Source organism: Bos taurus, chromosome X (genome assembly GCF_002263795.3).
Source record: "Bos taurus isolate L1 Dominette 01449 registration number 42190680 breed Hereford chromosome X, ARS-UCD2.0, whole genome shotgun sequence".
Lineage (NCBI taxonomy): Eukaryota > Metazoa > Chordata > Mammalia > Artiodactyla > Bovidae > Bos > Bos taurus.
The window spans coordinates 50,412,382-50,484,470 of NC_037357.1; the positions used below are offsets into that span (position 1 = coordinate 50,412,382).

General features: G+C 43.0%; 1 protein-coding gene across 1 annotated transcript; it reads left to right on the forward strand.

Annotated features, from left to right (window-relative positions):
- Window positions 1–17,759: 17,759 nt before the first annotated feature.
- On the forward strand, window positions 17,760–38,800 carry NXF2 (nuclear RNA export factor 2). Its single transcript, XM_015461560.3, has 22 exons — window positions 17,760–17,899; window positions 19,307–19,404; window positions 26,507–26,690; window positions 27,127–27,280; window positions 27,887–27,970; window positions 28,082–28,186; window positions 28,298–28,378; window positions 28,519–28,588; window positions 28,736–28,824; window positions 28,944–29,051; window positions 29,237–29,346; window positions 31,970–32,006; window positions 32,384–32,452; window positions 32,538–32,593; window positions 32,718–32,825; window positions 32,944–33,002; window positions 33,108–33,223; window positions 33,356–33,398; window positions 34,032–34,104; window positions 34,646–34,828; window positions 38,351–38,411; window positions 38,545–38,800. Exons 2-22 carry the CDS (start codon window positions 19,335–19,337, stop codon window positions 38,587–38,589), a joined length of 1,905 nt encoding a protein of 634 aa, XP_015317046.2. The 5' UTR covers window positions 17,760–17,899; window positions 19,307–19,334; the 3' UTR covers window positions 38,590–38,800.
- The last annotated feature ends 33,289 nt before the right edge of the window (window positions 38,801–72,089 follow it).

The window sequence follows — 72,089 nt, forward strand, 5'->3', positions numbered from 1 at the left end:
TACATAAGATGCTCAAGGAGTGTGTATAGAAGTTATCTGAAGATACAAATGCCAAGATTTCCAGAATGTCCCTGCAAAGGCTCATCAAGTTAGAGGTAAGTCTAGGCTTCCCTTTTCCAAATTTCTGATGAATCACTTAAAAGCACTGGCTGCGAGGCTAAGGTTCTGGTCTGCCAGGGGCTATTAACTGTTAGAGAAGAAAGATATATGTCTAGAATATAACTTTCATTCATTCATTTACTTATTCATTCATTCACGCACCTCTACATGTCAAGCTTAGTGCCAAAAAGGGAAGATAGGACAATGAAAAAATTCAGACAATGTTCCTTTCTCCCTGAAGGTTAGGAATCTATATAGAGAACTGCAAGGAGCTCTGGTTGCTAAATAGTAATGGAGGTATTTGGTGAGATACTTGGGCCCACAAAAGGTCTAACCCCAGTTCAAAGATTCTACTCTTCCCCTCCTGTATGTTTCATAGGCATGCAGAATGGCATGACCATTCTGTAAATACTAGCTGAGTAACCAACCTTCTAAACCTTGCAAACAGCCCTTATTATATACAAAAATATATGTAAATTTCATTTAATTCTTACAATTGGAGTTATATGACTAATGATCTTGTCTCTGTATCTAATTCAAGAAGCTGAGGTTAAGAAAGGTCAAGTATCTTGGAAAAAAATAGCAGACCTATTAATAATAGGAAAGTGTTAGATTCTATGTGGTGTACTAGTAACCAGTATGGAATACTAGTTCCCATCCTTTAGGTACAGGCTAAGGTAGTAGCAATGCAAATTTCTCAGTCAGTCATCTGGGATTCATTGGAAAATAGAGAATTTTATGAACTGAAGAAGCCATAGAATAATGAAAGCCTAACATACCATCTTCCTGCCTGCTCTGCATCATTGTTCCTGCCTCTGCTCTCTTGTCTTCTATGATAATGTCATCTTAACATTAGGTTTTGTTATTGACTGAACTGTGTTCTCCCAAAATTCATATACTGAAGCCTTGATTACATGGGCTTCCCTGATGGCTCACTGGTAAAGAATCTGTTTGCAATGCAGGAGAAGTGGGTTCGATCCCTGGATTGGGAAGATTTCCCTGGAGAAGGGAATGGCAACTGATTCCAGTATTCTTGCCTGGGAAATCCCTTGGACAGAGGAGCCTGGTGGGCTACTGTCCATAGGGTCTCGAAGAGTCAGACACAACTGAAGCAACTTAACACTACCACTCCATGGAAAAATTGAACAACAACAACAGAATGTGACTGGATTTGGAGACAGGGCCTTTAAAGGGTGATTAAGTTAAATTAAGGCTGTGAAGGTATACGTTAATCCAATCTGACCAGTGTCTTTATAAGAAGAGTTTAGAACACACAGAGAGACGGCAGAAGTGTATACACACAGAGAGACAACCATAGGAAAAGCAGCAAGGAGATGGTCATCTTCAAGCCAAGGAGAGAAGCCTTAGGCAAAAACAAACCTATTCATACCTTGATCTTCTACTTCAAGCCTCCAGAACCGTGAGAAACAAATTTCTGTTGTTAAGCTACTTTGTCTGTGGCATTTTTGTTGTGGCAGTCTGAACAATCTAATACAGGCATTATGAACGTGTTTTAGCAGGCCATGAAACAGGTACAATCGACTGTCAGAAAGGATGAAAATAAAATGATGATTAAAAAAAAATGACCAGTAAACTGACCAATTAAACCTAAAGGTGGTTAATTTGTATTAATATTAGGCAAAATAGACATCAAGCAATTGCAATAAAGAAAGCTATTATCTAATCATAAAATGTATTAAAAAGATAAAAATCCTGAACTTATATTCACCTGATAACATATCTTCAAAAACATATATAGCAGTAATTAATGAAGTTATAAGTTGTTGTTATTATTCAGTCACTAAGTTGTGTCTAACTCTTCGTGACCTCCTGGACTGCAGCACATCAGGCTTCCCTGTCCTTCACTATCTTCCTGAGTTTGCTCAGATTCAAATTCATTAAGTTGGTGATGCTATCTAACCATCTCATCCTCTGCTGCCCTCTTCTTTTGCTTTCAATCTTTCCCAGCATCAGGGTCTTTTCCAATTAGTCCACTCTGCATCAGGTGGCCAAAGTATTGGAGTTTCAGCTTTAGCATCAGTCCTTCCAATGAATATTCAGGGTTGATTTCCTTTAGAATTGACTGGTTTGATCTCCTTGCAGTCCAAGGGACTCTAAAGAATTTTCTCCAAGACCACAGTTCGAAGGCATCAATTCTTTGATGCCCAGCCTTTATGTTCCAACTTTCATATCTGTACATGATTATTGGAAAAACCATAGCTTTGACTAGATGGACCTTTGTTGGCAAAGTGATGTCTTTGCTTTCTAATATGCTGTCTAGGTTTGTCATTGATAGGGCCCACATGGGGTCTCATTGATAAGATGGCTTGTTATGTCGTCGACTATCCTTTCAGAGAATTTTTCATTGGTGAGGTATAAGAAGGACTCCATTAGAAAGAGAGGACGCTAGTTCTCCTTAAGAGCCAGTCACCCTCTCTTTTCCCTCTAATAAATTTCCCTTTTCTTGCCTGACTGCCTGGCTTGATCTCTTTTTCTCTACACTCACCTTACATTCTGGTGCTGAAACCTGGGAGGGAAGATCCACCGCAAGTGGTGGGCTCCTCTCACAGGCCCACCTCTGGTGGTCCCCTCCCTTGGATCTTGCTGAGAAACTGACATGAGATCCAGGACGGGACTCTCCACTTGCCTTGCCGGACTGACATCTACACACCGGCCCACATTTCATTGGTCAGTTACAACGGTGAGTGAAATCCCATTCTCTTGGATCCCCTCTCTCTTGCCTCATTTCCAAGTCCTAGGCTCAAGGATCCCCACACTCCTCGGCCCCAGCCTTGTGCCCCATCTGACTTTGAAATAGGGGACGCCCATTTCAAAGCAGACTATTATTACTCTCTGAGAAAGACCTGAGAATGGGGAGGCCTTTTCTCTTGGACCTTTCTCCTCGCTTTCTCTCGCCCTTGTCTAACCTCCCTATTCAGCCACAATGGGAAATTCTCAATCCCCGCCCTCAAAATCTATCTCTCTAGGATGCCTTCTCCAAAACCTAAACGCTTTGGGCTTCCAAGGGGATATAAGACCAAAAAGACTTATTTACTCTTCTAACACTGTCTGGCCGCAATACAGACTTGATAACAGCTCCTGATGGCCTAAAACGGAACTCTTCTGTTTTTTTTGGAACTCTTGATTATAATACTCTACTGGACCTCGATAACTTCTGCCGCCAAATGGTAAGTGGTTAGAAATCCCTTAAGTTCAGGTTTTCTTCACTCTCTGCTCTTGACCCTCTCTCTGTGAATCCTGTTCTACTTCTCAAATACTCTTAGCCCACTCTGGGCCACAACCTCCTAATACAATGTCTCCTGATCCCTGTTCAGACTTTTCTTCTTCCTTCAACCCTTTCTACCGCAGCCCACCCCCTATCGCTTCCAATCCATTTGCAGCCACCCCAGATACAGTTCCAAAACTTCCACCTTATGTCCCCTCCTCTCTCCCTCCTTCTCAAGCACAGGATGACTCTGAAGCTCCCACCCGCCCCTCCCCAGCCAGTGTCTGAGAGAAGCTCTGAGACCTCAGCCCCACCCTATACCCTGAGGGTCCCAAGGCTTTATCCTGACCTCCCTAGATCCTCACCCCAAACCTGGTCCCAAACAAATTTAAAACAGGAAACTTCACCGCAGACCCCACTCCTTCCCCTGCTCCACTCCTCCCTTTAAGGGAAGTAGATGGAGCAGAAGACATTGTTTGGGTTCCTGTCCCATCCTCCTTCCCTCACCAATCTATCTCAGATTAAAAAGCATCTTGGCTCCTTCTCCTCAGACCTTGATAATTATCTAAAAGAATTCAAGTATATCACCCAGTCTTAGGACTTAACCTGGCATGATATTTACATCATCCTTTCCTCCACTCTTCTCCCAGAAGAGAAGGAACAAGTATGACAAGACTCTCAGGCGCATGCTGATGAGATACACAGGACAGACGAGACTAAGCCTGTAGGGGCTGTCCCCCGAGATGATCCCAACTGGGATTATCAGTCAGGGAGACCTGGATGAGCAGCCCGTAATCATACTATTGCTTGCCTCATTCTGGGCCTTCAAAAGGCAGGGCATAAAGCCATCACCTTTGATAAGCTCCAGGAAATAACTCAAAGACTAGATGAAAACCCCAGCACAATTTCTAGCCCTACAAAACAAAAGCCCTACAAAAATATACAAAAGGCCTAACAGAAGCCCTACAAAAATATATAAAATTAGACCCCACTTCAGCAGAGGGTACTCTTGTCCTTAAAATGCATTTTATCTCCCAGTCATTCCCAGATAGCCGAAAGAAACTAAAAAAGGCAGAAGAAGGCCCTCAAACCCCTCAATGAGACCTTTTAAATTTAACTTTTAAGATTTAAAAAAACCAGGAAGAACAGTCAAAACTAGAGAAGGCCCAATGAGATTAGGCCAAATACCAGCTTTTAGCCACTGACCTACATGGCTCCAAGCCTCTATCAACCAACAAAGAAAGGAAGCTACCTGGGCCCTGCTTCAAACACAGCAAAGAAGGCCACTGGGCCCACTCATGCCTAAAGCGAAGGCCCCCTCGAGGTCCATGTCCCAGCTGTGTTATAAAAGGGACATTGAAAGGTCAACTGACCAAATCCTGCTCTAGGGATCCGGACATCTCCTTCTGGTGTCAAGCAGGAGTCTGCCAACCCAGCTCTGCCCAGCCTTCTGGGACTCGCCACTGAAGACTGAAGGTGCCCAGGGCCCCAGGCCCCAACTCTCATCACCTGTACGGAGCCCAGGATAACTCTTACAGTGGCAGGTAAGCTGATCTCCTTTCTCATTGACACAGGGGCCGTTTACTCTGCTATGTCTGCCTACTCCAAAAAAACCAAGGTCTCTCAGAGAGAGGGTTGACGGTTTTATATCTACATCACGAATAACTGAGCCTCTACCTTGCACATTTCAAGATACCCCATTTTCCTATTCTTTTCTCATACAATTTCTCCCAAAATGCCCCACTCCTATTCTTGGGAGAGACCTTCTCTCAAAATTCAAAGCCTCTGTTACTATCCCAAGCCCAGCCTCTGATCTAGCCTGGCTACTGCTCCTCAACCCCACCTCCTCTTCCCCCACCGCATTGCCCTCCTTGTCCATAAACCCCATAGTTTGGGATACAGATAACCCATCTGTTGCCTCTTACCATGCTCCAATTCGTATCTGTCTCAAAGACCCCTCTAAATCCCCCAATCAACCACAATACCCCATCTCCCAAAAACATTAACAAGGGTTAAAGCCTATCGTCACTAAACTCCTACATCAGGGCCTCTTGTGCCCAACTCTGTCTCCCTATAACACCCCTATCCTACCTGTCAAAAAGCCAATGGTTCCTATCGCCTGGTCCAGGACCTGAGACTTATCATTGCAGCTGTTATCCTCATATACCCAGTAGTTCCAAATCCCTATACTTCTCTCTCTCATTCCCTCTTCCACTATGCACTTCACTGTTCTAGACCTCAGAAATGCCTTCTTTACTATTCCTTTACACCCAGACTCTCAAGACGTCTTTGCCTTTACCTGTACTGATCCAGACAATCATCACTCCCAATAGCTGACATGGACAGTCCTTCCACAAGGCTTTCATGATAGCCCTCATTTATTTGGCCCAGCTCTAGCATCAGACCTAACCTCTCTTGACCTTACTCCAAGTAGTGTCCTCCAATATGTGGATGATCTCCTCCTTTGTAGTCCTTCACTTACACATTCTTAACAACATACTTAGCTTCAGTCGTGTCCGACTCTGTGTGACCCCATAGACGGCAGCCCGCCAGGCTCCCCGTCCCTGGGATTCTCCAGCAAGAACACTGGCGTGGGTTGCCATTTCCTTCTCCAATGCATGGAAGTGAAAAGTGAAAGTGAAATCGCTCAGTCATGTCCGACTCTTAGTGACCCCATGGACTGCAGCCCACCAGGCTCCTCCATCCATGGGATTTTCCAGGCAAGAGTACTGGAGTGGGGTGCCATTGCCTTCTCCAAACAACACACTATACAACTTCTCAATTTTCTACCTGATCGAGGCTATCAAGTATCTCCTACCAAGGTTCAGCTCTCTCTTCCTAGAGTGACCTATCTTGGAGTCCTTTTAACATCAACAAAGAGATATATTACTACCAATAGAAAGTTCCTTATATCCACCGTACCACTCCCTACATCAAAAACAGAGATCCAGTCCTTTTTGGGGTCAGCTGAATATCTACACCTCTGGATTCCTAATTTCATCCTCTTGGCACAACCCCTATATCAAGCTACCCAAGGAGATCTTTCAGAACCCCTAGAGCTAAAATCAAATTCCCTTTCAGCCTTTAACACCCTTAAGCCATTCTTAGCCCCATTCTCTCAGCCCCAGCTTTAACACTTCATGACCTTTCTCGCCCCTTTATACTCTACACTACTGAGAGACACAAAATTGCCCTAGGAGTTTTGAGACAAAATCAGGACCCCTCCTTCACCCTTGTCGTTTATCTATCAAAGCAATTAGATACCACAATTCAAGGATGGCCAGCCTGCCTACTTGCTCTGGCAGAAGTTGCCCTCCTCACTCAGAAAAGTAAAAAACTTACTTTTGGAGCACCCACTGTCATTCGTTCACCACATGACTTTATGGACTTTCTCACAGATCCATGGCCCTCTATCTCCTTCACGCATCCAACTAATTCATGTCACCCTTCTTGAATCTCCCAAGTTCTTTTGAACGCTGTCCTACTCTCAACCCTGCCACCCTTATCCCTAATTCTTCTGAGCCCCCCATCCATACTTGCAAAGAGGCTTTAGAAGACCTGATTCCCCATTTATCCCACATTTCCTCAACCCCTTTAAATAATCCTGACTTTACTTGGTATATTGATGGCAGCTCCTCTATAACATCAGAAGGAAAAAAAGTAGCTGGATGTGCAATTGTCTCTGACACCGAAATTATTGAATCCCAGCCTCTCCCCTCAGGAACCTCTTCCCAAAAGGCAGAATTTGTTGCACTAACTACAGCCCTTACCCTCACAGCTAACAAGAGAGCAAATATATACACTGATTCTAAACATACTTTCCACATCATACACTCACATGCTGCCATCTGGAAGGAACAAGGGCTCCTATCTACTAAAGGCTCTCCCATAACTAACGCCCTGCTTATACTCCACCTTTTAAAAGCAGCTAACATGCAAACTGAAGTAGGCATCATACATTGCCGAGGTCACCAGGTGGCCCTCAGACCCCATTTCATGGAGCAATGATGCCACAGACAGAGAAGCAAAACAAGCCTCACTCCAATCACCAGCTCAACAATTTATAGTAATCCCCAACATAAAGCCCCTTTACCTCCCTGAAGAAAAAACACGATTATTACAAGAGGAAGCACAACCACAAAGAAACTGGTTACAAAAACAGGGCCGCTATGTCCTTCACAAATCTCAGGCCACACAGATTCTTACAGGCATTCATCAGGTCCTACACTTAAGTACTAAACCTCTTTATCATCTCTTGGTGGTGGGTTTAGTTGCTAAGTCATGTCCGATTCTTGCGACCCCATGAACTGTAGCCTGCCGGCTCCTCTGTCCTTGGGATTTTCCAGGCAAGAATGCTGGAGTGGATTGTCATTTCCTTTGCCAGGGGATCTTCCTGACCCAGGAACTGAACCCGGGTCTCCTGCATTGCAGGCAGATGACTGAGCTATGAGGGAAGCTCAATCATCTCTTAAGACCTCTTATCACCTATCCTAACCTTCTTTCACTCCTACAACAAATCACTCACTCTTGCATTATCTGTTCCTCAGTCTCAACACAGGGATCCTTAAAGCCTATTCCCTCATTCCCAACACATCAGGCTTGAGGACATATCCCAGAAGAGGACTGGCAAATTGACTTCACTCACATGCTTCCAACACAAAAAATAAAACTCATGTTCACTCTAGTAGACACTTTTGCAGGGTGGATTGAGGCTCTTCCTATGAGATCAGAAACTGCCTCAGAGGTAACACAGTTTCTCATATGAGAAATCATCCCTCACTTTGGCCTCCCACTCTCTCTCCAATCCAATAATGGGCCAGCTTTGATCTCCCAAATCACTCAACAAGTAGCCCAATCCTGTTACAGAAACCAGTACTGGAGAAACCAAGCACCACACTTGGAGAGTAGGAGAACTCAGGTTTATATGTCAGTGGGCCCAGAGGCGTTAACACTCAAAGCTCTGAGCCCTGAACAAAGGGAATATAGAGTTTTTATAAACAGACTATAGTAGGCAGCACTAGCTGTTAATAAGCTGGTTTAAACTAAGCGGCTTCATGAGCATGGGAACAGCAGTCCAAGATGGGGAGGGGGATGCCTGGCCTGGACAGGCATGATTAAGCAGGTTTGCAGGGGCTGGACAATTGCAAAGAGCAGGACAAGGGTGAGTGAGATAAACTCCAGTTCCTAGTATTGCAAGTCCCCACGTTCTGCGAATACGTGACCTACATGATCTATACTTTGCAAGGGGCAAGCTGAGTTACAGAGGCAGAAGGAGAAGGAGATTATGTAAAATTTTAACTTTTCCTCTTCAATCCCTTGGCATAACCTGGAAACTACCCTTATTTCTAACCTTCTACTTACCCTTATTCTAACTTTTGGTCCATGTTTAATGCGTCTTTTTTCAAATTTCTTCAGGATGGTTTACAAGCCTTCACCAACCGAACTATCCAGGAACTACTTCTAACTCACTCAGATTATCAAAAACTTCGACTCCACACAAATCCCCTTGACCCACATTCCAGCCTTCTCTTATCTCACCCCCACAACACCCTTGTCCTTCAGGAAGAAGTTACAGAAGATTGACCTTCGACCGTTATCCTAAATCAAAAAAGGCTGGAATGATAGGGCCTACATGGAGTCTCATTGATAAGATGGCTCATTATGTCAACCTCACAAACAAAGAATAAAATCACAGAGATCCTTGAGACTGACCAAATTGCCCAAATTGTATCCTGTTTTCTCACTGGTGCCTATCTTCTCAAAGCTGCGAGACCACCAGATTCAAGACCTCTGGCTACATGACCATCCCTTCAGAGAATTTTTCATTGGTGGGGTATAAGAAGGACTCCGTCAGAAAGAGAGGACGCTGGTTCTCCTTAAGAGCCAGTCACCCTCTCTTTTCCCTCTAATAAATTTCCCTTTTCTCGCCTGACTGCCTGGCTTGATCTCTTTTTCTCTGCACTCGCCTTGCAAGGTTCCTTTAAGGTTCCTCTCTGTTATGTATCTCTCCCAGGGTGTTCGGCCTGTCCTGATGCCTTTAAAATATTTTTCTGTCCTTCCTGGTTATATAGAGATATTTCTTGCAGCTTTGGTTGTGTAGATCTTCCACGAGTTTCCAATTTGTTTTCTGTGAGAACTGTCTCACTTGTAGGGGTATTTTTAATGTGTTTGTAGGGGAAATGAGTCCCATGTACTCCTACTCCACCATCTTGATTCTCCCTCTATTAAAGAGATTTTTAATTGTATAAAATTATCACATATAAAAACAGATACTCTAGACTAAATTAAAATTTCAGACTCCAGTTATAGTCAACTATTGCAAGTACCTGTTAGATTTTAGAAAGCACAGGATATGCCACATTTTTTTTTAGATTTTGTAGGGAAAAAAGGTAGAGCATCTTGCACATTTTCAATTATAATTGGACCAAAACAGGCTACATGAAGTAGATAATTAACAAATCATCTGGTGATGTTATGGAAATACAAAGTTCATTGACATAATTTAGTTTTCAATCCTAACTTCATTCTAAAGAAAGCTGGCAAAGGTCACTCTTTTACATCATATGTGAACATATCCACTACAGTAAATGAAAGTGTGACATTATAACAAGAAAACAATGTGGCTGTTTATGTAAAAACTTGTCTCATACTATTTCCAAAGACAATAGTTAGAATTATTTTGGGGGTGGGAAAAATAGTTACAATGAGTAGATAACAAGAGTCAAGCAAAGGCCACTTAAATCCTTAATTTCTAATAATTTTTAAAGTCTTGAACCACACATTTATTTTTTAATGGGCTTCATGGGGATGGGATTTTCAAACTGTGAATCATACCATCACAAATGGCATAGTTTATGAACAAAAACCCTGTAAGGAATCCCAGCCTTCTCACTTTTTCCTATCCACTGATCTCAAAAGACATTTTCACTGTGGATGTGATTTCCTATTTCCATAATGGGGAAGTCCCCAAGAATGAGATCATCACCTAGAGCTGTTAAACTTTACTTTGTGTAGGGAGAAGGGAGCATACGGAGTACTTTGACAGGGAGCACTATCTACAATTGATTCTCTTCTTTCCCATTGTTTGACAGTAAAGTCACTTCTAGTTAATTAATAAATTTCTTAAAGGAACAAAGAAAAACATGTTTTGATTACAAATCCTATAAAGGTAGAGCCATATCTGATCAATTCTTTTGAATATTATTACCAGATTGTCAATTTTACTTTCTTAAAGTAAATTCACACAGGATTTCTTCTTTAGTTGTACATATTTGTGTTTGAACCAAAAGCATTTGAGTATTTGTGTGTAGTTTGGCAGTATCACAACTGTCTGTTATTCCCCTTTCCCATTTATCTGTGTTAAATAAAGCCACTAGTGTTAAGGAGTCCAAGCTTGCTCTGCTCGCTGCACGACTGGAGGTGTTGAGGCAAGGAAAATGACTTTATTCGAAAGCAGCTGATCAAGAAGATGGCAGGCTAGCACCTCAAAATAACCATCTTATCGGGGTCTGGATGCCAGATTCTTTTTTAGATCAGAGATGGGGGAGGTGAGGAAGCAAAGTAAAAAGGTCATTAATCTTGCAAACATTTCTAGAATGGCAAGCCTCAGGGAGGGGATGTGTTAATTTCTTCCTTCCTGCCATCTATAGGTGGACAAGGTTCTGAACAAAAGCACTTTAGTTTAACAGTCTGGCAGAGGGGCGGGGTCCTTCTAAGCAAGCCATTATGTATGATTATAATAACAAAAACAATGAAAAGCTTGTCAAAGAAATAGTTCCAACATGGAGTCAGAATTAATTTGCTGCTTCTTTGCAACACTAGCACTGACCTCCAAAATATCCACCACAAAACAGAAATATAAAAGAAGTAAATATTTCCAGTAAATCTTGCCAAATAATATTTAAGAAGAATGGCTTACCAACCTGCCTCATCTAAATAGACACAACATCTGATAAATGCAATGTCTAAACAGCGTAACTCATATAAGCTGTGTTCATGTAGGTGTTTATCCATAGGCTTAGCCTCCCTTCCACAATGTATATTAGAAAGAGCTGATAGGCACCCATCAGTGTAACTAAATATATTTTCTAATCTAAAAAAAAAAAAAAAAAAAACCCACCTGGTAATCATCTCAGAGAAAAAATAAATGGAATGACCATTAGTTTTGACAGGAGAATATCTGACCCTTCCCAAGAAAAGTTATAATTAGAACTCCAGGGTTTGTGTTTTTTTTTTTTTTTTAATTTAAATTTTATTTTATTTTTAAACTTTACAATATTGTATTAGTTTTGCCAAATATCAAAATGAATCCGCCACAGGTATACCTGTGTTCCCCATCCTGAACCCTCCTCCCTCCTCCCTCCCCATACCCTCCCTCTGGGTCGTCCCAGTGCACCAGCCCCAAGCATCCAGTATCGTGCATCGAACCTGGACTGGCAACTCGTCTCATACATGATATTATACATGTTTCAATGCTATTCTCCCAAATCTCCCCACCCTCTCCCTCTCCCACAGAGTCCATAAGACTGATCTATACATCAGTGTCTCTTTTGCTGACTCGTACACAGGGTTATTGTTACCATCTTTCTAAATTCCATATATATGCATTAGTATACTGTATTGGTGTTTTTCTTTCTGGCTTAGGTTTGTTTTTTGGTAAGAGAAGTTTACCTCAATAGCCATTAGTGGACTTGTCCATCCGTAGGTAATTACAGAAGGGGCTTCCCTGGTAGCTCAGTCAGTAAAGAATCCACTTGCAATGCAGGAGACCCGGATTTGATCCCTGGGTCGGGAAGATCCCCTGGAGAAGGAAATGGCAACCTCCTCCAGTATTCTTGCCTGGAAAATCCCATGGACAGAGGAACCTGACAGGCTACAGTCCATGTGGTCACAAGAGTTGGACATGACTTGGCAACTAAACCACCACACCACCAGTTAATTACAGAAACTAGAGTTGGGACCAACGTCAGGTTGTGATGTCAGATTCCATCCTGTGATTGTATACGGATGCTTCCTACATCCATCTCAAAGTTTCATAATAGGTTCTACTCTTAATATGTGGCTTCATTTTCATACTCTGCATTTACACATGTTCCATAAATAATCCAAAATTATCTAAGAAACACCAAGTTGCCCATACATAGTCACTCCAAGAAATCATGACTTCCTTCAAAAAGCTTAGAACTACAAACACACAGTCTGCTGTCTTTACTAGTATATTCAGATTTAACCATGGTGCAAACTTTGGTCTGTAGTATTTTCTTCAGATTATTTATATAGCCATGCCACATTGCAGAGTGCTAGCAAAATAATCCCATTGCTTGTACAGCATTAAGTTTGCCTAAGCCAGCAAGCCAGAAAGACGACATCAAATTTATTTGGGATATACGGACAAAGCTTCAGTTTTCCACACAAATCAGCAAAAACAGTGTTTGTAAAACAGCAACTAAAAAAGAAATAAATATATATGGACCTTCTCCTTTCTCTGTTCTTTCTAGGAAGGTGCAAACTAAATGTAAATTCAGATTCCACTCATTTTTAATTTTTGGAATTCCATCAAGAGCTATAAAGACTGTCATATTTCTCTTTATAGTCTTTAAAAATAAAAGAAGGGGGCCTCCCTGGTGGCTCAGTGGCCAATGCAGGAAACACAGGTTCGATTCCTGATCTGGGAAGATTCCACATGCCAAAGAGCAACTAAGCCAGGAAACCACAACTACTGAGACCATGGGCCACAGCTATTAAAGTCTGAGCACTCTAGAGCCCGTGCTTCACAACAAGAGAAGGCAACACAAAGAAAGGCCTGTGCACCACAACCAGAATAGCCCCCACTCACCACAACTAGAGAAAAGCCCATGCAGCAATAAAGATCCAGTACAGCCAAAAATAAATAAAATTATTTTTAAAAATAAAAGAAGGAAATGTTTTAACCTATCATCTAGCATTTTATACCACCTTTTATATACACAAATACTTCATGTATTAAGGATGTTTATATTAAAATGAATTAAATGAATATACATTAAAATGAATCTGAAGGACTTCATTGGTTTCAACTTTGATTAGCTCTAATAGTTTTTCCTGTGGTCATGTATGGATGTGAGAGTTGGACTGTGAAGAAGGCTGAGCACCGAAGAATTGATGCTTTTAAACTGTGGTGTTGAAGACTCTTGAGAGTCCCTTGGACTGCAAGGAGATCCAACCAGTCCATTCTGAAGGAGATCAGCCCTGGGATTTCTTTGGAAGGAATGATGCTAAAGCTGAAACTCCAATACTTTGGCCACCTCATGTGAAGAGTTGACTCGTTGGAAAAGACTCTGATGCTGGGAAGGACTGGGGGCAAGAGGAGAAGGGGACGACAGAGGATGAGATGGCTGGATGGCATCACTGACTCAGTGGACATGTCTGAGTGAACTCCGGGGGTTGGTGATGGACAGGGAGGCCTGGCATGCTGTGATTCATGGGGTTGCAAAGAGTTGGACACGACTGAGCAACTGATCTGATCTGATCTGATCTGAATAATAATAATGGTAGTACTTGAAATTATTTAAATGGTATTTTAAAGAGGTCCTCTATGATCTCAACTTTTCGGTAACTGAGGATGGTTTTCCAGTTAGTCGAATAAAGAAGACTGAGTCATTCTTAATTTTCTTTGGAAAATCTTGTGGGTGTTCAAAATACAATGTCTGGAGTCAGAGTGTCTAGGAGTAACCCCCAACTTGGCACCTATAAATTCAGTTACTTTTTAGGCAAATGACTTCACACATCTGGCTTCACCTTTCTCATCTGTGAAAACTGGAATAATAATAGTTCCAGGGGACCTTCCTAATCCAGGGATTGAACCCACATCTCCCACAATGTACGCAGATTCTTTACCAGCTGAACCACCAGGGAAGCCCAAGAATACTGGAGTGGGTGAAAAGAAAGTGAAAGTGAAGTAACTCAGTTGTGTCCCACTCTTTGCGACCCCATGGACTGTAGCCTACCAGGCTCCTCAGTCCATGGAATTTTCCAGGCAAGAGTACTGGAGTGGGTAACCTATCCTTTCTCCAGGGGATCTTGCAGACCCAGGAACTGAACCCTGGTCTCCTGCATTGCAGGCGAATTCTTTACTAACTGAGCTGTCTGGGAAGCTGTTTATAGAATTACCACTATTAAATGAGTTAACATAATGTTTTAAAGTGCTTGATACACACATACACAAATAAAATGCTTGACACATTATAATCATTTACACACTTTTTTTTTTCAAATTAACAACTGAAATTCACTTACTGGGTTTGCTTTAATTTTTCTTAGACTTGCATGAAATTAAGTCAACAGAACTTACCTATATCCACCACTTAGGTTTTTTAAGAAGTCCTTACAATATGGCAACAGTTTTGGTTTTAGGGAAGACCATGTAAAGAGTAGGACGTGGCTCAGTAACTGAGCATGCAGCATGCACAGTTCATTGTTATGCGTTAATTTATGTATTAAATTTCATGTGTTATTAGGAAAAACAAAATTAGCACATTAAAGAAATTTACTAGCACATTAAAGGGGTTGGATTAACCAAGGCTTGTGTGCTCAAGAAGATCACCCACAGACACCACCGTCAATGAGAAAACCAGGAATGTGAGCAATCTCAGATCTCCATGTCTCAAGAAGAGAACGGTTTCCTGAAACACGCAGCCACGAGAACCCTACTGTCACCATCACTCAGGAAGCTGATCCAGTTTGTGAGCATCCTGGGTACCTAAGGCTGTGGTTACTTGGATGCTGCCATCTTGTGGGCACTATAGATGCATGGCAGGCCCAGACCTGCAGATCATGTTAGCTGCTACTGCTGCTGCTGCGTCACATCAGTCGTGTCCGACCCTGTGCGACCCCATAGATGGCAGCCCACCAGGCTCCTCTGTCCCTGGGATCCTCCAGGCAAGAACACTGGAGTGGGTTGCCATTTCCTTCTCCAATGCATGAAAGTGAAAAGTGAAAGTGAAGTCGCTCAGTCGTGTCTGACTCGTAGCCACCCCATGGACTGTAGCCTATCAGGCTCCTCCATCCATGGGGTTCTCCAGGCAAGAGTACTGGAGTATGTTGCCATTAGCATGAGATCTTAAATCCTGAGCTCACGTAGTCTCTCTGGACCGATTGCCATTATGATCATGTCAGAGGTCCAGCTTTTCAAATCACTAAAGTACAGCGGACTCGTAAACCTTGCACATCATGTGGATTCATCCTGTCACGCGGCCCATACTAGCTAGTAACATGTGGAAACCTCAGCCCTCCAAGTCACAAAGATGACCTGCTTCTTAGAATCATATGGATGCTATGGCCCCCCTTGGTCACATAAAAGGCTCAGCCATCTCTATCTTGTAAAGATTGTTGGCTACCCAATCAAGATCCCTGCATCAACAGTGACATGGCTCCTACCATCACATGGCAAGCAAACTGCTTGCAGTCATATGAACAACTGCACCTATCCAGTGGCTCTTGGTCATGTATATTCATTCTATGGTCCATGTGACATGCTGTGGTCACTTGATGGTTAATTTTCAGTTACATGAGGATTGAACGCTCCTGAACCCTGAGGTGACTTGGATCTTTTTATTACGTGGTCCACGTGCGTCAAACCCCGGAAGTTCTGGGTAGGGGGGGCGTGGCGCGCCCCACGGTGGGGCGCCCCACGGGAGACGGTGGCGCGCCCCACGGTGGCACGCCCCATGGTGGATGGTGGCGCGCGCCCCACGGTGGCGCGCCCCATGGTGGACGGTGGCGCGCCCCACGGTGGACGGTAGCACGCCCCATGGTGGCACGCCCCATGGTGGATAGTGGCGCACGCCCCATGGTGGCGCGCCCCATGGTGGACGGTGGCGCGCCCCACGGTGGATGGTGGCGCACGCCCCACGGTGGCGCGCCCCATGGTGGACGGTGGCGCACCCCACGGTGGACGGTGGCACACCCCACAGTGGCACGCCCCACGGTGGATGGTGGCGCACGCCCCACGGTGGCGCGCCCCACGGTGGACGGTAGCACGCCCCATGGTGGCACGCCCCACGGTGGATGGTGGCGCGCGCCCCACGGTGGCGCGCCCCACGGTGGACGGTGGCACGCCCCACGGTGGCACGCCCCACAGTGGATGGTGGCGCACGCCCCACGGTGGCGCGTCCCACAGTGGACGGTAGCACGCCCCACGGTGGCACGCCCCACGGTGGATGGTGGCGCACGCCCCACGGTGGCGCGCCCCACTGTGGACGGTAGCACGCCCCACGGTGGCACGCCCCACGGTGGATGGTGGCGCACGCCCCACGGTGGCGCGCCCCACTGTGGACGGTAGCACGCCCCATGGTGGCACGCCCCACGGTGGATGGTGGCGCACGCCCCACGGTGGCGCGCCCCACGGTGGACGGTGGCACGCCCCACGGTGGCACGCCCCACAGTGGATGGTGGCGCACGCCCCACGGTGGCGCGTCCCACGGTGGACGGTAGCACGCCCCACGGTGGCACGCCCCACGGTGGATGGTGGCGCACGCCCCACGGTGGCGCGCCCCACTGTGGACGGTAGCACGCCCCACGGTGGCACGCCCCACGGTGGATGGTGGCGCACGCCCCACGGTGGCGCGCCCCACCGTGGACGGTAGCACGCCCCACGGTGGCACGCCCCACGGTGGATGGTGGCGCACGCCCCACGGTGGCGCGCCCCACCGTGGACGGTAGCACGCCCCACGGTGGCACGCCCCACGGTGGATGGTGGCGCACGCCCCACGGTGGCGCGCCCCACGGTGGACGGTAGCACGCCCCATGGTGGCACGCCCCACGGTGGATGGTGGCACGCGCCCCACGGTGGCGCGCCCCACGGTGGACGGTGGCACGCCCCACAGTGGCACGCCCCACAGTGGCACGCCCCACGGTGGATGGTGGCGCGCGCCCCATGGTGGCGCGCCCCATGGTGGACGGTGGCGCGCCCCACGGTGGACGGTAGCACGCCCCACAGTGGCACGCCCCACGGTGGATGGTGGCACGCGCCCCACGGTGGCGCGCCCCATGGTGGACGGTGGCGCGCCCCACGGTGGACGGTGGCACGCCCCACAGTGGCACGCCCCACGGTGGATGGTGGCGCGCGCCCTACGGTGGCGCGCCCCATGGTGGACGGTGGCGCGCCCCACGGTGGACGGTAGCACGCCCCACAGTGGCACACCCCACGGTGGATGGTGGCGCGCGCCCCACGGTGGCGCGCCCCATGGTGGACGGTGGCGCGCCCCACGGTGGACGGTTGCACGCCCCACAGTGGCACGCCCCACAGTCGATGGTGGCGCGCGCCCCACGGTGGCGCGCCCCACGGTGGCACGCCCCACGGTGGATGGTGGCGCGCGCCCCACGGTGGCGCGCCCCATGGTGGACGGTGGCGCGCCCCATGGTGGCACGCCCCATGGTGGCGCCACTATGCGAATCTCGCAGTCACGTGACGCTCCATGTTCGCGCGATAAGGGGGCACCGTTTAAACGGTCGGAGAGCCTTCTGAATGGCTCTCGGTAGGTCGGCTTAGTTTTCTGGGGAGTCGGACGACTCCGTGAGGAAAGCCTTAGAATTAAGGTATGTGTCCTGACTCGGGAAACTTTGAGGAGACTCTGGCTCGGATTCCAACTTTTCCACTAACTTTTATATCCAGCTGCGGGAGGTTTTAGTTGGGTAGGATGGACGCCCACCGGTACCAGGTTTACTCAGAACTGGTGGAGCAGCAGGTGGCGCAGAGACAGGGATTGAGGGACTTCTTTCAGCGTCCCTTGGGAAAAGACAGGGACTTTTCTCAAATCTGAGGGACTTCTCAGGCTTGGGAAACTGGGTTGACTTCCCCTGCTTCTCTTTCTTCTTGCCTACTGCTACTGCTAAGTCACTTCAGTCGTGTCCGACTCTGTGCGACCCCATAGACGGCAGCCCACCAGGCTCCCCCGTCCCTGGGATTCTCCAGGCAAGAACACTGGAGTAGGTTGCCTTTTCCTTCTCCAGTGCATGAAAGTGAAAAGTGAAAGTGCCCCCATATTAAAGCCGTACTTTTTGCTTATCTCCACTCGGTATTCACTTTCTGCCACGTGGTGGTGTCCGTTGCACTCCTCTGACCACGTTTTTATCAATACCCGAGAACTAGATGCCAATTTATATAGATAATTTTAGATCTGATCTTAATTTCTGTCTCTTAATTGGTTCCATATATCGATAGGGGACTATTTTTTAAGAATTTGATATTTTTTCAATAAAAGTGTGAAACTAGCCATTACATGAAGATTCAGAATTTGTTTTTTGTATTTGCTTTGCCGATCAGTAGTTTTTCAAAGTGTGTGGGGGATGGAGGAGCCTGGCAGGCTTCCTTCAATCTGTAGGGTCTTGAAGAGTTGGACACAACTGAAGCAACTTAGCATGTACTCATGGGGGATGGGATGCCATAGTCTTTTTCTGCTTGGAACCTCTAAATGGCTTAGGGAAAATCCCATGGATGGAGGAGCCTGGTAGGCTGCAGTCCATGGAGTCACTAAGAGTGGGACACAACTGAGCGACTTCACTTTCACTTTTCACTTTCTTGCATTGGAGAAGGAAATTGGAAACCCACTCCAGCGTTCTTGCCTGGAGAATCCCAGGGACGGGGGAGCCTGGTGGGCTGCCGTCTATGGGGTCACAGAGTCGGACACGACTGAAGCGACTTAGCAGCATTAGCAGCAACCAGACACTGCTAGCTTCTGATTCTCCTCACCATTGCTTATTCCACTTCTTGAAAACTACCCCATTCCGTCATGTGGAAAAAATAGTGAATTTATTTAAGGAAAACATATTAAGTAAAATTATAGGTGATGCATTTCATAAGAATCACATAGATGGTACTTAAGGAGTAAAATTCAGCAAATAAGAGATTGTGTTTACCTTTGTGAGGGATTTAAATATTGTTTGAGAGATGTTTATAGGGGTGGTATTTTTATTATATAATAGCTGTTTTTTCTCTCGTTTCAGCACTTTAAGATTTGTTCTACAGAACACTATGTCTGAGAGAAAGCACCAACGAAAAAATACTCATCCAACAAAGAACAATGGGACATACAAAAATGAAGGTAAAAGGATTCTTATAATGTCTTACTTTAAAGATAAAGTATGCTAGTATGCAACTTGACTATCAGAGAAAGGGGTAGTGACTTAATTTGTTCAGGCTGCTATGTAGAACACTGTGGACTGGGTGGCTTATAAACAACAGAAATTTATTTTTCACAGTTCTGGAAGTTGTGAAGTCCAAAATCAAGACACCAGCAGGTTCAGTGTCTGGTGAGATCTGCTACCTGCTTCATAAAGGGCTGTCTTCATGTTGTATTTTCACAGGGCAGGAAGGGCAAGGGAGCTCTCTGGGTTCTTTATAAGGGCACAAATCCCATTCATGAGGGAACCTCTTTCATGACCTAATCACCTTTCAAAGACTCTACCTCCAAGTACCCTCACCTTGGAGATTAGGTTGGAACATAAACATTCAGTCTGTAGCAGTTAATTTCCTCAATTGCTATGGGAATGGAACATTTTCCCACAGACCATTTGAAGTACCAGTGTTCTTCAGAAAACATTTTGGGAGAACCTGTTCAAACTAAATCTCTTCTAACATGTTAATACCTTGTACCTTTGTTTACTACGAACAATGTATGTTTACTGATAATTATAATCTATTCTCATTAAGAAACTACTTATTGCTTATTCATTTTATCTTATTTCATTAGTGATTCTTTTACTTAGCCTTTCCATTTTTTCATTTTTTATATATAACCTCAATTTATGTTTCTGATATCATGATGGCAAGAAATAAGTGCATAAGTGCTAGTCATTAGGAAATCTTATAAGCAAAATAAAATGCCCCACTCTGGAGAAGATGATGCAACTTAATTGTAAGGATGAGCAGATGAACTGTCTCACATTTTATATCAATTTCCACACTTTCTCAAAACTAATTAGTTATTATTTAATAATTAGAGCTGCCATTTTTTGGGGGGTCATCCCAGTGCACCAACTCAGAGCACCCTGTATCATGCATCAAACCTAGACTGGCGATTCATTTCACATATGATAATTTACACGTTTCAATGCCATTCTCCCATATCATTCCGCCCTTGCCCTCTCCCACAGAGTCCAAGAGACTGTTCTATACATCTGTGTCTCTTTTGCTGTCTCGCATACAGGGTTATTGTTACCATCTTTCTAAATTCCATATATATGTGTTAGTATACTGTACTGGTGTTTTTCTTTCTGGCTTACTTCACTTTGTATAATAGGCTCCAGTTTCATCCACCTTATTAGACTGATTCAAATGTATTCCTTTTAATGCTGAGTAGTATTCCATTGTGTATATGTATCACAGCTTTCTTATCCATTCTTCTGCTCGTGGACATTTAGGTTGCTTCCATGTCCTGGCTATTATAAACAGTGCTGTGATGAACATTGGGGTACATGTGTCTCTTTCAATTCTGGTTTCCTCAGTGTGTATGCCCAGCAGTGGAATTGCTGGGTCATATGGTAGTTCTATTTCCAGTTTTTTAAGGAATCTCCACACTGTTCTCCATAGTGGCTGTACTAGTTTGCATTCCCACCAACAGTGTAAGAGGGTTCCCCTTTCTCCACACTCTCTCTAGCATTTATTGTTTGTGGACTTTTGGATAGCAGCCATTCTGACTGGCGTGAAATGGTACCGCATTGTGGTTTTGATTTGCATTTCTCTGTTAGTGAATGATGCTGAGCATCTTTTCATGTGTTTGTTAGCCATCTATATGTCTTCTTTGCAGAAATGTCTGTTTAGTTCTTTGGCCCACTTTTTGAATGGGTCGTTTATTTTCCTGGAATTGAGCTGCAGGAGTTGCTTGTATATTTTTGAGATTAATTCTTTGTCAGTTGTTTTGTTTGCTATTATTTTCTCCCATTCTGAAGGCTGTCTTTTCACCTTGCTTATAGTTTCCTTTGTTGTGCAGAAGCTTTTAATTTTAATTAGGTACCATTTGTTTATTTTTGCTTTTATTTCCAATATATTCCAATATCAACTGGTTTGATCTCTTTGCAGTCCAAGGGACTCTCAAGAGCCTTCTCCAACACCACAGTTCGAAAGCATCAATTCTTAGGCACTCAGCCTTCTTTATGGTCCAGCTCTCACATCTGTACATGACTACTGGAAAAACCATAGCTTTGACTATACGAACCCTTGTTGGCAAAGTAATGTCTCTGCTTTTTAATACACTGTCTAGGTTTGTCAGAGCTTTTCTTCCAAGGAGAAGAGCTGGCTTGGTGGTGGTGAATTCTCTCAGCTTTTGCTTGTCTGTAAAGCTTTGCTTTCTCCTTCAAATCTTAATGAGATCCTTATTGGGTAGAGTAATCTTGGTTGTAGGTTTTTCCCTTTCATCACTTTAAGTATATCCTGCCATTCCCTTCTGGCCTGAAGAGTTACTTTTGAAAAATCAGCTGTTATCCTTATAGCGATCCTCTTGTAAGTTATTTGTTTCTTTTCCCTTGCTGCTTTTGATATTTGTTCTTTGTGTTTAGTTTTTGTTAGTTTGATTAATATGTGTCTTGGTGTGTTTCACCTTGAGTTTATCCTATATAGGACTCTCTGGGCTTCTTGGACTTGGGTGGATATTTCCTTCCCCATTTTAGGAAAGTTTTCAACTTTTATCTCCTCAAATATTTTCTCATGCCCTTTCCTTCTGTTTCCTTCTTCTGGAACACCTATGTTCAAATGTTGGAGCGTTTAACATTGTCCCAGAAATCTCTGAGGCTGTCCTCCTTTATTTTTATTCTTTTTTCCACTCTGCTTCATTTATTTCCACTATTCTATCTTCTAGCTCACTTGTCTTCTCTTCTGTCTCAGTTCCTCTACTGTTGGTTCACTGCAGAGTGTTTTAAATCTCACATATTGCATTGTTCATTACTAATTGACTATTTATTTCTTCTAGTTCCTTCTTAAACATTTCTTGCATTTTCTCAACCCGTGTCTCTAATCTATATATCCATAACTCTATTTTGTTTTCAAGATTTTGCATTATCTTTACTATCATTATTCTGAATTCTTTTTCAGGTAGACTCCCTATCTCCTCCTCTTTGGTTTGGTTTGGTAGGTTCTTATCATATTCCTTCACCTGCTGGATATTTCTTTGCCTTTTCATTTTGTTTAGTTTGCTGTGTTTGGTGTCTCCCTTCTGCAGGCTGGAAGGTCATAGTCCCTCTTAACTGTGAAGTCTGTTCCCTGTGGGTGGGGTTGAATCACTGCCTTGTGAGGGTTTCTTGATTGGGGGGATTTGTGTCTGTGTTCTGGTGGATGGAGCTGGCTCTCATCTCTCTGGAGGGTAATGCAGTGTCTAGTAATGAGTTTGGGGGTGTCTCTGGATTTGGTATGACTTCAGGAAGCCTGTTTTTAATGTTCAAGATTGTGTTCCTATTTTGCTGGAGGATTAGCATGGGGTGTCTTGCACTGGAACTTGCTGGCTCTTGGGTGGAGTTTGATTTCAGTGTAGATATGAAGGCTTTTGGGTGGGCTTTTATCTATTAATGTTCCCTGGGGTTAGGAGTTCTATGATTGTCCAAAGTTCTGAAGGTGAGCCTTCTGCCTTAGGGTTTTTGTCCCCCTTTTAGACTAACATCAAGACTCATTTCGAAGAGATTGGTTTGCCTTTCTGGATATCTGGGGTCCTCCACCAGCATTTAGAAGTTGTTGTGTGGAAGTTGCTCCACATGCAGGTTATCTTTTGATGTATTTGTAGGGGAGAAAGTGGTCTCCCCATCCTATTCCTCTGCCATCTTGGGACTGACCTGCACTATTGTTTCTTGACTGCTTTCCCTTTGTTTCTGCATTCCCTCACCTCCCTAATTAGTAACTGCTTGAGTCTGTTCTTTGGAACTCAGGGAAGACTGAGGGGCCCAAAGCCTTTTTCTACAAACAAGAAACAGGGAAGACAGAGGGGCTTTTGTCCTCAGGAGGGCCCTGCATGTTTCTATTCAGTTTCAAACCCCCCTTTTCTGGTATACTTCTCAGTCCTGAGGAGATCATGAGTGGGACAAGAGAGGGAATGAAGTTTTGGATAGAGAAGTTAGTCATAAACTTGACAAATGAATTTTGATTTTAGAGGGACTCAGGTTCAAGAGTTTTGGAGAAGGCAATGGCACCCCACTCCAGTACTCTTGCCTCGAAAATCCCATGGGTGGAGGAGCCTGGTGGGCTGCAGTCCATGGGGTCGCTAAGAGTCAGACATGACTGAGCGACTTCACTTTCACTTTTTCACTTTCATGCATTGGAGAATGAAATGGCAACCCACTCCAGTGTTCTTGCCTGTAGAATCCCAGGAACGGGGGAGCCTGGTGGGCTGATGTCTATGGGGTCACACAGAGTCGGACACGACTGAAGTGACTTAGCAGCAGCAGCAGCAGCAGGCTCAAGAGTTATCACCTGAAATCACTTGAATTGAAATACCTTTGAAATCAATGTGTCAGTGGACCAAGCACCTGCTATTTGGAACTCAGAGGTCAATCCTTTCCCCATAGCATTGAGAAACATATTAGTGAGGGGGGCATCTTCATCTTTGAAGTGTTCTGAAGTAGCTGACTTGTGTAATACACAGATGAGATGGTAGACCCTGCCATTGACATGGTCACCCTCATTTCAGTGGGTATGATGGGGTCCTGGAATTGTAGGCCCAGGAGGAGCACTTAACTGCCTGCCTCAAGGTGAGTGCAGTTCATCTGATAAACAGCAAGACTGGAAGGGGAGTCACATTGGTTTGACCACCAGATAGTTCAGTTGGTAAAGAATCCGCCTACAATGCAGGAGACCCCAGTTCAATTCTTGGTTTGGGAAGATCTGCTGGAGAAGGGATAGGCTACTCACTCTAGTATTCTTGGGCTTCCCTTGTGGCTCAGGTGGTAAAGAATCCGCCCACAATGCAGGAGACCTGGGTTTGATCCCTGGGTTAGGAAGATCCCCTAGAGAAGGGAAAGGCTACCAACTCCAGTATTCTGGCCTAGAGAATTCCATGGACTATACCCATGGGGTCACATAGAGTCAGACATGACTGAGCGACTTTCACTTTCATTCTCTAAATGTAGCTAAGTGATCAATAGATCCCTTGGATCTTGAAATATCTCAACATACCCTTAAGTTGCATTTGATCCATGTATAAATAAATAAAATTTGAATAAATATTTATTTATAATAAGATATAGAATAACATAAAAATAAGTAAATCAAGCTCTAGATCTGGTGATTTGAGCTGTCTTGTTGGTGAATGGTAATCCCTTACTCAGTTCTCACATTTACCCAGAATACCATGAATGAGTGAACTACTGAGGAAGGGACCCTACAGTGAAGTCACAAGGAACCATAGTAAATCTTTTTCCCAGGCTTAGCCAAAGGGATCATCAGCCATTTACCACAGTTATTGTGCATTTGCTTTAAAGACACTCGCTCTGAGCCAGAGCTCAGCAAACTTTTCCTGGAAAGGGCCAGATCACAAATATTTGAGGCCTTGAGGACCATTTTATCTGTTTTGTAACTATTTAACTCTGCTGTTGTAGGGTGGAAGCCTCCAGAGACAAGTATGGCTATGTTCCAATAAAACCTTGTATATGGACATTGATGTGTGGATTTCAAATAATTTTTGCATGTCAAGAATTATTACTTTTTTAACCATTCAAATATGTAAAAACAATTCTTAACTTGCAGGCCCTAGAAGAACAGGCCAAAGATCAGGTTTGGCCTATGGGTTATAGTTTCTCAATCTCTTATTTAAGCTAATGGAATCACCAGGTCCCTAAAACAACAGAGTGGAAAGCTAGCAAAATGAGGTGGCATCCATTTCTAGGATCTCTGGCAAATATGTTGTGTCCAACTCTTTGTGACCTCATGGACTGTAGCCCACCAGACTCCTCTGTCCATGGAATTTTCCAGGCAAACATACTGGAATGGGTTGCCAGTGCCTTCTCCAGGGGATCTTCTTGACCCAAGGATTGAACCTGTGTCTCTGCATTGCATGCAGATTCTTTATAGTCTGAGCCACTAGGAAAGACCATAAGCCCAAAGCTGATACTTTTAACACAGTGACTTTTAACTGTGGTTGTACACTGCAGTCACATGGAGAATTTAGAAAATGTGGGTGCCTTTAATTATTTTGAGTATAGCTTGGTGCTGGTGATATTCTCAATCTCCCCAAGTACCTCTACTGTGTAAACAAGGTTGAGAGCTACAACCCATACAGTGGGGTATTACACAGCAATGAAAAAGGAAAGACCATAACTGGATTTCAGAAACATTATGCTGAATTTAAAAAGCCAGATGGAAAGGTATACAGTATGTATGATTCCATTTACAAGAAATTCTACTTCTAGGATTTTTGGCAAGCAAAACTACTATATAGAAACTGTGAGCAGATAAAGGTTTATATGGAGCTGGGAGATGAAAAGATTAACTGGGAACAATTTGGAGTGTAGTATATGCTTTATATCTTGATTGTGGTGGTATTTAGCTTTAATCCTTGACTTTTACATATTATAAGTAATTTGAGATCAGGAGAAGTTTCGTGAATTGTCCAAAGTGATGTAGTTTAAGAATCAGAGAGAAGACAGGTGGATCTAATTATCAATAATTGTTTCTATTATGTTAGGTAACGAGTCAATAGTAATAGTGCTTCCCCTCAAGAACCTAGTAAAACTCTGACCTAACTTTTTTATACAAGTAAAGCATGGACATGAAAGTATAACTATTGTGTATTCCAAACACCTGCATTCCAAACCTCTCCTCTTCCTCATCCTGCTTCTCCTCGATTTCTCCCATGATAGTGCCATCTCTCAGATAATGCTTCCCTGAGGGCTCAGCAGATAAAGAAACTGCCTGCAATGCAGGAGACACAGGTTTGATCTCTGGGTCAGGAAGATCCACTGGAGGAGGAAGTGGCATCCGTTTCAGTATTCTTACCTGAGAAATCCCATGGACAGAGGAGCCTGGTGGGCTGCTAGGTCATAAAGAGTCAGACAGGACTGAGGGACTGAGTATGCGTCTGAACTGACAGAAGAGTTTCCTTTTGGGGTGTGTGGGATTGAACCCTTAGGCCAGGTTGGCATTTTGCTTGCCTGTTAGCCTAAGACATTGTACATGGTGAGTAGGCCACTGATGTGTGTTCAAACTTGTATTTTTGTTCCACTTTTCAGAATACAGAGGTGGTGATAGTTCACCTGAAGGAAGAAATGAAGGTTGGAGTTCTTTCCAAGATGATTTTGACAAGAGGAGCCCTCGTTATGAAGATAATGAATATGAGACTCAGCCTTCACACCACTCTGATGATGATGGAAGTATGGTGATGAGGAATGTCCATGAGGGCCCCAAAGAAAGACAGTAAGTGACCAGGCAGCAGGGTTTGCACACAGCAGCCCCTGGGACAGTCCAGCTCTCCCTGTGGACTTCTTTTCCTTCTCTCACTGTAAAACTGAAGTATGCTAGAAGTGGAATAATGGTTGTGCAACCCTAATTGAGTTTTCCCTGGTGATCAGTGGTAAAGAATCCACCTGCCAATGCAGGAGATGAGGGTAAAATCACTGGGTCAGGAAGATCCCCTGGAGAAGGAAATGACAACCCACTCCGTTATTCTTCCCTGGGAAATCCCATGAACAGAGGAGCCTGGTGGGCTACAGTCCATGGGGTTGCAAAGAGTGAGACACAACTTAGTGACTAAACAATGATCCAAACTGTAGTGCTGGTGTCAAAGAGACGAGTGTGTACAGAAGACTCTCTTAGCACTTATGGCCACTCACTCTTCTTCTCTCCATGTCAGCTTTCCCTATTCCTTCCGAGGCAACGGGAGGAGAGTGAGATGGCGCAGAGAAGGCAATATCTGTGTTACTGTGTGGGGAAATGGAAAACCTGTGATGAGAAAAATGAGGGAGAACACACAAGATGGTGCCCAAGGGAGCTGGTTTAAGGTCACAGTGAGTATCCTGAAAAAAGTATGGAATGCGAAGGAGAGAAAAATCAGGAGGAGTTATGTTGTTCTCATGTTGAGATGCTAGTTTATTCTGCTGGGGACAGTTTGTAATCTGACCATTTTATTGCTTAGTTAACAGTCTTGTTCATCTAAGGAAAAATTCAGAGAAGCAATATAAAGGGAACAGACCGACTGTAAGGAGAACATTGGAGACTATCTCAAGGCAAAGACATAAACTACTGATTAGGATATGGAGCAGCTCTGCACTAGAGGTCTCAGTTTGGCTAGCTGAGTGTGGGACATGGGGGGCCGAGTCTCTGGAGACCTTGTCTGAGGGGCAAGCAGTATCTGCACTAGGTAGGATCTCCTGGAACTTTATTAAAGAAAGATCATCTCTAACACCTTGATTAATTGGCAGAGAGCTTTGACTGGAGAGGAGTATTTTGGAAATCCATATTATGCACAAACATAAAAAATCATACCAGTGGTCCCTTCTTTAGATGCCCTTTCAAGCTCAGTAGAAGACTGGAAAAGAATAGGAAAAGGTTTGTTCTCCAGGCTAAATTCCCTGTCATCTGTCCTCTGTCCTAACCCCTCTTTTCATCCTTAGATTCCTCATGGGAAAAAGTATGACAAGATGTGGCTAATGAACTCAATCCAGAGCCTTTGCAGTGTCTGCTTTACTCCAGTGGATGTAAGAGAGGATGCTGAAGCCAGATGAGTGGGCACAGGGAAGGGGGAGAGATCTGGTATAGCAGGGTCTGTTGGCCTCTGATACTATTGCTGTTGCATTTAATCCCTATAGTTCCACTATGTGAAAAATGGGGCTCGATTCTTCGTGCAGAAAGCTAGCACTGCCTCCGCCTTGATGGATGTAAGCTACAAGATCTATGATGAAGAGAACCAAAAGGTGTGTGTCCAGATCATTGCCTATAATGCATCCTGGGACAGGAGGACAGGCCTGGGGCTAGTCGTCTTCTTGAACTAGAGTTGCTGCTTACCCCACCTCTTCTTCCTGCAGATACCTATCTTTGTCAACCCCTCTGCTGTTCCCTACTCTGTGCGTAATAAGTTGAGACCAGAAAAAATGGAGAAGTTAAAGGTAATGCCAACTCAAGGCATCCTGTATGCCAACACTCACCTCTGTCTCTTCTTCCCCCAGCCCCCCATCCCTCTCACCCCCGATTTCCCTGCCACCACCACAGTCTCAGAGTGGCTCTCTCCCTCTCTCTGTCTCTGCAGCTGGCCTTTAACAAACGATTTGATGTCTCCCAGCAATCTCTTGACCTCCAGAAGCTCCGCTTTGACCCAAGTATGGCTGACAGTAGTAATTTGAGGGTGGGTGTGGGCAGAGGGGGTCTTCCTAGAGGGAGTCTTGGGGATGGTAATGTGGTGAGGGGCTGATTATGGGCCTGGACCCCACTTGGTGTTCTGATTCCCTCCCCTCTCCTTCCTGAAGACTTGATGGGCCATGATATTGAGATAATTCTGAATCAAAGAAACTGTATGGCTGCTGCCCTGCAGATCATCAAGAAGAACTTCCCTGAGGTGAGGCTGAAGGCCCAGCTCTGATATTATGGTAGGGGGTGGAAGAGATGGGGTGGAGGACAGATTTGTCTCCAAGATCCAGAATAGTAACCTTCACTCTAACTCTTCTTCACCCAAAGCTATTGTCCTTGAACCTGAGCTGCAACAAACTGTACCACCTGGACGGCCTGTCTGACATTGTGCACATGGTCCCCACAATCAAGATACTGAACCTCTCCAACAATGAGGTAAGAAGAGGGAGTCAGATCAAAGTTGGGATGAGAGTAGGGGGGTTGGTTGTGGTCATCAGAGTGATGACAGGAGGCAGATGAGGGCACCTGAGGGGTGAGTGGGGTGGAGGCTGGGCTGCAGGGGCCTGGTTGTTTCTCTTGCCCTGGGATTCCTTTTCCAATTTCTTCTCCATATTTCTCAGCTGAACTCTATGTGGGAGTTGAACAAGATGAAGGGGCTGAAGCTTGAAGAGCTGTGGCTGCGAGGGAACCCACTGTGTAACAGATTTCCAGACCAGTCCACCTACTTAAGGTTTGTGTGAGACCATCCTGTCAACCCTTCTTGGTGACCTTTACCCATGGGGGCCTAAACTATTACTGACAGTACCTCTTTGCCAAAGGTGGCAGCCATGATCTTCTGGGAGGATCATAGGCTCTGCCTTCTCTTTTCTGTGTTCCTTCAGTTCAGTTCAGTTCAGTTCAGTTCAGTCACTCAGTTATGTCCGACTCTTTGCAACCCCATGGACTGCAGCACGCCAGGCCTCCCTGTCCATCACCAACTCCCAGAGTTTACTCAAACTCATGTCCATTGAGTCGCTGATGCCATCCAACCTCTGTCATCCCCTTCTGATGCCTCATCCTCTGTCATCCCCTTCTCCTCTCGCCTTCACTCTTTCCCAGCATCAGGGTCTTTTCAAATGAGTCAGCTCTTCGCATCAGGTGATCAAAGTATTGGAGTTTCAGTTTCAGCATCAGTCCTTCCAGTGAATATTCAGGACTCATCTCCTTTAGGATGGACTGGTTGGATCTCCTTGCAGTCCAAGAGACTCTCAAGAGTCTTCTCCAACATCACAGTTCAAAAGCATCAATTCTTCGGTGCTCAGCTTTCTTTATAGTCCAACTCTCACATCCACACATGACTATTGGAAAAACCATAGCCTTGACTAGATGGACCTTTGTTAGCAAAGTAATGTCTCTGCTTTTTAATATGCTGTCAAGGTTGGTCATAACTTTTCTTTCAAGGAGTAAGCATCTTTTTATTTCATGGCTGCAGTCACCATCTGCAGTGATTTTGGAGCCCCCCCCAAATAAAGTCTGCCCCTGTTTCCACTGTTTCCCCATCTATTTGCCATGAAGTGATGGGACCAGATGCCATGATCTTAGTTTTCTGAATGTTGAGCTTTAAGCCAATTTTTTCACTCTACTCTTTCACTTCCATCAAGAGGCTCTTTAGTTCTCCTTCACTTTCTGCCATAAGGGTGGTGTCATCTGCATATCTGAGGTTATTGTGTCCCTTACCCGTGAGGAATTTCCTTCCTCTGACCTGCTTACCTCTTCAGGTCTCAGAAATCTGCTTCTGGTTCTCTGCCCCTAGCATTCTCCACCAGGGCCTCCCAAGAGCATGGTTCAGGAATCAGGGCTCCTCTCCCTCACCGAGACCAGGAGTGACCAGACTTGACCCTACTGCTGGGCCTTGGACTGAGAAGGGTCCTCCAAGTCCGGGCCTCATGCTGAGATGGGCCTTCCTTCTCCATGCTGAGATGGGGCTTCCTTCCTCCATTCAGAGAGGGTCCTTCTCCCTCTACCTCCAAAAGTGTTCCCCTCCTCTTCCATGTTTACACAGGGGCTTTCCTGCCCAGTGCTGGGGGCTGAGGTCCTGGGTGGCTGCTGTCATGACATCCATTCCCTTGGCCCAAAGCCAGGGGCTGGATCCTTCTTAGGAAAAAGCAGGGTTCCTTGAGTCAAGGGGCCAGAAGTTGGCCACTGCCAGTGTGCAGAGAGCTTCCTGCGGCAGGACAGGAAGGCAGGGGGCAGAGGAGTTAGAGGAGACTGCAGGACAGGCCTCTCGGGGGACACCGCCTCTCCCTCCCTGCACACGTCACATCATCCTGCCTGTCCTCCAGAGGAACCCCCGGTAGCCTGAGACACGTGTGATTCCTCCGAGAAAGATCCAACTCAGACAGGTGCAGAGGCCATCAGGACAGAAAGTGGTGATCATGAGGGCGGGCCAAAGACCCTCAGCTCCACACTGAACCGGGACCTGGCCCTTTAAGATCTACCCCCATGGCTACTCTGTTTCCCATGCCCAGGTCTGACCGAGCTCACACAGGTGTCAAAGCTTCAAGAAGCATCTAGTGGCTGGCCCCCAGCCCAACATGTGCATAGTTTCCATTACTACCTGGGGTGCCTGGGGTGTTCCAGGGCAGGGGAAGGAGAGGGCTGCAGCAGGGGCACTACTTCCTCTTCCTTCTGTCTTCTCCCCTGAGCCCCACCATGGTAGAGTTTCCTTCCCTTCCCTTCCCTTTGCTTTCTCTCTCTCCCTTGTCTCTGAGCCCCTATGTCTCCCTTGTTTCTCCCCTCCTCCCTCCACTCTCCTTCTGTCTTCATCCTTCCTGAGCCCCACCTCACTCACCTCCCTGCCACAGCCTCCTGGGCCATCCCTAAGGTGTGACCTGACTTGGCAGAGTGCTGGATGCCCAGTGAGGTAGCAAAGCCCCAGGCTCCCATCCTCCCATTCCCTCTTCTCTCCACAGCCTTCACTGGGCCCTAGAGGAAGGAAGGCAGGGAGGAGAGGAAGGCCTGCAGACTGGATTTGAAGTGCTCGTCCTTGAGGCACAGGAGAAGGGAGTCAGGACAGTCTAGGTGGGAGCTACCCAGGGGAAAGGAGCGGGAGAATGAGAGGAGGAAGGAATATTAAACTTAAGGTACTCAGAGAGATGAGGAGATGGTGCCTTTCAGTCAGATGAGAGATACTCAGTGTTCAACAGGGAAGTCAACCCAAAACCCTCAAAATCAGAAGTTGAGGTGGGTACAAGGGGCTGCTGAATGGGCAAGAACACCCCAATCTGTGTTTATCATGTTAATGTTTTAATTCAAATTAGGCATTACAGCCTTGAACTATCAATCATCTCTTCTCTATTTTTGGTTTTGGACAGTGCCGTCATAGAATGTTTCCCAAAGTTACTGCGCCTGGTAAGTTCTTATGTAAATCATTGTATCTTACTAACATTTCAGACCTCCTACACTCAAGCCCTTTGGGTCTTGCCTAGATTATGTGTTGGCATCAGACCCTTGACCACTTTAGGGGATATGGAGTCTTGAAAATGACATGGATATGCTCACTGGAAAAATATCCATAAACACATACACAGACACATAAAAGTTGCATATAATACTAGAGACCTCTAAGACATCATGATGAAGACACCCACTGTAAGCTTGCCTATGGACTTTCTAGGACCCTTTTACAACTTACCTCCTATCCTCTGTGTCCTGGGATCATCCTTTTCCCTGATCATCCGGGGTCACCCCTCTGGTCTCCACTCCTGACTTCCTCTTCCATTCTACAGGATGGCCAGGAGTTACCCTCAACAGTTGTCACTGACAGTCACCCTCCCTGTGCAACAAAGCCCAGCAAGGTGAGGAAGAGGATCAGAGAATATTTGGGGCTATTGCAGGTATGGGTTTATCCACTACATAGTCTCAAATGCCTTTTGATTCCAGGAAAACAATAAAGAACCTGACACACTGAAGAATATGATCCTTCAATTCCTGAAGCAGTAAGTTCACTTAGACTTGGCACCATGAGGAATAGAAAGGGCTGAGTCTGGGTCAGGCCACCAAACCGCAGGTCTCCTTTGGGGTTTGGATCACTGACAGCCTGTCCTCGTTGCTGTTCCACAGATATTACTTGATCTATGACTCTGGAAACCGATATGGCCTTCTCAGTGCTTACCACCACAAGGCCTGCTTCTCCTTGACCATTCCATTCCACTCTGAGGATCCAGGCCTGTGAGTATCACTGCCCAGACTCCTCCCTCAGGCTGTGTGGTTCCCCATCAGACACAGGCCAGCTCTTGCTAACATCCCTGCTGGCTGGACCACCACCCATTGTTCCTCTGTCTCCTAGAAGCAGCTTATGTGCGTACTTCAAGGACAGCAGGAATATGAAGAAGGTCAAGGACCCCAGTGAGTGTGTGGTGGGAAGGCTGGGCAGGAAGAGTGGTGAGGGAGCCAATCATAGGGTCCAGGGCGTGGCAGCCCTGACTTTTGCTTTCTTCCCCTCCCATACAGACCTGCGTGTCCAGCAGTTGAAGCACACAAATAGTGACATTGTGCGTGCCCTCTGTATGTTGCCCAAAACTCAGCATGACCTCAGCTCCTTCCTGGTGGACATGTGGTTCCAGACAGTGAGCGTTTGTTTCTTCCCTTGGTGGGGCGGCAGTGACGGGGTGGGGAGCCTGTAGGGGGATGGTCAGGCAGGAAGCCACAGGTGGGGAAGAGGTTGAAGGGGTGACATTACCTGGGCTCTTCCTTTTCAGGGTACGATGCTCTGTTTCTCTGTCAACGGGATGTTCAAGGAAGGTAAGTGTGTGTAGCCCTCTTTGCCCAGATGCCCCACTGTTTCCTCCTCTGGCTAGGCTCCCAGCTCAAGAGCCCTTCCAGCTTCTCTCCCCTCCCCTCGACTCCCCTCCCCTCCCCTTTCATTATGTCCCCTCCCCTGGACTCCCCTCCCCTTCACTGCCCTTCCCTTCCCCTCCCTTCCTTCCCCTTCTTTCCTTCCCTTCCCCTCCCTTCCCCTCTGTGTCTTCCAGCCCTCAGTCTTCCCATAGACAACCCAGATCTGAACTGCGTCCATGTCTGCCTTCCTGCCCTGGGCATTATGGACATAGGCTGTGGAGTTTGGTGGTTCCCATCTCAGATCTTTACACTGAGAACTTGGGCCATTACTTAACCCCACAGTTTCCTCATTTGCAAAATGGGGTCATAATGTCCACCTCTTGGGCAGCTATGAAAAATGCATCCCATGAACTTGTGAAGTGGTTGTCATGGGGACACGTACACCAGGAGCAGACAGCTCCTACAGTTGCCCTCCCCATTCCTGACACCGTGGCTCCCCAAATGAATAGCTGTCCCCTCAGCATGACTGGGGTCCACCATGGGAGCCTGTAAACATGTAGGGCTCTAAGAGGTATTGTTTGTTGTTTGTTGTTGAAGTGGAAGGAGGGTCTCAGGAGTGTGTGCGTGCCTTCACCCGGACCTTCATCATTACCCCTACCAGCTCTTCAAGGTGAGAGCCGTGTTGTGGGCAGAATGACCCATCCAGCATGGTTTCAGGGTCCTGGACATGTGGTGGGGCAGACCTTACGTTTACTCAGTATTGTGGAAAGCCAGCAGGGAGCTCCAAGGAACAATCTAGCCTAGTGGTTAGGAAGAGCATGGACTCTGGAATTGGCACATGGGTTCTCTCCCTGACCCAACACTCTCTGTGTGACCTTGGTCAAGTCACATGACCTCTCCATGACTCAGTGTCTTCTGAAAATGGGGATCAGACTGTACACTCCTGTACTGTAGTGTACTGGGCTGCTGTTCAGGGTAAACGTGAAGTTGTCTGTGGGTTGGGGATCAACCTATCCATTGAGTGAAGCTGGTAGACAATCTCTCTGAAGGTGGGCTCTGTGTGAGGGGCAGAAGAACCAGTCAGGGAGCCTGGGGACAGACACAGGAGGGGGATGGAAGGAATCTGGTTGCTGAATGGCAGTGGCAGCAGTCAGGATTGGGGGTGCTGGTTGTCCATCCATCACTTGTCTAAATGTGTATTTTTCCTCCAGTCTTTGTATAGTGAATGATGAGCTATTTGTGATGGAAGCCAGGCCTAAAAACACCCAGAGTGCAGTCTCCATCCCAGTGCCCACACCGTCCACCAGCTCCGTGGCCACTTTGTCCGAGGAACAGCAGCAAATGGTACAAGCCTTCTCCACTCAGTCTGGGATGAACTGTCAGTGGTCTCAGAAGTGAGTATTATGTGTGCATGAAGATAAGGGGGAGCTGGGAGAATGATGGAATTAATAATGGCAACACACAGGAAATTTGGAAAAATAAGTATTTGGATATTTTGCTTGCAAAAAAGTAAGCTCGTGAAAAAGATAAACAAATTTTATGATTATATATGTAAAGCATTCTAAAAACAGTACATGCTCATATGACATGATATTTTATATGGAAAATGCTAAGAAATTCACTAAGAAACTGTAAAAATACATAAATAAGTTCAGTAAAATTTCAAGATATAAGGTCAGTGTACAAAATTCATTTATATTTCTATACACTTAAAATGAAAAAATCCTAAATTGAAATTAAGAAAACAATTTGATTTATAGTAGTATCAGAAAGAATAAATATTTAGAGCAAAATGTAACTAAAGAAGTAAAAAAACTGTACCTTAAAATCTTCAAAACATTGTTGGAGTAAATTAAAGAAAATCTAAAAACAAACACAGAAGGATATTCTGTGTTCATGTTGAAAGACTTAATATTATTAAGATTGTAGTGCTATTCAAAGTGATCTACAGAGTCTATACCATAGCAAAAAATCCCTGTTGGCTCCTTTCCAGAAATTGATTAAATGATCCTCAATTTTCACATGGAAGTGCATGGACTCAGAATAGTCAGAACAATATTGAAAGTGAATAATGTTGAGGACTCACAAGTCCTGGACCTCACAATTTCTAAACTTACTACAAAGATACTATAATCAAGGCTGCATGGCACTGACATTTGATAGATCAGTGCAATAGAATTGAGAGTTCTGATGTAAACCCTGACATTTGTAGCTTATTAATTTTTAGTGGGTGCCAAATTAATTAATGGAGGAAAAACAAATAATCTTTTTGACAGATGGTGCTGGGACACATGAGTATTCACATACCAAAAAAAAAAAAGAATTGTGTCCCCTATCACAGACCATATACAAATATTGATTCAAAATGGATCAAAGACCTAATATAAAATCTACAAGTGTAAAAACTCTTGCTGACTTTCACTTAGTATGATAACCTCTAGGTCCATCCATGTTGCTGCAAATGGTACTATTTCATTCTTTTTTATGACTGAGTAATATTCCATTGTATATATGTACCATATCTTCTTTACCCATTTCTCTGACAATGGACATTTATGTTGCTTCCATAGCTTATCTAATGTGAATAGTGCTGCTATGTACATTGGGGTGTGTGTATCTCTTTGAATGATGGTTTTCCCTGGATATGCCCAGGAATAGGATTGCTGAATCATATGATAGTTCTATATTTAGTTTTCTAAGGCACCTTCTTGAAAAGTGAAAGTGAAAGTCACTCAGTCATGTCCAATTCTTTGCGACCCCATGGACTATACGGTCCATGGAATTCTCTAGGCCAGAATACTGGAGTGAGTAGCCTTTCCCTTCTCCAGGGGATCTTCCCAACCCAGGGATCAAACCTAGGTCTCCTGCATTACAGGCAGATTCTTTACCAGCTGAGCCACAAGTGAAGGCTGTACTGTTGTCCATATTGGTTGTACCAATTTACATTTCCACCAACAGTGTAGGAGGGTTCCCTTTTCTCCACACCCTCTCTAGCATTTATTGTTCATAGATTTTTTTAATGCTAGCCATTCTGGCTGGTGTGAGGTGATACCTCATTGTCATTCTGATTTGCATTTCTCTAATAATTAGTGATGTTGAGCATCTTTTCATGTGTTTTTTGGCTTTCTCTATATAATCTTTGGGGAAATGTCTATTTAGATCCTCTTCCCATTTTTTGGTTGGGTAAGTAAAGTAAGTCAGACAGAGAAAGACAAATATCATATGATATCACTTACATGTGAAATTAATAAAAACGATACAAATGAACTTATTTACAAAACAGAAATAGACACAGATCTTGAAATAAATTTATGGTTACCAAAGGGAAAGTGTGGGGAGAAGTGATAAATTAGGAGATTGGGATTAATATCTACACACTGCTATATATAAAATATATAACTAATAAAGACCTACTGTATAGCACAGGGAACTATACTCAATGTTCTGTAATAACCTATGTGGGAAAATAATCTGAAAAAATATATATATATAAACTCACTTTGTTATATACCTGAAACTAACATAACATTGTAAGTCAATTATACTCCAATAAAAATTTTTAAAAGCACTTAGAAGAAAACATAGGTGTATATCTTCATGACCTTGAATCAGGCACTGGTTTCTTATATGTGACACCAAAAACACAAGCAGCCAAAGAGACAAATAAATTGCACTTCATCAAAAATAAAAACTTTTGTGCATCAAAGGACACAATCATGAAAGTGAACATACCACCCACAAAATGGGAGAAAATATTTGCAAATCTCATATCTGATAAGCTCCACTGTCTAGAATATTGTAGGATTTTACAAGTCAACAATCAAAACATAAATACCAATTTAAAAATGGAGAAAGGATTTGAATAGATATTTCTCTAAATATGGTATACAAATGACCGACAAGCCCATGAAAACATGCTCAACATCATTAATCATTAGGAAAATACAAATCAAAACAACCACTCACATCACATCCACTAAGATGGCTTTAATCAATGAAACAAAAGATAAGCATAGGGGAAGGTGTGGAGAAGTTAGAATGCTCATATATTAGAGGTACATGGAACACTCACTTCGGGAAAACATTTGGAAGTTCCTCAAAATATTAAAATGGAGTTACCATATCACCCGGTAATCCCACTCCTAAGTATCTACCAGGAAAAATGAAAGCATATGTTCACTCTAAAACTTATTCAGGAATAGCATTATTCATAATAGCCAAAATATGGAAACAACTGATGAATGGATGAATAAAACTGGTACATCCATAGAGTAGAATATTATTCAGTCATAAAAAAGAATACAGTTCTGATATATGTCATGACATGGATGAACCTTGAAAACATGATGCTAAGTGAAAGAAGCCAGTCACAAGAAGTCAGATATTGTAGGAAATGTCCATAATTGTCAAATCCACAGGGACCAAAAGATATTAGTGGTTGCCAGGGGAAGGGGAGGAATAGAGAGGGATCATTAATGGTTAAGGAGTTTCTTTTTGAGGTGTTAAAATGATTCTGGAATTAGATAGATGTTATAGGTGCACAATCTTTTGACTAATAAAAAGCACTGATTTTTATGTGTGATTGTATGATGTGTGATTATATCTCAATAAAAGACAGTTGGAAACTAGTACTTTATAATTTTTCATTTGTCATTTTCTTGAATATCTTGATCAGTATATATTGAATTCCCTGTTCTTTTGCACAACTCTATTTTTCTGTTTTAAACTCCAGTGGGCATGAATGCTAGTGACAGATGATTTGGTTTTCACTGGTCTTTCTTCATCATTACACATAGTGTTCACACTGGTCCATGTGTCCCAGCAAGAAAGTGGCATGGATTTAGTGGTGGCATTGCAATGTCAACGTGTCTGTATTGTGGTACTAATGGAGAGCACCTGTTCTTCTCCCACCACAGGTGCCTTCAGGACAATGACTGGAACTACACCAGAGCTGGTCAAGTCTTCTGTATGTTCAAGGTGAGGTCTGGGAATCAAGTAGATTAAAGATAAACGTTCCTGAGCCTTTGGGGAGGCCAAGAAAGTGGAGGCGGATGGCCTGGGAATGGAACTTGGGGACTGGCTTTTTAACACCCCAACTCCTTCCCTCCAGACTGAGGGCAAGATCCCAGAAGAAGCCTTCAAAGAAATCCCCTAAAAGGATCCCTTGGATGTCGTCTTTGGCTTCATCCACATCGTCTTTTTCTCTCTAGCCTCAGGCCACGCCAGTGACTGGGGTTGGAGACTGACCAAGAAGTCAGTTACATTATATGCCAGTTAACATATCCTGAGAGTCAGTTGTTCTGCATATTTCTCTCACTCATTGTTGTTGTGTTTGTTTTCATAATAAAGAGTGATGATGAATGTTATATGTTATGTGTCCTGCATTGCTCTTCCCTGCCCCAATCATGAGCCAGTGGGTCCAGGCCTGAAAAGTCCTGCCCTCCTCCCTGACTCACATTCCCCTTGGTAGTCCCTGGCAGATACATCAAGCTTGATGTCAATAAATTATGATGAGAGGAGACATGATATGCTTCCAGGGATTGGTTTTTGGAGGTGGTGTGACCCAGATGCTCTTCCTAGAGATTCTCAGAAGCAGGCATGTGACCTGGAACAACAGAGGCTTTGCAAGGGATGCCGACTGGCTAGTGAGGGCAGTGGAAAGAAGGAAAGAAGATGAGGACGTACATGTTTTACTTCTTATTCCTAATTACTTCCAAAGACCATACTATGAACGTTTCAAGATTGTCATACAGATGAATGAGAAATCCTGGAGGAAGGCATGGTAACCCACTCTAGTATTCTTCCCTGGAAAATCCCATGGACAGAGGAACCTGGCAGGCCACAGTTCAAAGGTTCACACAGAGTTGGACACAACTGAAGTGATGTGAACATGCATGCACGAGTGAGAAATGGGCCTTTTCACACTTCTCACCATGCTTCCATAGGGATTCTCATTCATCCCCTGTACTGCCCTCTCCCCCTTTCTGAAGGTGCATTGTAGGAGGGATCTCACTTCAGTACCTTAGAGTAGGGGAGAGTCAGCCTGTCTACCCATGCATCTCTCAGAGAGCGGACATCGGGTGCTTGAGGGGGTTGAGCCATTTCATTTCACTTCCAAACAAATAACACGAAATCTAACATTATGGTCAAGTCTGTGTGACCTTTCTCACTGACACAATTAGCAGTACAGAATTGCAAGCAAGAGTTGAAAGGTACACAACTTATTTTCTGCACTTCTGTAATGTCTACCCTTCAGACAACAAGCAGGCATGATTTTTGAAATGAGAATAATAGCAATATCACATTTTAAGCTACATGATGATACAGATGTGGTACCACCCATTTACAAATTATGCCTCCATTTTGGGGTCTTGCATAAGTTATTTTCTACCACATGCAACTTTTCAGTTCTTTATGTACATGAAGGATCCATACATTGGCTTGTGAACTCTTTAAAAATATGAACTAAGGGGATGATTGCCATTACATTAGGAATTTTGCTGTTCAGTTGCTAAATTGTGTCCAACTCTTTGAAGCCCCATGGACTGCAACACACCAGGCTTCCCTTCCTTCACTGTCTCCAAGAGTTTGCTCAGATGCATGTCCATTGAGTCGGTGATCCTATCTAACTATTTCATCCCCTGCCACCCTCTTCTCCTGCTGTCATTCTTTTCCAGCATCAGGGGTCTTTTCTAATGAGTTGGTATTTCACATTATGTGGCCAAAGTACTGCAGCATCAGTCCTTCCAATGAATATTCAGGGTTGATTTCCTTTAGGATTGACTTGTTTGATCTCCTTGCTGTCCAAGGGACTCTCAGGAGTCTTCTCCAACACCGCAGTTCAAAAGCATCAATTCTTCGGCGCTCAGCCTTCTTTATGGTCCAACTCTCACATTTATTCCTACACAACTACAGGAAAAACCATAACTCTGACTACACAGACCTTTGCTGTCAAAGTAATATCTCTGCTTTTTAATACACGATCTAGGCTTGCCATAGCTTTCTTTCCAAGGAGCAAGTGTCTTTTAATTTCATGGCTGCAGTCACCATCTGCAGTGATTTTGGAGCCCAGGAAAATAAAATCTGTCACTGCTTCCACTTTTTCCCCTTCTATTTGCCATGAAGACATGGGACCAGAGGCCATGATCTTAGTTTTTTAAATGTTGAGTTTTAAGCCAGCTTTTTCACTGTCCTCATTCACCCTCATCAAGAGGCTCTTTAATCCCTCTTCATTTCATTCAGTTCAATCGCTCAGTCATGTCCGACTCTTTGCAACCCCATGAACTGCAGCACGCACGCCAGGCCTCCCTGTCCACCAAACTCCCGGAGTCCACTCAAACCATGTCCATTGAGTTGGTGATGTCATCCAGCCATCTCATCCTCTGTCGTCCCCTTCTCTTCCCACCTTCAATCTTTCCCAGCATCAGGGTCTTCATATGTGGCAGTTCTTCGCATCAGGTGGTCAAAGAATTGGAGTTTCAGCTTCAGCATCAGTCCTTCCAATGGATATTCAGGACTGATTTCCTTTAGGATGGACTGGATGGATCTCCTTGAAGTCCAAGGGACTCTCAAGAGTCTTCTCCAACATCACGGTTCAAAAGCATCAATTCTTCGGTGCTCAGCTTCCTTTATAGTCCAACTCTCACATCCATACACGACTACTGGAAAAACCATAGCTTTGATTAGATGACTTCCCTGGTGGCTCAGACAGTAAAGCGTCTGTCTACAATGCGGGAGACCCGGGATCGAGCCCTGGGTTGGGAGATCCCCTGGAGAAGGAAATGGCAATCCATTCCAGTATTATTGCCTGGAAAATCCCATGGACAGAGGAGCCTGGTAGGCTACAGTCTATGGTGTAGCAAAGAGTCGGACACGACTGAGCGACTTCACTTTCACTTTCTTTCACTTTGACTAGATGGACCTTTGTTGGCAAAATAATGCCTCTGCTTTTTAATAAGCTGTCTATGTTGGTCATAACTTTTCTTCCAAGGAGCAAGCATCTTTTAATTTCATGGCTGCAATCACCATCTGCAGTGATTTTGGAGCCCCCCAAAATAAAGTCTGTCATTGTATCCATTGTTTCCCCATCTCTTTGCCATGAAGTGATGGGACCGGATGCCATGATCTTAGTTTTTCTGAATGTTGAGTTTTAAGCCAACTTTTTCACTCTCCTCTTTCACTTTGATCAAGAGGTTCTTTAGTTCTTCACTTTCTGCCATAAAGGTGGAGTCATCTGCATATCTGAGGGTGTTGTTATTTCTCCAAATCTTGATTCCAGCTTGTGCTTCATCCAGCCCAGAATTTCGCATGATGTACTCTGCATATAAGTTAAATAAGCAGGATGACAATACACGGCCTTGACGTACTCCTTTCCCAATTTTGAACCAGTCAGTTGTTCCACTTAATGTTCTAACTGTTGCCTCTTGACCTGCATACAGGTTTCTCAGGAGACAGGTATGATGGTCTAGTATTCCCATCTTTTTAAGAATTTTCCACAGTTTGTTGTGATCCACTCAGTCAAAGGCTTTTGTGTAGTCAATGAAGCAGAAGTAGATGTTTTTCTGGAATTCCCTTGCTTTCTCTATGATCCAACGAATGTCAGCAATTAATGTTATTCCATGTAATGCCTCAATTATCACAGACCAGACTTGACATTCTCAGCTAGAGAACAGAGATCACAGTGTACACGTCTCAGTCACATGTGAGGAATAGAGGCAGACTCCAGTGTAAACCAACAATTGCACTGCCTGGCTCAACTTAGGCTCTTTGAGATCCCTTGTGGACAGGGAACATGGAACTCATTACATGGACCTTCTACATCCTCGCTCTACATCATCAGGCTTCCACATCCTTGACCTCCTTCTTTAGCCAGCTCAGATGCTACCTTGGTCTTCCATTCACTCGTTCTCCTGCAGATTCCTTGCTTTCAGTTCTTTTGCTTTGATGATTCTGGGCAAATGTTAACGCTGCAGCCTGTCTCTCTGAATCTCTTTCTGCCCTTCATTTCCAACTAACTTGTGTACCTTCCCTCAGAATTGCTCTGGCTCCTGTGTGGTACTTTCTACTCCCAACACTTTGTCCCAGAACTTTTGTCTGAACTGATCCCTTACCCTTGGGATCTCCGCCTGTAGCCCCCATCCCCAGCCCTACTACTACTGCTTATATTCAAAAATATGGATTATATTTATCCTATTTACCTGCTCATACGTTTGTTTTTATTGCTGATCTTCATTTTCTACTTAAATATAGATCACTTCACGGGAAATAGAAGGGAAAACAGTGGAAACAGTGTCAGACTTTATTTTTGGGGGCTCCAAAATCACTGCAGATGGTGATTGCAGCCGTGAAATCAAAAGACGCTTACTCCTTGGAAGGAAAGTTATGACCAACCTAGATAGCACATTCAAAAGCAGAGACATTACTTTGCCAACAAAGGTTTGTCTAGTCAAGGCTATAGTTTTTCTAGTAGTCATGTATGGATGTGAGAGTTGGACTGTGAAGAAAGCTGAGTGCTGAAGAATTGATGCTTTTGAACCGTGGTGTTGGAGAAGACTCTTGAGGGTCCCATGGACTGCAAGGAGATCCAACCAGTCCATTCTAAAAGAGATCAGTCCTGGGTGTTCTTTGGAAGGAATGATGCTAAAGCTGAAACTCCAGTACTTTGGCCACCTCATGCGAAGAGTTGACTCATTGGAAAAGACTCTGATGCTGGGAGGGATTGGGGGCAGGAGGAAAAGGGGACGACAGAGGATGAGATGGCTGGATGGCATCATTGACTCGATGGACATGAGTTTGAGTGAACTCTGGGAGTTGGTGATGGACAGGGAGGCCTGGCGTGCTGCGGTTCATGGGGTCGCAAAGTCGGACACGACTGAGCGACTGAACTGTACTGAACTGAGTAATTTTTTAAAAGAGTAAACAAAAAAATTTACAGTAAACATTTCACATAAACATGCATGTCTTCAATTGGTCTTGTCATCCAACCTACTGGTTAAGGCCTGAGTTTCATGAATCCTACCTTCCTTGCCAAATGGAAACATTCAATTTGACTGTAGAGCCTGGTGGGCTGCCATCTATGGGGTCGCACAGAGTCTGACACGACTGAAGTGACTTAGCATCAGCAGCAGCAGCAGCAATGTACATCCACATAACAGAAATCAACAGAGGAGGAGTCCATGAAGGTGGCACACCCACAGAGCCCCTGAGTAGGGCTGGACGAGGGCAGCTGACAAGGCACAAAGGCAAGAAGAACAAGTCCAGTTTGACTGGCAGGAGGGCACATGTGAGAAGTAGTTTATGAGGCCAGATTCTTCATTTCCATAAAGAAAAGTTTCCTTACTCTGCTGGGTAAAACTGGAGGGTTTGCAGAGGGAACCGCCAAAGGCTTGTACAGAGAACAAAACAGGCTGTGCTAGCAGATGTTACAACCCTGCAGGGCCAGGCACAATGGATGACAAGGAGATGCGTTGAGCTCAGAGAGCCTGACTCACCAAGCCCACTGACACCTGTGAGTGCACATGCTAAGTTGCTTCAGTCGCATCCAACTCTTTGAGACCTTATGGACTGTAGCCCACCAGGCTCCTCTGTTCATGGGATTCTCCAAGCAAGTATACTGGAGTGGGTTGCCCTTTCCTCCTCCAGGGGATCTTCTTGATCCAGGGATTGAACCCGTGTCTCTTGAGTCTCCTGAATTGGCAGGGGGGTTCTTTACCACTAGCAGCACCTGGAAAGCCCCAACTGACACCTGCAAGCACTTCCTATAGAAACAAATAACTTGACCCAACAGGCCCCAAACCACGGTTCTGTCTACATACATCAAGACTTTGGGAAGAAAAAAAAAGAGAGACAAATATTTTTAGTTCAAATTCCTAGAACCTGCTCCAGCTTGATCCAGTTAAGAGCAGTGAAATGATTCCCACATCCAGTAACAATTCGTTTTCCAACCATGACCTTCAGCTTCCCTGAGCTGTCATTACCAAATAATTTAAAAAGCAACAATCAATTCATTATAAATAAGTTTCTACCTGCTATGAAATCCACTGAAGCTCCACAAAAGGCTGAGAACCCAGCACAGGCCATTGGCGTGTAAACCCTGAATGACACTGGTGGAGTGGCATGAACATGTTGTCAGGCCCCCTCTCCAGCTCACCATGTGGCTGGAACAGGTGACTCAAATCAAAGCCCCCGACACGAATCATCTAACTTCTTTCTAGGTCCAGACTGCTTCCCTCTACTAGCTGGGGAGGGAGAGGCCACCCCAAGGGAGAAAAATCAGTCTTCATGTTCTCAGTAACACTAAACCGAAACAGACAGAAATTTCTCAGGAATAGTCATTCAAATGACAGAAATGGGCGACTCCATACCCTGGTGGCTCAGACAGTAAAGAATCTACAGGAGATCTGAATTTTATCCTGGTTTGGGAAGGTTCCCCTGGAGCAAGGCATGGCCTGGAGAATCCAATGGACAGAAGAGCCTGGCAGGCTACAGTCCATGAGATCACAAAGAGTTGGACACAACTGAGGTTCCAACACACTATACTAATTATGGGATGAGCTATCATACATCTGCTGCATAAGAAACATTTACTAGTGACCAGTTTCCCTCAATGGCAGATTCATCTGGAAACTGCACACTGCAGAAGGCAATCCCATGACTTTCTTCTAGTTGTACATACAAAATCTGAGTCAGTTTGGGAGTCAGGAACAAACAGTGGTACAAAAGCATGAACAGAGGAACCTTACCAACACGTGTTGGTTTCACACTGCACACCTCTTAATGAGATTCTGGTTTAGAAACTGGCTGCTGGCTCATTTGCTCAGAGGCTTCTTCACCTCATGTCTCTTCCACTCCTAGACCCCACTGAAACCCACTGAAAGAAGCACACTCATTATGGATCTGCTGCTGCTACTGCTAAGTCACTTCAGTCATATCCGACTCTGTGTGACCCCATAGACAGCAGCCCACCAGGCTACCCCGTCCCTGGGATTCTCCAGGCAAGAACACTGGAGTGGGTTGCCAATGCCTTCTCCAATGCATGAAAGTGAAAAGTGAAAGTGAAGCCGCTCAGTCATGTCCGACTCTTAGCGACCCCATGGACTGCAGCCTACCAGGCTCCTCCATCCATGGGATTCTCCAGGCAAGAGCACTGGAGTGGGGTGCCATTGCCTTCTCCACATTATGGATCTACATAGAACTAAAAGCCTCAATTTAAGCAAATCACATGCATCAGCACAGTGGCTGCTGATTTAATCTTTTCCCCCAGCATCATTAGGGACTGCTGTATTCAGGGACTGTTTAGATCTAAATTGGGCTTCCCGCACAGCTCAGTCGTTAAAGAATCCACCTGCAATGCAGGAGACCCCAGTTCAATTCCTGGGTGGGGAAGATTCCCTGAAGAAGGGATAGGCAGCCCACTCCAGTATTCCTGGGCTTCCCTTGTGGCTCAGTTGGTAAAGAATCCGCCTGCAATGTGGGAGACCTGGGTTCGATCCCTGGGTTAGGAAGATTCCCTGGAGAAGGCAAAGATTACCCACTCCAGTATTCTGGCCTGGAGAATCCCATGGACTGTATAGTCCTTGGGGTCACAAAGAGTCAGACACGACTGAGTGACTCACTCCTTTTTGAATCTAAATTGGAGTTAGAAGTAGTTCTGTCTTTTGGAAGCTCTCCCAAAGTTCTCCTTCATCGCAAGCGTCTATAGACCCGGGCTTAAAGTCATAGCGGATGCTGTGCAAGGAGGCCCGTGCTCCTTGCGGTCAGGCTGCAAGTAATGTGCAGGCAGTGCTCCTTGCGGTCCAGCAGGAGGTTGGCAGTCTATTTCAAGGCTGCGCACAGGCACCTTGGTGAGCCTGCGGCCCAAACTCCGGCTCAAGAGTCCAGAGGAGCTGCGCTCCTGGGCCAGTGCTCCCGGGGTGAGCCGCGAGCCAAGCCTGTGCCCACCCGCGGCCAGAAACAAGTATTCAAGGTTTTAATGGTATCGTTCCCTTAATGAGCACAGAATTACCCTCCAAGCACTGTTCCTGTGGTGTGTGTGTGTGTGTGTGTGTGTGTGTGTGTGTGTGTGTGTGTGACTCAGTCGTGTCCAACTCTTTGTGACCACATGGACCGTAGTTCCCACCAGGCTCCTCTGGCCATGGTTTTCTTCAAGCAAGATTAATGGAGTGGGTTGCCATTCCCTTCTCCAGGGGATGTTCCCGACCCAGAAATTGAACCTGGGTCTTTACAGTCTGAGCCACCAGGAAAGCCTCTTATGAGTCTACCACCCTGTAACCCCTGTGCTGGAGAGACAGTAGTTAGATGTGAGCATTTCATTCCTTCCGTGACCAGTATCCTAGGGCAGAAACCTCAGACCCATGTCATGCAAGATTAGACATTGTACCTCACCCCCACCAAAGTAATCTAAAGCAGGAAGAATTAATGTTCAGCTGTTCTTAGCACCCTAACATGCATCAAAGAAAGGTGATGAAGTACTGGTAGGAGGGCAAATTTTCTGGGGGTTGAGGCGGGTGAGTGTTTGTGGCAGGGCCTGAAATTCTGCAGTTGTTACAGGATCCCAGGTGTGGTGGTTAATTTTATGTGTCAAATTGCCCAGACTGTGGTACCCAGATATTTGGTCAAACATTATTATGGATATTTCTGTGAAGGCATTTTGGGGATGATCTTAATATTTATTTATTTAAAATATTTATTTACTTATTTGGCTGCATGGGGTCTTAGTTGCAGCATGTGGGATCGTTCATGGCAGCACACTGGCTTCTCTCTAGTTGTGGCATGCAGGTTCTAGAGCACCCAGGTCCAGTAGTTGTTGCACGTGGACTCTCTAGTCGTGGCACACAGGCTTAGTTTCCCTGTGGCATGTGGGATCTTAGTTCCCCAACCAGTGATTGAACCCACATCCCCTGCACTGGACAGTCAATTATTAACCACTGGATCACCAGGGAAGTCCTGAGATTAAGGACTTAAGATTAAGTCCTGAGTAGGTTCTGAGTAATGCATATGACTCTTTATAATGTAGGTGGGCCTCATCTAATCAGTTGAAGGTTTGAATAGACTGACTTCCCCAGAGAGAGAGAGGGAATTCTGCCAGCAGACTGCATTCAGACTCTAACTACAGCTCTTCCCTAGGTCTCTAGCCTGCCAACCTACCCTGCAGATTTTAGACTTGCCAGGTTCCACAGTTGCATAAGCCAATTTCTTTTAAAAATTAACAACTAGATACCAACAAATTGGACAACCTACAAGAAATGGGAAATTCTTAGAAACATACAACCTATGAAGATTTAATCAAGAGGAATAGAAAATCTGAATAGACTAATCACTAGTAAGGAGATTGAATTAGTCATCAAAAATCTCTCAATGAAAAAAAGCTGAAGACCAGATGGCTTCACTGGTGAATTTCACCAAACATTTAAAGAATTAATGCCAATCCTTCTCAAATTCTTCCAAATAATTGAAGAAGAGGGAACATTCCCAAACCATTTTATGAAGTCAGCATTATTACCCTGATACCAAAACCAGAAAAGGACACTACAAGAAAAGAAAACTACAGGCCAGTATCCCTGATGCTAAAACTTCCAACAAAATACCACCAAACTGAATTCAGCAACATGTTTAAATGATCATTCTTGGGTCCAGAGGTGGGCCCCCAACTCAGCCCTCCCATCTCCCCAGGGGGTTCCATCTGGACAAGGCTCCCCCAGCCTTGTAGACCAGCCCCACTCAACCCCAACCCCAGTCCAACCTGCCCTGGCAACAAGGGTAGCCCCCAGCAGCAGGGCCCTCAGGACCAGGGTTTCTCCCATCTTCAGGATCAACCCACTCACTCCATGGGCCTTGTGGGGATGGCAGTGAGTCTTGGTCAACTGCCTCTCCTAGGTTGCTCAGGAAGCCCCTTCCCCACTGGAAGTTAAGGTCCCCTAGCAGACCAGCTGCCCAGGCCAAGCACCCCAGATCCCAGGCCTTTGGCTTCAGCCTTCCAGCCTCAGCTTGCCCTCTGTGTCCCCCTTCACACCCTAGGCTCCAAGGACACAGACCTGGGGTGGGAGACAGACCCTTCTGGTGAAAGGCTGGCTATTGCCTAGCTCTTGGGAGTGCTGGCCAGATACAGGTGTGTTCCTGCAGGCCTCTGCCCACCATGGGCCTAGTGTCTCCTAAGGCCTATACTCCCCCCAACCCTGTGCTGCCTGCCTGCCTCTCCCAGGGAGCCTCAGCCCCCTTTTTGGGCCCTGGGCAGTCCGTGCTGACCAAGGCAGCCCATTTGGTGCCACTGGCTCCTGTTCCATCAGCCCTGGGCCCTGGCAACTCCACCCCTGCCTCCACCCTCTGACTGAGCTCTGCATGTTCCACTAACCCAGGTAGGTGGTGGGTGAAGGTGCCTGGCTTTAGCTGCCTCCAAGGGCAGAACACTAATCTGACCATAGAGCACCTGCTGCACTCATCCCAAAAAAAGCAATTCCATTCTTGTCTTTTTGACTAGTCATTCTGACAGGTGTGAGGTGCTATCTCATTGAGGGTTGGATTTGCATTTCCCTGATGACTAGTGATGTTGACCATATTTTTTCATGTGCCTGTTGGTGAAGATGTGGAGAAAAGAGAGCATTCATTCACTGTTAGTGGGGATGCAAATTAGTGTAGCCACTAGGGTATGGAGGTGCCTCAAAATGTTAAAAATTGAAACATGTAAAATATCATGTATGAAACGAGATGCCAATCCAGGTTCAATGCACGATACTGGATGCTTGGGGCTAGTGCACTGGGCCGACCCAGAGGGATGGTATGGGGAGGGAGGAGGGAGGAGGGTTCAGGATGGGGAGCACATGTATACCTGTGATGGATTCATTTTGATATTTGGCAAAACTAATACAATTATGTAAAGTTTAAAAATAAAATAAAATTTTAAAAAAAATGTTAAAAATAGAATTGCCAAATAATCCAGCAATTTTACTGGGTATTTATCCTAAGAAAATGAAAACACTAATTCAAAAAGCTATATGCACCTTAATGTTCATAACAGCATTATTTTACAGTGACCAATTTATGGGAGCAACTTAAGTGCCCATTGACAGACAAATGGACAAAAACAATGTGTTATACACACACACACAATGGAATATTGCTGCTGCTGCTGCTGCTAAGTCGCTTCAGTCGTGTCCGACTCTGTGCGACCCCATAGACGGCAGCCCATCAGGCTCCCCCGTCCCTGGGATTCTCCAGGCAAGAACACTGGAGTGGGTTGCCATTTCCTTCTCCAGTGCATGAAAGTGAAAAGTGAAAGTGAAGTCGCTCAGTCGTATCTGACTCTTAGCGACCCCATGGACGGCAGCCCACCAGGCTCCTCCGTCCATGAGATTTTCCAAGCAAGAGTACTGGAGTGGGGTGCCATTGCCTTCTCCCAATGGAATATTACTCAGCAATAAAAAAGAACAAAATCTTGCCATCTGTGACAATGTGGATGAATGTGGAGGTACTATGTCTAGTGATATAAGTCAGACAAAGAAAGGCAAATACTGTATGTTTTCACTTATATGTGGAATCTGAAAAACAGAACAAATGAGTAAATATAAAACAGAAGCTGACTCACAGATACAAAGAACAAACAAGTGGTTGCCAGAGGGGAGAGAGATGGGGGATGGGCAAAGTAGATAAAGGGATTCAAAAGATACAAACTACCAATTATAAAATAAATTACAGGGATGTAATGTACAGTACAGCAAGTATAGTCAATATTTTATAATAATTTTGTATGGTGTGTAATCTATAAAATATTGAATCACTATGTTGTACACCTAAAACTAATATAATATTGTGAGTCAACTATACTTCAATAAAACATTCAAATAAAAATAAATAAAGGATCATTTGCTATGATCAAGTGTGATTGATCCCTCAGATACAAGCACGGTTCAATATGTGCAAATCAATAAATGTGATTCATCTCACTAAAAGAATGAAAAAATATTACATAATGTCAATGGACACAGAAAAAAATGTTTGACAAAATTCAACATCCATTTATTATTAAAAACTCTCAACAAATTAGGTGTAGAAAGAATGTATCTTAACATAATAAAGGCCATATATGACAAGCCCACAGCTAACATCATTCTCAAATGGTGAAAGGTTGAGAGCTTTTTCTCAAAAGTTAGGAATAAAAGAGTGCCCACTCTCATCACTCTTATTCAACATAGTACTGGAAGTCCTTGCCAGAGCAATTAGGTGTTAAAAAGAAATAAAATGCATCAGAACTGGAAAGGAAGAAGTAAAATTGTCTTTATTTGCAGATGACAGGATTTTATATAAAGAAAATCCTAAAGTCTGCCCCAAAACTGTTAGAGCTAGTCAATAAATTTAGTGAAGTGGCAGAGCACAAAATTAACGTACAAAAATCATTTGCATTTCTTTACACAACAATGAATTATCTGAAAAGGGAAATAAAGAAAATAATCCATTTACATTAGCATCAAAAACAATAAAGCACTTAGAAATAAATTTAATTAAGGAGGTAAAATATATCTCTACACTGAAAACTACAAAACATTGATGAAATAAATCAAAAAAGACATAAATAATTAGAAAGATCTCTAATGTTCATGGATTAGAATAATTAATATTGTTAAAATGTCCACACTACATGAAGCTTTTTATAGATTCAGTGCAACCCCTATCAAACTTCCAATGACATTTTTTACAGAAGTACAAAAAATAACCTTAAAATTTATATGGAACCACAAAAAACCCTGAATAATCAAAACAGTCCCGAGAGAGAAGAATAAAGCAGGGGCATCACACGTCCTGATTTCAAGCTATGTTATAAAGCTATAGTAATTAAAACAGTATAGTACTGGCATAAAAACAAACAGAAGATCAATGGAACAAAATGGAGAAGCCAGAAATAAACCCAAGCATATATGATCAACTAATATTTGACAGAAGAATCAAGAATACTCAATGAAAAACCATCTCTTCAATAAATGGTACTGGGAAAATTGGATATACACATGTAAAAGAATGAAATTAGACCCCTATCTTCCACCATTAACAAAAATTAGCTTGAAACGGGTTAAGGACTTAAATGTAAGACCAAGACAGAATATTAGAAAGCAGAGACATCACTTTGCTGGCAAAGGTCCATCTAGTCAAAGCTATGATTCTTCCAGTAGTCATGTATGGTCATGAGAGCTGGATCATAAAGAAGGCTAAGTGCCAAAGAGTTGATGCTTTTGAACTGTGGTGCTGGAGAAGACTTTTGATACTCCCTTGGATAGCAAGGAGATCAAACAAGTCAATCTTAAAGGAAATCAGTCATGAATATTCATTGGAAAGACTGATGCTGAAGCTGAAGCTCCAATACTTTGGTTATCTAATGTGAAGAGCTGACTCATTGGAAAAGACTCTGTTGGCAGGAAAGATTGAGGGCAGGAGGAGAAGGGGGCGACAGAGGATGAGATGGTTGGATCGCATCAATGACTCAATGGGGATGAGTTTGAGCAAACTCCAGGAGATGGTAAAGGAAGCCTGGCATGCTGCAGTCCATGGGGTCGCAAAGAATCAGACACAACTGAGCAACTGAACAACAACAACAAACCATAAAACTCCTAGGAGAAAACATAGGGGGAAAAAAACTCCTAGAGATGAGTCTTGGCAATAATTTTTTGAATATGACAACTAAAGAACAAACAATAATATGAAAAACAAGTGGAGCTACATCAAACTAAAAAGCTTCTTCACAGCAAAAGAAATTATCAACAAAATGAAAAGGCAGCCTATGGAATGGGGGAGATTTTTGCAAATCATATATGTAATAAGAGGTTAATATTCAAAATATAAAGAACTCATACAACTCAACAACAAAAAACAATCCAGTTAAAAATATGCAGAGGAATGGCTGCAATCCAAAAGTCTACAAGTAATAAATGCTGGAGAGGATGTGGAGACAAGGGAACCCTCTTACACTGTTGGTGGGAATGCAAACTAGTACAGCCACTATGGAGAACAGTGCGGAGATTCCTTAAAAAACTGGAAATAGAACTGCCTTATGATCCAGCAATCCCACTACTGGGCATACACACTGAGGAAACCAGAATTGAAAGAGACACATGTACCCCAATGTTCATGACAGCACTGTTTATGATAGCCAGGACATGGAAGCAACCTAGATGTCCATCAGCAGATGAATGGATAAGAAAGCTATGGTACATATACACAATGGAGTATTACTCAGCCATTAAAAAGAATATATTTGAATCAGTTCTAATGAGGTGGATGAAACTGGAGCCTATTATACAGAGTGAAGTAAGCCAGAAAGAAAAACACCAATACAATATACTAACGCATATATATGGAATTTAGAAAGATGGTAACAATAACCCTGTACACGAGACAGCAAAAGAGACACTGATGTATAGAACAGTCTTTTGGACTCTGTGGGAGAGGGAGAGGGTAGGATGATTTGGGAGAATGGCATTGAAATATGTATAATATCATATATGAAACAAGTCGCCAGTCCAGATTCAATGCACGATACTGGATGCTTGGGGCTGGTGCACTGGGACGACCCAGAGGGATGGTATGGGGAGGGAGGAGGGAGGAGTGTTCAGGATGGGGAACACATGTATACCTGTGGCGGATTCATTTCGATATATGGCAGAACCAATACAATATTGTAAAATTTAAAAATAAAATAAAATTAAAAAAAAAAGAAAAGACAAAAAAAAAATATGCAGAGGACCTTATTTAGACTTTTTTCCAAAGAAGTCACAAACGGTCAAGAGGTACATGAAAAGGTATTCAACATCACTAATCATTTGGGAAATGAAAATCAAAACCACAATGAGGTATTGCTTTATGCCTATTAGAATGGCTGTCATCAAAAAGATGAGATAAATGCTAGTGAGTATGTAGAGTAAAGGGAACCCCTGTACACTGTTGATGGGATTGTAAATTGACACAGCCACTGTGGAAAATAGTATGGAGGTTCCTCGAAATTAAAAATAGAACTACCATATGACCTAGCAATTCCACTTCTGAGAATGTATCTATAGGAACCAAAATCACTATGTCCAAGGGATATCTGCATCTCCATATTCCCTGCAGCATTATTTACAATAGCCAAGTCATGGAAACAACCCAAGTGTATATCGGCAGGTGAATAAGAAAATGTATACAATGGAATAACATTCTGCCTTTAAGGCAACTGCTATTTGCTATAACATGAATGTGCACTGAGGGCATTATGCTAAGTGAAATAAGTCAGACAGAGAAAGATAAATACGGTATGATATCTTTTATATGTGGAATCTAAGAAAACTAATAAAGAAACCAGATTTGTGTTTACCAGACATGAGACTTGAAGGGTGAGGGGATTGGATGAAGGTGGTCAAAATGTATGAACTTCCAGTTATAAGATTAATAAATATTGAGGATATCATGTACAACATGATGACTGTAGTTAAAGCTGCTTTATGGTATATTGGAAAGCTATGAAGACAGTATATTCTAAAAGTTCTCATTGCAAGGGGAAAAAAACTTTTTTTCTTTTCTAACATCTATATGATATTATATGATATCACCACTTACTGTGGTGATCTTTTTGCAATATATGTAAATGGTCATTTCCAAATATATTGTGCATGTGTGCATGCTCAGTCACTCAGTCCTGTCTGACTCTTTCAATCCGAACTGTAGCCCACCAGGTTCCTCTGTCCATGGGATTCTCCAGGCAAAAATACTGGAGTGAGTTCCCACGCCCTCCTCCAGGGGATCTTCCCGACCCAAGGATCAAACCTGTGTCTCTTATGTCTCCTGCATTGGCAGGCAGATTCTTTCCCACTAGCACCACCTGGGAAGTTCCCCCACCCCATTATCAATATCATGCTAGAGTTGTACATTTGTTACCATTAATGAACTGGACATCATAATCATCCCCTAATCCACAGTTTACAGATGAATAATGGCATGAATCCATCATTTTCACTTCAATTTTTATTGAATTTTTATAACTATACCTGTGCAATTTCCTAAGCCATGCATCTTAATCCACACCTTTGGAAATGCCACACCTATTTCATATTAAATAAGTATATATTCAGTCCTGTTCATGAGTTTTCTACAGTTTTCCTTTAATCTGTATGTCAATCAGTCTGCTCCCAATGGTGATGAAAGTACAGCACCACAGAATAATTGTTTCCTGGCTATGCAAATCCCACTCACAGGACTGTCCTTTTGGATGGCTGGAGAAGTAATGGTAATTACAATGAATACTGCAAGCATGTATTCAGCACTGTAGGTGCTGCACATTGCTCTGAGGGCTTTCAATATAGTATTTGATTTAATGTTCACTGTAACCTTAGGGAGCAGATACTGCCTTGATTCCCACTTAACACCAGAGAAAAGGTGAGACTTAGAGAAAGGAAACTGTTACTAAAGATCATGCATTTTGCAAGTAAAGGGACCTAAGTTCAAACCCATGCCCTGATCCACTGTTTAAGTACTGTGTTAAAACTGAGGTCAGCACAGAGTAAGGAATTCAGCCAAGCTCGCGGCTTGACATGGGCACAGGCCTCCTGAACCAAGTCTCCTGTCCAGCAGACCTTTCATTGTTTTTTCCCATATGTTGTTGTTGTTCTTTAGTCACCAAGTCATGTCCGACTCTTTGTGACCCCATGGACACAGGCAGCACGCTGGGCTTCCCTGTCCCTACCATCTCCTGGAGTTTGCCCAAGTTCATGTCCATTGAATCAGTGATGCCATCCAACTATCTCATCCTCTGTCACTCCCTTCTCCTTCTGCCTTCAATCTTTCCCAGCATCAGGGTCTTTTGCAATGAGTTGGCTCTTCACATCAGGCGGCCAAAGTGTTGGAGCTTCAGCTTCAGCATCAGTCCTTCCAATGAATATTCAGGGCTGATTTCCTTTAGGATTGACTGGTTTGATTTTCTTGCTGTCCAGGGGAATCTCAAGAGTCTTCTCCAGCACCACAGTTTGAAAGCATCAATCTTCAGTGCTCAGCCTTCTTTATGGTCCAACTCTCACATCCTTACATGACTACTGAAAAAACCATAGCTTTGACTACATGGACCTTTGTCAGCAAAGTGATGTCTTTGCTTTTAAATACACTGCCTAAGTTTGTCATAGCTTTTCTTCCAAGAAGCAATTGTCTTCTAATTTCATGACTGCAGTCACCATCTGCAGTGACTTTAGAGCCCAACAAGAGGAGAATCTGTCACTGCTTCCACCTTTCCCCTTCTATCTGCCATGAAGCGATGGGACTGGATGCCATGATTAGTTGTCTTTTTTTTTTTTTAATATTGAGTTTTAAGCCAGCTTTTTCACTCTTCTCCTTCACCCTCATCAAGAGGTTCTTTAGCTCCTCTTCATTTTCTGCCATTAGAGTGATATCCTCCGCATATCTGAGGTTGTTGGTATTTCTCCCAGCAATCTTGATTCCAGCCCGTAATTCATCCAGCCCAGCATTTCGCATGATGTGCTCTGTGTATAAGTTAAATGAAGAGGGTGACAATAAACAGCCTTGTATTCCTTTCTCAATCCTGAACCAGTCAGTTGTTCCATACAGAGTTCTAACTGTTGCTTCTTGACCCGCATATACGCTTTTCCAACAGTTTGAACATTCTTTAGGACTGCCCTTCTTGGGAACTGGGATGAAGATTGATGTTTTCCAGTCCTGTGGCCACTGCTGGGTTTTCCAAATTTGCTGACATATTGAGTGCAGCTCTTTAATAGCATGATCTTTCAGGATTTTAAATAGCTCTGCTGGAATTCTACCACCTCTACTAGCTTTATTGGCAGCAGTGCTTGCTAAGGCCCACCTGACTTCACACTCCAGAATGTCTGGCTCTAGGTGAGTGACCACACCGTAGTGGTTATCTGGGTCATTAAGATCTTTTTTGTACAGTTCTTATGTATATTCTTGCCACCTCTTCTTAATCTCTTCTTCTGTTAGATCCATACCGTTTCTGTCCTTTATTGTGCCTGTCTTTGCATGAAATGTTCCCTTGGTATCTCTAATTTTCTTGAAGAGATCTCTAGTCTTTCCCATTCTATTGTTTTCCTCTATTTCTTTGCATTGTTCTTTGAAGAAGGCTTTCTTGTCTCTCCTTGCTATTCTCTGCAACTCTGCATTCAGTTGGATATATCTTTCTCTTTCTCTGTTGATTTTCACTTCTCTTTTCCCATATATGCTTTTTTAAATCTGAGGCTCAGTTGGAAAGTGCTGCTCCAATAGCAAATCAGAAGGTGGAAAAGGGGACAGGAAATCACCTAGAATAAAAGCAGAGTATTTTATTTTTTTTCTCAAAATTCTCATGCAATTCATCTCACAACACAGAAATGACACCAAAAGCTCATGCATCAGGTAAATATCTGTATGTTTTTCTTCCTTGACTACATTTCCAGATGCTTTCTATAACAGATATGCTCATTGGTTTATTTAAAAGTCATCTCTTTCATGGGATGGAGGGATGGGCTGGGCAGTACTCTTTGTCCTAGTCCTACAATGTGCGAGACATTTCTATAGGTTTTCTCCTTTTTTCCCCCCAGAGACCTGTGAGGAAGGTATCATTATTCCCATTTTATGAATGATCAAGTATAGGCCCACAAAGCACGGTACTCTTACAGGGTTACACATCGATTCAGAAACAGAATCTTTCCTTCTCCACTATATACCCATTAGCTTCCTTTTTAAGGATGGGCTTCCAAAGCTTAAAGGACTGACTGTTTTAAACTCTCCTGGAGTTTTGCTCATGGGTACTTACTCAACACAGTGCTGATTACAAGATGAAACCTTGTACCAGGATGGTCACTCTAGTTCCTGAAGTGTTAAGCAAGACTGACATGAAAGCAGAGCTGTTGCTTTCTCTCTGGAGAATGACTTGAGAAAAGGTTACTGACATTTACACAAGGACTTTAATCAATAGGTACTTCATACTTTATTTAATTTAATCCTTATAGCTATTCAAGTTACTGTTCATTGTTGACATTATTCAGATCGGGATACAGGACTTATAAGAAGTTAGGCAAATCTCCTCAAGGATAAAAACTTCAAAAAAAGTGCTCAGGAACTCAAAATCTGGAATTTAAGAGTGCCATTATTTTTCTGCTCTGTTATGTGAGCAGGCACTCACTGAAGCTAAGTGCATTGTCTAGGGTTTCTCTTTAACAATGAGCTTTACTGCTTTTATATCTGAAGTCATAGTCAATAAATATATATGTGAGATATATATATATATATATATATCTGTGTGTACTGTATATACATAAAACACCATCTGTATAGCAAAATTTTAAAGTACCAAATATATAAAGGACAGAAGAAAATTCTGCAACTTGTATTGCAGATATGGAGTTAGTATCTCTGGGTCTTAACCAACAGAGAAATAAGCCAAAGATTAGAACAGAGAATGTGCATTAAAAACTATGACACACTTGAAAATGAAGCACAATGAAACACTTGAAAACATGACAGAACATATAACTGATGAAATGCCAAAAAAGCTCTCATTCTAAGCGAAACAGGTAAATATCAACACAGCATGTAGAGAGTGATCACAATTTGCTAAAAGAATATTCTTTTTTAAAAATTTTTTTAAATTTTATTTTATTTTTTAACTTTACAATATTGTATTGGTTTTGCCATATATCGAAATGAATCCGCCACAGGTATACATGTGTTCCCCATCCTGAACCCTCCTCCCTCCCCATATCATCCCTTTATATTTGGATAAATATCTGTATATTTTATTAAGATATATACTGGAAAAAGGGCTTCCCAGGTGGCCCAGCGGTAAAGAACCCACCTGCCAATGCAGGAGACAATAAGAGACACAAGTTTGATCCTTGGGTTGGGAAGATCCCCTGGAGGAGGGCATGGCAACCCACTATAGTATTCTTGCTTGGGAAATCCCATGGACAGAGGAGCCTGGTGGGCTGTAGTTCATGGGGTCATATTAATTTGACAAAATGTATAAAATCCTCAAAATATTATTTTCAAATACTGGTTATAGAACACTTTTCACTAAAATAATGATTATCCTTATTCTGAAATGACTATTTTTCTGTCCTCTTCCTTATTTTAAAATGCATAATTCAAATTAAGAGCTACCATATTTAAATAGCTACAGCTCTGTGCTGAGAAGCCAGTGGACAAAACTTCATAGGCAAAGTAGCTTCAATGTGCACAGATGTAATGCCCCTAGAGAAGTGGCCTGGATCCCAGAAGTAAGCAATAGGTGCCAGTAAATGTCACCTCCCTGAAGTCAGAAGGGACCTATTGCAGTTAAGTAGTGGTAAGTCCACCGTGGGTGCCAGACCACCCCTTCCCAGGAGAATATCCTTCAAGTATCTGTGCATGAGGAAAGGAGGCCGATATAGGATCAGTGCAGTGGGTTGGGGGAGGTGTCTACGCTGAACATGACACATTTGCAACATAATTTACAGACTTAATTAATATGCTTGATCTATAAGGAAATCTGACTAGTTGAAAGAGTCATGTTCACATGTACCAACAGGTAATTCAAAGAAGAAAAATGAATTGCAATCAAATATAAGTAAAATTGCTCAACCACACCAAAGATGAAAGAAATGTAATAACAAGATACAGAACTTAACGTACAATATGATCTAAATTTTGAAAAATATATATTGTCATAAGAACATACATGTGTAATTTTATTTTTTTATTTTTTAAATGTATCCTTTATTTTTTTTTCAACTTTTTTTCCCTGCATTGCGGCACGTGGGATCTTAGTTTCCTGACCAGGGATTGAACCCACACCCCCTGCATTGGCAGCATGGAGTCTTAACTACTGCAGTGCTAGAGAAGTCTTCATACGTAATTTTAATAATAAACAATCTCACACAAACATATCTGGAGAATATCAAGAAATACATCAAGTGGTTATCTTGAGGTGGGACATAAAAGTTGAAGAGGGGAGATAAATCCTTTTATACAAGATAATTCTTTTTATGTATATTTCTTCAGTGTTTCTAGGAACTTAGAGGAACATGTACACTACTTTAAATAAGCAAAATAACTAAGATAAAATTATGACAGCATGAGATAAACCTAGTTGTGTTTTTATTTTCAAAAGTAATGCTCAGAGGAGTGGATAAACAAGATGTGGTACATATATACAATGGAATATTACTTAACCATAAAAAAGAATGAAATAATGCCATTTGCAGCAACATGAATGGATATAGAGATTGTCATACTGAGTTAAGTAAGTGAGAAAAAGCCAAATATCATATGATATCATTTATATGTGGAATTTAAAAACAATGGTACAAATAAACTTACTTACAAAACAGAAATAGAGTTGCAGATGTAGAAAACAGGAGGGAAATGGAAATGGACGGTTAAATTGGGAGCTTTGGATTGGCATATACACACTACTATATATAAAATAGATAACAATTAAGGACCTACTTTATGGAACAGGGAACTCTATTCAATATTTTGTAATAACTATAAGAGAAAATAATCTGAAAAAGAATAGATATATGTATATGTATAACTGAGTCACTTTGCTGTACACCTGAAACTAACACAATATTGTGAATCAACTATACTCCAATACAATTTTTAAAAGTAATGCTGAAAATATATATCTAGATCATTAAAAGATGTTAAGTATATGGTAAAGTTAAAAAGTTACACATATTTATATTTATAACCACACACATAAAAGCTCTCCTTTTTTAATTTGAAAGAAGGGCATAGAAAACTTCTTGTCAAAGAAGTTAATATTCATGGTTGCTGTCCGCGTCACCACTTAACATTTCCTTTGCCATATAAACCCCGGATGGCTCTCTTTCCCTGTTTCCTCTATGCATGCTGTGTGCTAAGTTGCTTCAATCGTGTCCGACTCTTTGTGACCCTATGGGCTGTAGGCCACCAGGCTCCTCTGTCCATGGGATTCTCCAGGCAAGAATACTGAAGTGGGTTGACATTTCCTCCTTCAGGAGATCTTCCTGACCCAGGGATCGAACCTACGTCTCTTATGTCTCCTGCATTGGCAGGCGAGTTCTTTACTGCTAGCGCTACTTGGGAAGCCCTACCTTGTCTCCTTGGAAGTGAAGTGAAAGTCACTCAGTCCAGTCCAACTCTTTGAGACCCCATAGATTGTACAGCCCATGGAACTCTCAAAGCCAGAATACTGGAGTAGGTAGCTTTTCCCTTCTCCAGGGGATTTTCCCAACCCAGGAATTGAACCCAGGTCTCCCACATTGCAGGTGGATTCTTTACCAACTGAGCCACAAGGGAAGCCCAAGAATACTGGAGTGGGTAGCCTATCCATTCTCCAGTGGATCTTCCCAACCCAGGAATCGAACCGAGATCTCCCACATTGCAGGCTGAGAAGGTTGGACACAAGGGGTCGCAGTTTTCTCTACAGGCTTCTAAAAAAAGTGATGCCAAGCTGCAATTCTGGATTTAGTCACCAGATGGCACTAACCTCCAATGTTTGTTTTATTTTCCAATGGAAAAAATAATCATTTGGCAAAATGAGCAAGTTTTACTTCAAATGGAAGTTATGAAACTATGCAAAATAAAATCATGATTAATTCCTTACTTCGGCAATAAAAACATTTCAAAACACTCCTTCAAAACATTGACAATGAACTGTACTGAGTTCTTCACCATAAAAATCAATGAGATTGAAAGATGTATGAAAAAATGAAGAGAAAATTATCCATATACACCTCAGAAAGCATTCTGTATACAAGGAATTCTCTTGAATTAGGATACAGATAAATAAATGAAAACTATAGGTTGCAATTAAACTTATGAAAAGATACCAACCATAATAATTATACAAATAAAAATTTTGGTAGTTTTATCCTTAGCTCAAAAAAGGTAAATTGCCTGATAGTTTTCTGTAATCCCATTCACACACACACAGAAGTGCATATATCTGCTCATACATCTGAATGTATTGTGAACATATATATTGGAGAAAAGCATTTGCAAAATGTGCTCCACACCACTGAAAAAGGATTTCTCAGCAGAGGGAAATGAGGTAGATATAGGATCATTTCATTTCCTACTATACATATCTTTTTTTGTTTTATTTCTACAAATCACAAGCATATATTAGTTTTATAGTTGAGGAAAGTAGCAAGATGCACTTTTGAAAACAAGACTTGTTATAATCCAGTCCCAGAAACATTTCATACAAATCTACTGGCCTGAAAAGGAATTCACAGTTAATTGTTTAAAAAAAGTTACATGATGTATGAACAATGTAATTGCAATTGTTGTTGATAATTTGCCTATATGTATGTGTAGATGCTTGTATAAAGCAAACATGTCTAAAAGGATAGAACCCACAATAGTTACGTACACAGACATACATCCCCTCACAGACCCTATGGCTGCTTTTTTTTCATGAGATAAGGGTGAAACTTCCGTGGAGAGCCCAGAAAAACAAGAAGTATCTGATTCTGTAGTAAGGCCTGTCTATGCCATTTGAACCTCCAACAAGCCCTGTATGGTGGGTCAGACCAAAGGCCCCTCTCTCCCCAAACCCTTTCTTAGCCTCCTCCCAGAGATATTGGAGAAGGCAATGGCACCCCACTCCAGTACTCTTGCCTGGAAAAATCCCATGGACGGAGGAGCCTGGTAGGCTGTGGTCCATGGGGTTGCTAAGAGTCGGACACGACTGAGCGACTTCACTTTCACTTTTCACTTTCATGCATTGGAGAAGGCAATGGCAACCCACTCCAGTGTTCTTGCCTGGAAAATCCCATGGACGGGGGTGGCTGGTGGGCTGCCGTCAATGTGGTGGGTTTGCACAGAGTCGGCCACGACTGAAGCGACTTAGCAGCAGCAGCAGCAGATATTGAGACATGCCATTCTGGCTCTGACCAGCAGGTGGTGACAGTCTCAACAGGCTACCTTTGCTGCAAAGAAAATGCATCAATTTTTGCAAAGAGAAACAAAGACAATATAAAATGAATAGTGCTCAATACACTTGAAAAAATCATACGTATGTGAAATATTCATATATATATATGAAATTGTAAGTGTATGTAGTTTCATTTGTTGATTTGTTGTTATCTAGTCGCTAAGTTGTTCCCTACTCTTTTGTGATGCCATGGACTGTAGCCTGCCAGGCTCCTCTGTCCGTGGGATTACTCAGGCAAAGATACTGGAATGGATTGCCATTTCTTCTCCAGGGGATCTTCCTGACCCCAGGGATCGAACCCATGTCTCCTGCATTGCATGAGGATTCTATACAGCTGAGCCACCAGGGAGGTCCTCCTTTGTTGATGATGATTCCCAAAGCTGAGTCTTTCACAACCACTTATTTATTCAGCATACACATATGGGACACTGCTAGCTTGAGTCCATTTATCCATCCCACTCATATCTCTGATTCCCAGATTCTCATTTCTAACCACCTACAGAACATGTTTATTTGGAGAAAGATGACTACAATTACCTCCTACTTGTATGGAGTGAGTATGTGTGTGTGTGTTTATTTCTCTCTTGTGTTAAACTGAATAGTGGGGCTGGTGGCTCAGATGGTAAAGAATCCACCTGCAAATGCAGGAGATTGGAGTTTGATCCCTAGGTCAGGAAGATCCCCTGGAGAAGGAAATGGTTACCCACTCCAGTATTCTTGCACGGCTTCCCTAGTGGCTCAGTCAGTTAAGAATCCGCCTGCAATGCAGGAGACTTGGATTTGATCCCTGAGTCTGGAAGATCCCTGGAGAAGGAAGTGACAACCCATTCCAGTATTCTTGCCTGGGAAATCCCATGGACAGAGGAGCCTGGCGGGCTACAGTCCATGGAGTTGCAAGAGTTGGACATGACTTAGCGACTAAACCACCACCAAACTGAAGAGTAAAAATCAGATAGGAAAACTCATCAAATAATAAAAATAAATGGCACAAATATCCTTTCCTCTTCCAAATTCCATCAGAAAACACACTATGACAAAACAACAAAATAGCACCACAGCCCATAAACGTGTGTACATTTCATATCTTGTGTGTATATATGCATATGCCCTTTATTACAGTTATGCTATTTATTTTATATCAAAATCTCCTTATTTATGGAAAAAAAGCCTCTGGGACTAACACTTCTTAAAGGCCTAATATGTACCAGGTACTTTCTATAGTTTATCTAATCTTGTCCATAAAAATTCTGTTAGCAGGATTTTTGCTACTAAGCAATATCTATTTCTTTTGTTATTATTTTCCATTCACATGTACACTTGATAAAATATTGAGCTTTCCAGGTGGCGCTAGAGGTAAAGAACCTGCCTGCCAATGCAGGAGACTTAAGGGAAGTGGGTTCAATCCCTGGGTCTGGAAGATCCCCTGGAGGAGGGCATGGTAATCCATTCCAGTATTCTTGCCTGGAGAATCCTGTGGACAGAGGAACCTAGTGGGCTGCTGTCCATAGGGTCGCATAGAGTGGGACACGACTGAAGCGACTTAGCGGTGGCGGCATGACCTCTTCACTTTAATGTAATATCCTGTACTCATGCCTTCTGCCAAATCATTTCTGTTTCCAGTGCATGAAAACGGACTGTCTCAGTTGGAGAACAAGGATTCTTTGTATTCAGTCGTATTTATTTTGAGAATTTAATATAGAGCATTCATAGTGAAACTATGTTTTTGTCAGACATCCCTTAAATAGGAATGAAGGCAGTCTAATTTTGTTCTCAATATGTATGGTCTGAATTTATGTTACCCACAAGCAAATATATTGTCATTCAATCTTGTATTGGTGAATGGATTAAAATTAAAATACGTAATTTCAAGAAAAATCATGCAGTAGGAAATTATGTTTTTCTATGCTCCCTGTCTAGTTTTCACAATGAGATATTTTTGAACTGGTGAATTTTTTTTCTGTCAAATGAAAAATAGGTTTCTTTTCTCTTGTAAACAGTTAATGTATTAGCAGATTAAACTTTATAAATTGGGGTGAAAGGTGTCCTGAGTTTTCATATTAATAGGATTTTAAAAATAGTGTTCAAAGCTCAGCAAAACTAGGACTAACTTTCTGTAATCTAGACATCCGGTTGACATTTCCAGTTTCACTATGTGAACTTGTAACTGCGGTTTGCTTGAATAAAAGTTTACTTATTTCTAGTCCTTTCTCCAGAACATCCTTTATGCTCTTGATTTCCTTATCTATGAAATGTGGATCATCACTCCTTGATGCAAAGGGGACTGTGATCAATATATAAGAGCTTATAAATGCAATCCCTGTACAACATAAGAAAGTGATATTTACACTACTCATGGCAGGTAAAAAATGAGAGCCATTCTTATTTTAGGAAGGTTCCTGGGGGCCAACCATAGAGTCCCCATTTTTCTCATTGAATAATATACTTACTCTTGATAGTTTTGAATTTTTGGTAAACATTTTCATTAACTTCCGTAATAACTCAAGCAATAAATTCTTCTCATCTCTTATTGTTTGGAAGAAGTATATAATGTCAGCTTCTTTGTCTTTCTTAATTTTATTCCTTCTTTTTCTATTTCAGATTCCTTAATTGACTTTTTATCTAAAGGTAATATCTAAAGGTAATTGTGCAATACTCATGGTTAAGATGGTAAAGAATCTGCTTGCAGTTCAAGAGATGTGGGTTTGACCCCTGGGTAGGGAAGATCCCCTGGAGAAGGGAATGGCTACCCACTTCAGTATTCTTGCCTGGAGAATTCCACGGATAGAGGAGCCTGGTGGACTACAGGCCATGGAGTCACAAAGAGTGGGACATGACTGGGTGACTAACACTTTTACTTTTGCCTCCACTTAGTCAAACAAAAGTGGGGAACCAAAAGTCCAAGAGCATTGTTCATTTTAAGAAAACTAGAGAGAGAGCATTTATCTGTGGAATCAAAGGCTCATCCCCAAATTTATATTTATTTATATATATATATATATACACATTATATGTATGTACATATCTGCCTCTATTATTTACATTACCATTATGACCCCCATAAGCCTTTGAGTTTAGCCTTCCTGGAATTAAAAGTCTCCCATGTCACACCACTAATGTGCTACACAATCTTTCTGAGGAGAATATGATGTATAGACACATTGTAAAATCTTTAAACAAGTAAAAGATAAGGATATTTAAAACAACTTTTTAAATGGCAGACTAGAAGAATGTTTGACAGGATATAATGAACTGTCATTTGCCATATTTAGCGCTGTCATGTTTTCTTATCAAAGGAAGGATTATATTCTTCCTGCTGGCAGGTCACAAAGGGATTTTTGAGGATAACATGGTATCTGAATTTATTATATAAATTCAGTTTTGTGCCAAGTTACCTCTCGCCATGATATTTTCCTCTGACCCAATGAGTGAAGCTGCATGGAAATAATATTTCAACTTTGCCAGCTCAGTTTTTAGGAGGTAGATATTGGTCTGTATTAGAAACCTCTAAGACAAACTTTGTCTGTTTTCAGAATGGTTTGCTTTATGCCCTTACAAGAATTGTATTGCAAATATTCAACATAAGTGCATAAAAGCTTAGGTAATGAATTTAATGGGCTTCAAGTGTAGATAACAGAAGCAATTCCTACTGCCTTCTTCTTTTGTAACTTTTATTTGTGAACCATGAGAAAGCATTAACTTAACTGTTAAAGCCCTCCCTTAAAATTTCAGGTATTTTATTTGTCCATACTCCCTTCTGGCTCTTGCTCATATCCAGCTGTTTGGTAGTATCATGAAAACAGGCTTGTTCTTTTGTCTATCTGATCAATTATGTGTTATTATGTGCCTTGGTTTTAAAATGAACACATGCATGCAGTTCCACTCCTGGTTGTATACACAAGAGAATTTAAAACAGGTGTTCAAGTGACATCCTTGGTGGTCCAGCGGCTAAGACTCTGCACTCTCAGTGGGGGGCCCAGGTTTGATTCCTGTTCGTAGAACTAGATTCCACACACTGCGACTAAGACCTGGTGCACCCAAATAAACTAATAAAAATAAAACACGTGTTCAAATAAAAATGTGTGCATGAATGTTTCTAGCAACATTATTTATAATAGCCAAAGGTGGAAGTAAACAAAACGTCCATCCACATTTCATTTGAATGGACAAACAAAATGTGGCATTTTCATATTATGGAATATTATCCAGTCAAAAGTACTGATACATGCTCCAACATGGATGAACCTTGAAAATATGCTAAATGAAAGAAACCAGGGGGAGAAGATCACATATTGTATGATTCCATTTATATGACATGTCCCTAATAAGCACAGCCATGTTAGTTGCTCAGTTATGTCCAACTCTTTGCAGCCGCATAGACTGTAGCCCACTAGGGTCTTCTGTCCATGGGATTCTCCAGGCAAGAATACTGGAGTGGGTTGCCATCCCCTTCTCCAGGGGCTCTTCCCCGCCCAGGGTTTGAAACTGGGTTTCCCACATTGCAGGCAGATTCTTTACCATTTGAGCCACCATAGAGGCATAAAATAGATTAGTGGCTTTTTGGGGCTAGGGAGAATGAAGAGCTAGGAAGTGATAACTAAAGGTACAGGATTTCTCTCTAATGAAAGTTAATGAAAGCATTCTAAGATTGACTCTGATGGTGGTTGCATGTATCTGCAAAAATACTAAAAAAAAACCCTTGAATTGTATACTTTAATTGGTAAATGTTATGGTATGTGAATGATATCTCAATAAACTGTCACAAAATGTAAATTTTAAAGATAAACACATGAGCCCACTGGTTTTGATCACTGAACTTTCAGTTCAAGGGGTACTTGGGGCCACCACATCCAAGTTTTCAGATTGACTCCCAGTGCAACTACAGCAAGGCAGACATTTTTGTTTAACTTTTGTTTAATACTATATCTTCTGTGTCTAGCAAGGTGCCAGTGAATTCTCTTCTGAACACTGTGGGTAATTCTCCAACATTTTACAATCATTACCTGCTAAAATATAAGTGTCAGGATGGCAAATATTTATGTCTCTTTTCTTCACTGCTGATTCTTCTGACCTTGAAGAATGCCTGGTTCAAAGTGGGCATTCAACAAATATTTGTAAAATGAATGTACTGCTTTATCCATCCACTACTCAATGGAAAACTGTGTCTAACATCCAACCAGGTAGTAAAATGCTGGGAGAAGACAGTAAATGAAAGAAAAAGAATTGGCAATGAATAAAAACAGATCATCCTAAAAAGAAATGGCAATCAAATGTATAAAAATTTTCTCAAACCTAAAAATCAAAGGAATTAAAGGAATGTGAAGTGCGGGCTGATCGCTCCGAGCACTTGTAGAAACTAAAGCTTGGGTCAGCACTGCACTAAGATATTGAGCTTATGTCTCCCCTACAGACTCACAGAGACTCTTGAGAGTCTTTTGGACTCCAAGGAGATCAAACTAGTCAATCCTAAAGGAAATCAAATTCTTTGGAAGGACTGATGATGAAGCTCAAGCTCCAATACTTTGGCCACCTGATGCGAAGAACTGACTCACTTGAAAAGACCCTAATACTGAGCAAGATTGAGGGCAGGAGGAAAAGGGGATGACAGAGGATGAGATGGTTGGATGGTATCACTGACTCAATGGACACGAGTTTGAGCAAACTCAGGGAGTTGGTGATGGACAGGGAAGCCTGGCGTGCTGCAGTCCATGGGGTCACAGAGCGTCAGACATGACTGAGCAACTGAACGACAGCAACAGATACACAAGCACAGCTGGAACGACAGACAGGAGAGACAAGGAACTTCTTGCTTGGTGAAGATGGAGGCGCATCAAGAGTGGTCCAGATAGTTGACTCTCCTGATAGGGAACTTGGTTGTCACACATTACACATTCAGGTCCTTTCCTCTCTTCCTTATACTTGACACTTCCATTGGAGTGTGTGTGTGTGTGTGTGTGTATGTATTTATGTGTCTGCTGTAGAGTGAATCAGATCCAGGTCGTGGCCTTCAACCAGAAACTCTCATCTCACATCCATTCATCAGGTAAGATTTAGTTTAGAAAAGGTTCGGACCTAAGGTGCTCAAGAGTGTGTCTGAACATCATTACCTTCAATGCCCAAAAGAGGAAACAGTGAAACATAAAGCTGATGTAAAAAAGTCAAAGAAAACTTGAAAATCCATCCCAAAGCCAGAGCTTTGACATAAATCAACTGGGGAATGAGCAGTCCTGGGGTATGAGCAGTCCAACCAACTGTCCAAGATAATGCAGTTAATTAATCACAGAGAAAAGTCTGGGACTTGATTCTCAGAAATAAGGCATATCCATTACCCTGCACAGAAAGTCAAGATGTTTATATCAGCTGATTTATAACCGTGGGATTTACAGCTGTGGCTCCATGGCATCCAGAAAGGAATGTAGGACTGGCAGGCAGAAGGACTTTAGTTCTCATGTGTTTAACATTTAGTGGCTGTGTGATCCCAGTAAAGACGACTCACTGATTTGTGTCCCAGTCTCTTTACTTAGGAAATGGAGGTGATAAATTCCCACATCCCAAGAACGGAGAGGAAAAAACTGACAGCACTGATAGGGCAGCAATCACACTGCCTGGCACACAATAGACAGGCTCAGCTCCCAAGCAGGCAGAAACTAAGTGCTCTATTTCTTGATTCCTCTTTTTCCTCCTTACACCTCAACCTTCTGTGGTCCTAACAGCCTTCCCCAGCACAGTAATTAAACAAGGAAAGGTCAGTGAAACTCCCAAAGGAAACTAATGCCAGTGTGAAATTGGCCCCTCATTCTATTGCCAGTGCTCTTGCTGACCTTAACATTAGCCCTCCAGATCAGGTGTCTCCCTTTGTTCAACTCCTGTGACCCCAGTAAATATCAGCTCCTTCTTGTCTAGAAGGCAGCTTCAATGCCATTGCTTCAACAATTCTACCAGTTTCCTCAATTTTTTCACTCTATCCTCCTTCTAAACAAACCACTGTTCAAAAAAAAAAAAAAATACTGTAAGGTATATTTATCAAGCAGAAATCTAGAAATAAGACCAAGATAAATTCACAGACATCTTATTATAGGTTCAGGTGTTCTGTATGTTCACAGTTTTTAAGTGCTGTCATACTTTCAAACATATTTACATGATGTTTGGGAAATGTACTCAAATTTTAAAATGCATAAAATAAAGATAAGTATCAGAAAAAACAAGAATTATGATCACTGCCCCTACTCAGCAATAACTGACCTTTTCTTGTTCTTATTATCATGAGGATTTCTATATATGTGTGTACCTGCATGTATGTATAGACAGCTGTGCAGTATTACATACATGTATATATACAAATGTCATTGGTGTGCTTTAGGTAACTTCTCTGACTCTGTGCTGAGAGACTTTGCAGATGTAAGATTTCTGGGGTCAAAAGCAAGAGACCAAAACAGTGTATGGAAACTTTGGGACCCCACACTAATAATCAGAGCCACAGTCTCTAATGTAGAGTATGGCAAAAATACAAATAGATCCTCTCCTTTTCCCAACACCTTTGGATAAGTCACCTCATTGCTTAAAATGGCCCTGGTCCTCAATCCTAACATGAGGGGTTCGTATTTAGGTTAGATTCCCAGACACACTTCAGAGGGATTATGGTGTCAGGCATCCCTTTTATTGGAGGATGGAGGAGGTGGGCTAAGGCTTGGTCCAGCATTTTTTTGCAGGCCAGCTACATGCCAGACACTTCCTATGGGTTTTCCATTTCCCCCTCACCATGATCCCATGAGGAAGACGCTGTTAGTCTTATTTAACATATTACCCAACCAAGGCACAAAGGCTCATCCATCCTGTAGGAGACTTATAAAGAGTTCTGGATCTTGACCCATAATACCCAGAAGTCTTCTATCTGGAGGCCTTATGGGATTCCAGGCTCAAGGCTTGGTTATCTTGACTTGCTGGGTTGGCTCCATGGGTTGTTTCATGAAGATAAGAGGTAAGTGGCCTTAGCATGGTGGCCATGTGATTTAGCCAGTCCTCAAGTTCCTAGAAGGAAATGGTAACCACTCCAGTATTCTTGCCTGGAGAATCCCATGGACAGAGAAGCCTGGTAGGCTACAGTCCACGGGGTCGCAAAGAGTCAGACACAACTAAGCGACTTCACTTTCACTTTCATTTTCAAGTTCCTGAGGTCCTTTTGTAAAAGCACAGGTTTTACTCTGGAGAAAGAAGACCTCTGAAGAGGGTGAGAAATTATGTATTTAAGAGTCCCACCTCATGCCAGCATCTTTTAAACCCTTTAAATCCTAACCACAGTCAATGGGGACCAGATATATAATTCCTATGATATAGATGAAGAAAATAAAGCAAGGACAAAGATGGCAAGTTTCTTGAAAACTGAACCAAGCCTAAAACATAAGCTCCTTTTACAGCGTCTTGCTGCTTTTCTAACAAGAAAACACCTCTCAATTTTGTAAGTATGTAATTTGCAGCTGAGGAATTATGTTGCAGCTGAACTAGGTGTTATCTTGAAGAGAATATGGGAGTCAGAGAGGCATTGGTTACCATCTCTGTCTTTCTCTTTCACAGAGTCGGACACGACTGAAGTGACTGAGCAGGCACAACCCTAGAAAATATGTCTGTTGTTATCCAGCTTCAGTCTCCTAATCTAGAGAATAGAGATAATAATTGTTTTCCTCACAGGAATAAATAAAATATGCAGAGCAGATGCTCAGAGTTCCCTGAGCTCCCTACAGGGCAGGCGCCACAGAACTCATATGCAACAGAACCATTTATCACTGGATATTTAAGTAGCAACAGTAACAGCAGTGTCACTATCTCTGCAATAGTGGAGGACAGAGGAGCCTGGCATGCTGCAGTCCATGGGGGGGTGGGTCATAAAGAGTCGGACAAGACTGAGCAACTGAACAACAACAATAGCAGCAGTAAATTGCTTGAAAATACAATGAAGTTCAGAGGTGATAATATAAATAACCAGTAACTCAAATACCCATTGATAAACAAAGTTAATATTTAGATACAGTATATACATGGGACTTCCTAGGTGGCTCGGTAGGTAAAGAATCTGCCTGCAATGCAGGAGACAGAGGAGCCACGGGTTCAATCCCTGGGTCAGGAAGATCCCCTTGAGGAGGGCATGGCAACCCACTCCAGTATTCTTGTCTGGAGAATCCCATGGACAGAGAAGCCTGGTGGGATACAGTCCATACCGTGGCAAAGAGTCAACCACAACTGAAGTGACTTAGCACACATGCATATACATATTGATTTTTAATTTATAAAACTTGATTAGTACCATAATATAGATGGAGGTCAAAAAAATACAAGACTATTATTTGTTTTTAGCAACAATATTATATTAATTTTGCAAACAGTGAAAATGAAATAATTTGAAAATATGGGACAAATCTGTGAATTAAACCACAAAAGTCATTTTAGAATTGTATTCAATTACTTGAAAATTATACTGTTACAGGGCTTCCCAGGTGGCACTAGTGGTAAAGAATCTGCCTGCCAATGCAGGAGACATAAGAGAAGCGGGTTTGATCCCTGGGTTGGGAAGATCCCCTGGAGGAGGGCATGGCAACCCACTCCAGTATTCTTGCCTGGAGAATCCCATAGACAGAAAAGTCTGGTGGGATACACAGTCCATACGGTGGCAAAGAGTCGACCAGGACTAAAATGACTTTGCACTCATACTGTTGTATGGAAAAGGCATGTTATGAACATATGTTACG

Bases quoted from the DNA above. Each gene is read 5' to 3' on its own strand.
- NXF2 (XM_015461560.3), top strand. From the start codon at position 19,335: ATGTCTGAGAGAAAGCACCAACGAAAAAATACTCATCCAACAAAGAAC. The intron at 34,829-38,350 runs GTGAGTATTATG...CTCCCACCACAG, and splicing joins AACTGTCAGTGGTCTCAGAA to GTGCCTTCAGGACAATGACT. The intron at 38,412-38,544 runs GTGAGGTCTGGG...CCTTCCCTCCAG, and splicing joins AAGTCTTCTGTATGTTCAAG to ACTGAGGGCAAGATCCCAGA.